At 41.2% G+C, this 56,395-nt stretch overlaps 2 protein-coding genes across 2 annotated transcripts; both read left to right on the top strand.

Moving 5' to 3' along the window:
• Nucleotides 1–8,734: 8,734 nt before the first annotated feature.
• On the top strand, nucleotides 8,735–25,214 carry LOC139467030 (uncharacterized). The gene is made up of 12 exons (XM_071248742.1): nucleotides 8,735–8,952; nucleotides 12,238–12,570; nucleotides 13,575–13,782; nucleotides 14,168–14,286; nucleotides 14,510–14,709; nucleotides 15,890–16,061; nucleotides 16,235–16,400; nucleotides 17,655–17,752; nucleotides 21,929–22,070; nucleotides 23,127–23,209; nucleotides 24,181–24,346; nucleotides 24,541–25,214. Exons 2-12 carry the CDS (start codon nucleotides 12,289–12,291, stop codon nucleotides 24,645–24,647), a joined length of 1,743 nt encoding a protein of 580 aa, XP_071104843.1. The 5' UTR covers nucleotides 8,735–8,952; nucleotides 12,238–12,288; the 3' UTR covers nucleotides 24,648–25,214.
• Nucleotides 25,215–32,147: 6,933 nt separating this feature from the next.
• LOC139466695 (microtubule-associated protein 1B-like) lies at nucleotides 32,148–56,020 on the top strand. Its single transcript, XM_071248322.1, has 12 exons — nucleotides 32,148–32,359; nucleotides 33,210–33,854; nucleotides 34,436–34,543; nucleotides 36,220–36,448; nucleotides 36,872–36,978; nucleotides 37,574–37,750; nucleotides 37,938–38,062; nucleotides 38,996–39,090; nucleotides 39,219–39,273; nucleotides 40,088–40,273; nucleotides 40,851–40,902; nucleotides 50,401–56,020. The coding sequence occupies exons 2-12, from the start codon at nucleotides 33,235–33,237 to the stop codon at nucleotides 51,560–51,562; spliced, it is 2,916 nt and encodes a 971-aa protein (XP_071104423.1). The 5' UTR covers nucleotides 32,148–32,359; nucleotides 33,210–33,234; the 3' UTR covers nucleotides 51,563–56,020.
• Nucleotides 56,021–56,395: the final 375 nt, after the last annotated feature.

Raw genomic sequence — 56,395 nt, 5'->3', positions numbered from 1 at the left:
TAAAGAAAGGTACATGTCGATGATACTTGTTTTGGAGTAACATATGGATATTTAACACCATTTTCTTATTTTATTGTAATATAGGTTACGAATGTTTTCATATAAATATCATACGGTTTTGTTTCTATATCAAACATATTGTTTGGATATTTGTAATTCCATTGAATTCACCTAGATACATTGGCTATGGAATATTGGAAGTAAAAAATTGAGATCACAGAAGCCGCGGACATTACGTGCAAACAAACATCACTCAGCAACCTTTGTCGTAAAAGTATAAGTATAACCTTATGTAATTATATACCCAGTCCACGTGTCCAAGGTTGATCCTACATATAATACATGTACACATGTGCTTTTGTCACAATTTTCATGATTATTTCCTGAGAAATACACTTAATTAGGCATCGCCTACATCTGTTGCACTCAGAATTTATCGTGTACTCAGGTGAAAAATACATTTTATTTTCAATTAAAACAAAGTTTATTCAGGAACATATAACGCACAATTACCTTTATTAATTATTTATATAAACACCTCTTCCCTTTAAATAACATAGTTTAACATACTCTGTGTGTGTGTGTGTGTGTGTGTGTGTGTGTGTGTGTGTGTGTGTGTTGGCCTGTGTGTGCGTGCGTGGTCTAGTGGATAGAGCATCTGCCTTGAGATGGGAAGGTCGGTAGCTTGATTGTGGTTGATAGTAGAGTCAATATACTTTGTCTGAGTGGGGTATCCATGTTAAGCTGCGGCATGGTATGTCTGTGGGCTAGCACTATAAAACCAGCACAAGTCCGGACTAGTACAAGAAGCCACACACACGCACATGCATGGGAGTCGCTAAATAAGTGCAATAATCTTGAAAGTGACGCTAAACCTCATTTCACATAATCTCATATAAAAAACAAACAAACAGAATAAACTGTCCTGGAGTCCTCCACAATGGAGTCTCCCATATATAACGCCCCTTCATACAGAGAGATGAAATGGGGTTTAATGTCGCGTCCAAGGTTGTTGCACTCAGCTGGTACGTGTGTGTGCGTACGTGCGTGCGTGCGTGCCTGCGTGCATGCGTGTGAATAACATGAATACGCCACTCAGATACAGTATGCTGACTCCGAGCCGACCAGTCCTTGTTTTAACACCTTAATGCCGAGCGCCAGGCAAGTAAGTAAGTGGTCCCCTACCAAATGGATGGGTCTCTGCAATGATGTGTGCCATTCAGCCATGACTGTATTCGCCTGCCTCCTGGCACGTCAGTAAGTGTGTGTGTGAGTGAACAAGCGTACAGTCGACGAAGTCATCTATATCCCCCGCCATTTTTACACGTTATGGTCCCAAACCAGGTAACTGACCCAACATTTCTCTTAGGCCTTGTCAAAATAGCTGCAATGGAAATTCTTAAATAAACATTTATAAAACTCCTTAATATCACATGGCACCAGTTCAGTATGTGTCTGGTAAACATGCAAAGTTTTGTAAGAAATTATTTAACGGTTTTTGAGTTACGCTCCGGAAACGAACAGCACCCTTATAGAACCTAAGTCCAACTTGTTGCCATGGACACGTAAAAAATAAAAATTTATAAAACTCCTAAATAGCAAAAGGCACCAGTTCAGTATGTGTCTGGTAAACATGCAAAGTTTTGTAAGAAATTATTTAACGGTTTTTGAGTTACGCTCCGGAAACGAACAGCACCCTAATAGAACCTAAGTCCAACTTGTTGCAATGGAAACGTAAACAATATAAATTTATAAAACTCCTAAATAGCAAAAGGCACCAGTTCAGTATGTGCCTAGTAGACACGCAAAGTTTTGTAAGAAAGTGTTTAAGGGTTTTTGAGTTACGCTCCGGAAACGAACAGCACCCCTATAGAACCTAAATCCAACTTGTTGCAATGGAAACGTAAAAAAAAAAATATATAAGGTTCCTAAATAGCAAAAGGCACCAGTTCAGCATGAGTCTGATAGACAGGCAACGTTGCGAAGAGAAATATTTAACGGTTCCTGAGTTATGCTCCGGAAACGATTTCGGGACGCACACACGCACACACGCACACACGCACACACGGACGGAACCCATTTCTATATCCCCCGCCAACTTCAGTGTTTGCCAGATACGACTGACACTGTGGATATGTCAAGTACATATCATAACACTATCAGTGTTTGCCAGATACGACTGACACCGTGGATATGTTAAGTACATATCATAACACTATCAGTGTTTGCCAGATACGACTGACACCATGGAACATAACACTATCAGTGTTTGCCAGATACGACTGACACTGTGGATATGTCAAGTACATATCATAACACTATCAGTGTTTGCCAGATACGACTGACACTGCGGATATGTCAAGTACATATCATAACACTATCAGTGTTTGCCAGATACGACTGACACCATGGAACATAACACTATCAGTGTTTGCCAGATACGACTGACACCGTGGATATGTCAAGTACATATCATAACACTATCAGTGTTTGCCAGATACGACTGACACCGTGGAACATAACACTATCAGTGTTTGTCAGATACGACTGACACTGTGGATATGTCAAGTACATATCATAACACTATCAGTGTTTGCCAGATACGACTGACACTGCGGATATGTCAAGTACATATCATAACACTATCAGTGTTTGCCAGATACGACTGACACCATGGAACATAACACTATCAGTGTTTGTCAGATACGACTGACACCGTGGAACATAACACTATCAGTGTTTGTCAGATACGACTGACACCGTGGAACATAACACTATCAGTGTTTGCCAGATACGACTGACACCGTGGATATGTCAAGTACATATCATAACACTATCAGTGTTTGCCAGATACGACTGACACCGTGGAACATAACACTATCAGTGTTTGTCAGATACGACTGACGCTGTTGATATGTCAAGTACATATCATAACACTATCAGTGTTTGCCAGATACGACTGACACCGTGGATATGTCAAGTACATATCATAACACTATCAGTGTTTGCCAGATACGACTGACACCGTGGATATGTCAAGTACATATCATAACACTATCAGTGTTTGCCAGATACGACTGACACCATGGAACATAACACTATCAGTGTTTGCCAGATACGACTGACACCGTGGATATGTCAAGTACATATCATAACACTATCAGTGTTTGCCAGATACGACTGACACTGTGGATATGTCAAGTACATATCATAACACTATCAGCGTTTGCCAGATACGACTGACACCATGGAACATAACACTATCAGCGTTTGCCAGATACGACTGACACCATGGAACATAACACTATCAGTGTTTGTCAGATACGACTGACACTGTGGAACATAACACTATCAGTGTTTGCCAGATACGACTGACACCATGGAACATAACACTATCAGTGTTTGCCAGATACGACTGACACCATGGAACATAACACTATCAGTGTTTGTCAGATACGACTGACACCGTGGATATGTCAAGTACATATCATAACACTATCAGTGTTTGTCAGATACGACTGACACCGTGGAACATAACACTATCAGTGTTTGCCAGATACGACTGACACCGTGGATATGTCAAGTACATATCATAACACTATCAGTGTTTGCCAGATACGACTGACACCGTGGAACATAACACTATCAGTGTTTGCCAGATACGACTGACACCGTGGAACATAACACTATCAGTGTTTGCCAGATACGACTGACACCGTGGAACATAACACTATCAGTGTTTGCCAGATACGACTGACACCGTGGAACATAACACTATCAGTGTTTGTCAGATACGACTGACACCGTGGATAGGTCAAGTACATATCAAGTAGACCAGTGAGTGGTGGTTTCATGTCACCTTAAGGGGAACAATTTTAAGTGCCTTGTCATGGACACCACTTGATGGTCAATTTAATCTCAAGTTGACCACACCAAATTTTAGTACCTGTGCAAAACAAAATGCTTCGCATTCCATCATTACTATGTATACCGGGCGACTTCCAAATACCGGCAGACTTGGTCTCAGCCCCAAAGGTACAGGCGAGTATCTAGAGGGAGGAAGGAAGGACGGCACACTTCCTTTGACTTGTACATATGCCATTGTGATTAAAACTACGTAATCCTCAAACCGCCTTCTTGTGTTGTGTTACAATGTTCACGACCAATATAGCTTTTCAGACATGTCATGGGTATTGTGCTCCACGTGCAGTGTGTGCAACATGAAGTGCCTTGACAGTGGTATTGGCACTGGTATGGTGTGGAGAAAGGGCCATAATATACAACTTCTCATTTTCAAAACTTATCATGTTATGTCATTTTGATTTTGGTAGTGCTTAATTAATTTCCAGGTGTACAGTTAAAGTAATGCAATTTGAAATAATACCACACTGTCAGACGTTAATTAAGCATTGAGAATATTTTGTAGTTTTAAATAAGGTGACTTGACATATACAATACATAATGAAGGGTATTTCACCAGATTTTGTTTCCAAGATGAACATTCTACATCAAAGTTATTGTCATGAAAGGGCGCAAAGAAATTTTAGCAAAGTATACGAACAGTAATCAATGTCAGTCACCCGACTGTGATTTCGGTGTTTATGTAGGTTCTCATAGTGAATACCCTTGAAGATCCGGGGTAGAATGGGTCTTCAGCAACCCATGCAACCCGTAAGGCCAGGTTCACACAGTGCCGATTATGGCTCCCGTTTGAGTTCAGACAGTGCTACGACACGAAAAGTGAAAAAGTCGGATTACTATCCTCAATGACCTGGAATGTCCTATCATTATCTGAATGCAGTCCAATACGTTCGTTCGTAACAGAGTCGTACAGATCGGGAAAGGTCCAGGGAGGTGCGTCCCGTAACATTCGGGAAACTCAGCTGATTTTGTCTTATCGGATTACAATCATGACGATGTCGTGACAGATTATGCTGTATCGGATCATAATCGTAACAATTTTCTGTGTTGTCTGGACGGTATCCTGTTGATCACGACGCTGTCGTGATGAACGGGCATGAATTGTTCATTGCCGTTTCTTGTCGATAGAGTCCAGATTGCGTCCAGATCTTGCCGAATGCGAACCGTCTTTGTCGGTTCACTGTCCGGTCACTGTCTGATCTCTGTCGGATCGCATTCGGGAGAATCGGGACGCTGTCCGGACAGATTCGGTTGTTTTTTTACCATGCGGAAGATACAAATTGGATCAGATTCGGATTAAGAACGGGAAAATCGGGACAAATTGGGCTTGGAACGGCTGAATCGGCACACTTCCTGAACAATATTGTTTGTCAATTTTCCGCCACGAAGCACAGGATCTTGATCAGACTTTTGACAAATATTAATCAGGAATGGTCCTATCAAGGACGGCAGTAAAAATCCTGAATTGTGACCGAGTCGTAAAAGGTGACTATGCTTGTCGCACGAGGCGACTAACGGAATTGGGTGGTGAGGCTCGCTGACTTGGTTGATGCATGTCATTGTATCCCAGTTGCGTAGATCGATGCTCATGATGTCAATCACTGGATTGTGTGATCCAGAGTCGATTATTTACAGACCGCCGTCATAAAGGTGGAATACTGCTGAGTGCGGCTTTAAACAACAAATATTTTTTGTCTCATCAGAGTCAGGTGGTGTAATGGGTTGTGTTGAAATGCTGTGTTGTGGTAAGATTGTCGGGTTGGCAGGATGTCGACTGACTGGGTTGGTTGGTTTGTTGTTTAACGCCGCACTCAACTATATTCCAGCTATATGACGGCGGTCTGTAAATAATCGAGTATGGAACAGACAATCCAGTGATTGATATCATGAGCATCGATCCACGCAATTGGGATCGATGACATGTATCAACCAAGTCAGCGAGCCTGACCACCCGATCCTAAGCATAGTCACCTATTATGGCAAGCATGGGTTGCTGAAGACCTATTCCACCCCGGAATCTTCACGGGTCAGACTGAGTGGGAGTTAAAAGATACTGAACTGTTTGTGAGGCTTGTCTATGAGGACTGCCAGGCAGGGAGGATGTCGATTGATAGGGTGTTGATTGATTCTGAGCAGGATGTGCGGCTTGTCAATGAGATTTAAGTCTGTTGGCATGAATGAAGAATTTGTATCCTTTAATTGTGCTAGTTTTCAGTAGTTTGTATGTATGGTTTGGTGCAAAGGCAGGGTCAATCATTGGAACCTGATCTCCAACAGTAAAGGAAGGCACATTGACCCTGACATCTTGCAGATTCTTGCTTTTATCCTGACATGTTGTCCTTTGCGAGAGATTGTGCAACATTCAGAGTTTTCAAGTGAACTTGAAGATGACCCTGTGCATCTTTGCCGATGGTAGATTTTGGCAGCAAAGTACAATCAATTGGGAGATTCATTTCCTTTCCAAACAGAAGGTTGTCGGGTGAGACTGACAAGGTGCGGTGTGCATGGACAGCATAACACAAAGAATGAGTTTCGCCAAATTGATTTGGTCAGGGGCAGCATATGTTCGAAGAGCCTGTCCTATCATACTGTTCCCCTTTCACACATCCCGTTAGTTTGGTGAGGTAGGACGAAGTGCAGTAGTGCCTGATATTGAGTTTACAGTGAGCATTTACCCGCATGGAAGTGAACTGCCTACCTCTGTCAGTAAAAAGTGTACGGGGAGCTCGTTCGAAGACCCTGGTTCGATTACCGACATGGGTACAATGTGCGAAGGCCATTTCTGGTGTCCCCCACCGTGATATTGCTGGAATATTGCTAAAAGCGGCGTAAAACCATACTCGTTCCGTCAGTCAGAAGGAATCAACTGCCAGAACATATTTATAACCTTGACATAACATAACCTTGACCTTGACATAATTCTCAATATCCTGACATAAGTTTGGCTAGTAATACTTCGGGAATAATTTTGACGTGTGGCATCTCGTCCAAACTTAGTGGCTGCCGACTTTGGAATCACAGAGAAACTTTTTGCGACCTTTATGCTTTGCATGCTAGAAATGGTAAAGAATGCCCTCACCCTTTACTTGAACATCTGTAATAGTGGAAGGAGCTTCACCTTTTTCAATGTAGTCAATGACTGAGCTAAGGTCTGGGGATTTACGTTGCTTTTCTGCCAAGTTTTGATCATCAAGATCAATTCCTATAGTAAAAACTAGAGGGAGGTGGACATGATTTGTAGACAAAGTACTAGTATACAGATATAGAGGATGATATCTCATATCTAGAAGTGTCTTCATATCAGACATTATGTGAATCAAGTGCAGAATTGTTAGTGGTTGAGTGTGAAGTCTTGAGGGAGCAATGGTTTCTTTGGAAAAGTGTCTCGAGGAGATGGGCATGATTTGGCCGGAGAGGAAGACATTGGTTGGAGGGATGAGGCATAAATCATTGCCCCTTTTGCTTTGTGTGGTCATTGTTGTTGGGGTGGTGTTGTAGCAGTGGTGGCAGGCACGTTTGTCTTCTGGCGTGAGACTTGGGCATGGTATGCTGGTTTGTGCGATATGGCTCATTTTATCTGCTTTTGAATGGGTATATTGGCGAGTGGAGACAGTCAAGGTTGAACGCCTCTTGTTGCCTAAGTTGTAATAGTCATTATGGCGGGAATAGCAATTGAGGGTGTAGATCTCACATTGGCATAATGGAGAATAGTCATGGGCGTATGTGCCATGGTGATGGAGTGACAGTTTGGGCCTGCTTGAATGTGAAGTCGGAGTGGGTAAGAGTGGAGATGAAGCAGTAGCAGCTACATGTGCATATGTGCGTGTTGATGGGATAGGTTTCATTGAAATAGGTGGGGAGGGTATTTCAGCAATGTTGGCTTAGTGTATCTGCTCAGCATGGGTACAATGTGTGAAGCCCATTTCTGGTGGTTCCCGACGTGATATGGCTGGAATGTTACTGTTCAAAGGCGGCGTAAAACTATATTCACTCACTCACTCATTCCTCCGTAGCATAATTATCCATGAAACCCTTCACTAAACCCGCTTGTGTTCACCTTGTCATTACAGTTTAACCACAATGCGAGTCTTCTATCAATAATATATGTAAATGTTCATTAAAGGTGTGTGATTTACGTCAAGAATTGCCCCATCTATTGGGACGCCCTTGTTTGTGGATAGGAATTATAACGCCATTTTCCCTTCCATGTAAATATATAACCTCTTCTCTCTAACGTGATGTAAATATAAGTTTAAACCTCTCGATAGCCAATTAGTATTTTGTAAGATTATTTGAAAATACTCAGGTATGAGAGAGGTATGATGTAATTAGTTACCTCTCTTCTTTTGAGTACATGAGGTAGTGTACATATTTCTAGGGGTACTGTCGTCTTCAAGGGACATTACACTTTATTAATTCCTTTTTCGTTCAAGAGTTTTATATCAATCTCTTTGAGAGCCAAACCACGTTCTGTTTGTTTAAACCCTGCCAAGTGTGTTTCCTACCGACTGCGTCTCGCCGTCAGGGACCGGCGTAAGCGACCGCCAGGAGGGCGTGGTATTTCGGTCTCTATTTTAAGAAATATTATATTTTAGCTCTGATATGTATACCGTTTCCTGTGACATGAGATATAATAGGACATGTAATCTTGTTAAGTTTATCGCTGACAGCTGTAGCGCCATGGCAAGAAATAGAAGACAAGTTAGTGAACAAATAGTTTTTACTGTGTGAACACCTGATAACGGATACATGTCCGTCGCCTTGGCATACTTAAGCGCTTGCCTGTGAGGTCAGCGCGTCGAACTAGGGCAGACAAGACTAATCATACTAAAACAAACCAACGATGAATACGCTTTGTTGGACATCAAGTGGCTAAGCAGCAATCCAACCTTCGTCACAACAGTTCACGTCAAGAGCCGACCAGCCGTCACATGTACGATCAGCGCGTTCCAACAGAACTGCACACAGTCTGCACTGTGCCTGTGTTCAGAAAGTAATATAGCGGAAAGCAGGCCCGGGAGTTGAATACAGGTCAGTCCTCTGTCCCATATGTTTTATCAAGCTCAGGAATACTGCTACTTCCATTCACCAAGTGCCGTCATCATATCACATTGCAAGTCTGGTAAGCTGCCCGGGAGTTGAATACAGGTCAGTCCTCTGTCCCATATGTTTTATCAAGCTGAGGAATACTGCTACTTCCATTCACCAAGTGCCGTCATCATATCACATTGCAAGTCTGGTAAGCTGTGAGTTGTTTCATATAAAGCCAATCCTTTGATCATTAACTCAACTATGTAACTATCTCCTGGGACTACAGTGTTGATCTGACTGAGGTTTAGACAACCCTGAAGACAAGTATATTGAGGCAGGAAAGGAGGAGGTTTGGAATTCTTAAAGGTGAAGGGAGTTATTATATATTTTCAATTCCTCACAGCAGTGGGGTGGGGGTCATTTCCTCTCATATGCTCTGAGCTATGGAAACTGTCCCATGATCTGTGCAGCCAACTGGTGTAGTGTATTTCAAGTTGTGTGGTGTACAGCTTCGTATAGGGAGATCGGGTTACCATGCTGATTACTCCACTGACACATATTACTTGCTGTGATCAAGATTGCCTTGATTGCGACGTTGTTGCGAATATCAGTTGTCCTAGATACATTTATTCTTCCCCGCCCTTAAGGCGGGGAAGTATACGGAAACGTTAATTTTGTAGCATGTATGTCGACATGTTGGTTTATTTGAAATTTCAAGCCACGCATTTACGGAAACAAAACATACAAACCATGTGCGTGGAATGTTGATGCTATTCTTTTCCAGCAATAAGAGATACTTCAAAATCGTCTGCATCTGACCGTTTCTGGTCATTAGCTGACATTATTAAACCATTCATGTGTAATCCGATGTCCTTTTTTCCTCAAGGACTAATTTTCTGATTTTCACGGTGTATACAAAAGAAGAACTGTGCTCCGGAGATCGTAAATAACAGCATAATAAAAATTATGGCTAAAATCTATTTGCGTCTGTACCGTGTTCCACTGAACTCGATAATCTGTTGGATGAAGGCACAGCTCTCTACAGTCACATAGCTAACACCGGAGGCTATGATGGGTATTTAGGTCATAATCAGTTCCCAGTAGCCACTCCCCCAAACGATATTGTCTACATAACAGATCAGTTTTATGGCTCCGGCACAGGTGCTCCAAATATTGAAGCAAGGAAAACAAATTTCATAGAATCATTTCAAAAAGCAATATTGATATCCCCGTCACTTTTGGTAACTTTTAATGATGTCTCCATTGCAATTTTTACGGATTTTGATACGTATGCATTATTTGACTCTCATCAGCGGAATGGTTTGGGTCAGATTTATCCGAATGGACAAGCGGTTTTACTTCTGTTTAGTAGTATGGATGAATTGTTATATTACATCTTAACAGTATATCAGTGGCATCGATCCCAATTGCGTGGATCGATGCTCATGATATTAGGCACTGGATTGTCTGGTCCAGACTCGATTATGTACAGAACGATGCCATATAGCTGGAATATTGCTGAGTGCGGCGTTAAACGACAAACCAATCAATCATCATCATATGAACTCAAACCAGTCATTGTTACAAGTAAACCACAGTCCACAACAGTTACTGACACTGGATAAAAAACAGTACATAGAAATAAACCAAGTAACTCAACTCATCATGATCACAATAACCATTCTTTGAAAGAAAGAAATACAAAAAAAGAAACTGACCAAAAAACGTAAAACAAGAGACGAGTAATCTCCGTTATTGATTAGTCCCGGTATTGAAATGTTCTCCAACTACGTGATGATATTTTGAGTTGTGACCAATAGACCTTATCTAGTATGACTTTTTTGCCATACGGAGCCCTTAGTATTTTCATTTACATTATTATAACCAAATGCCAAGTGTAAAAAGAATGTGATCTATTATTTGAGTATGTGCATCTGCCAATGTTGTTGGCAATTTTGATACTATTTCCACATATTTACATTTGTGCCAGAAATTGCTTCCATTTCCTTCGATCTACTTTTTAAATAAAGACCCAGGTTAGAATAGGTCTTCAGCAACCTATGCTTGCCGTAAAAGGCGACGAACAGGATTGGGTAGTCAGGCTCGCCGATTTGGTCGATGCATAACATCATATTCACTGGATGATCTGGTCCAGACTGGATTATTTACAGACCGCCGTCATGTGTCTGGAATACTGCTGAGTACGGCGTTAAACAAGAAACTATTTTTAAATAGACCTACCCTATGCAAATGTATCAACTGTATTGCCCAATACTCAAAATAATTTTTTACAAATTCCACAACAGCGTTGTGTTATTTGTGGTTAATATAATTATGCTCCATCATGCCTTTCAGTAACATCATAATTATGCGTTTGTGAGGCATCACATATGGCGGGTAACTTTGATGCTCTGCATCAATGTTTTCTTGGTCAATTTCACAGAGGGAAAAATGGTCCATGCACACGAAGTCGGACACGGGTAAGTTGATCCCTCTGGTCGACTTCGTGAGATTTGGGCAAATAAAGGCTTAGCGGTACAATAGACCATGTCCCATGTTGTTGTAAGGCGTTACCTTGTGGCATTTCTGTTTTGTATTTACCATTTTATATATCATTATCAATTCACAGTCATGCTCACAAATACATAGATATATATGCAGTTGACTTTATGAGATACATATAAACTATCACTAAATACACCACACTTAATTTTCTAAATCTAGATCACGTGAAGCTGATCTTGCGAAAAATGCAATTTCCAATTTTCCAGCAGCAAGGTCCGTAATCTTCAAACGTGGATCCAGATTCACCTGCAGATACTGTATCTGACATTGTAACGCATCTAACGGTCTCCGGAGGCCAAAAACATGCGTTATATCATCTGAAACAGCAGTGTATATTATCTAAACAGTTTCGAACAAATCCGTCTTCCGCAACATAGATCCCCTTTTGATCCTAATTGTGGATATATTGTCATAATGTTTCTTGGTGCCATAAATGTGAATGAATGTTTGAAGAGTGAAAACATTCTGATATGAGCTTTTGTGTTTCCTCTTCCAAGCTTAAGTTGGAAACTTGTAATTCAGGATTGATTTTTAAATGTTTTGGTTTCTCATCTTCCAGGACAAGATTAGGAAAAATGGAAAACGGAAAAGATATAAACTTTGGAAGAATTCCATCTTTTATAATTGTTCAACGCATTGTTTAATCATGGCAGTGCTACCACATCTTAAACAAACTACGATTATACATAAAATTCCGCCTAATATTTGTCACTTTTTCAGGAACATATATCTTATATCACGGAAGTTTCGTGACGTCTGCTGCAATTCAAGATGGCTACCAAAACGGTGCTGGCCCAAATAAAACGAACTCTTTGTGAAGGACATGCGCGATATTTGTGCAGATCCCTCTCAGCTCGTGCTCAACACATGCGTTGCATCAGCAGTAACGTTGTCAAACGACATCATCGCTGCATTTCCACGACGTTGACCACTACCATTGGCAAGGAGCCACACATCGTAACAAGCCCTCATCCTCCAGTGGACATTCCGGATCTACCCTTCGCTGAGTTTGTGATGTCAAAGTACTCCGAGTTTGGGGATCTCAAAGCTGTGGTAAGTCATGAGGTAATCCGTTTATAGTTCACACTGCTGGGCATAGAGCAAGGTCAAACACTAAAAAACAAAAACAAATATAATTTAGTCCGGTGTTCATCTTGACTGAATGATTCATGATCTCCTGATTTCCACCGCCTTTATTGTTTGAAAAAATTCACGATTGTTCTTGTATATTAAGAAACCCGACAAAATTATTTCCGCTAAAAGCAGAGTTGATTTCGATTCCGACTATTACATGAGCGCTAGTGATGATACCAGGTGCTGGTAAAAAGGTCAGCGTCTCCTGCCCCACTGGTGACACCCATTGCAAACACACGCTAAATCAAGTCAATTGTTCGCCTGAAAAAACACGGGACCGTATGGTACAAGTCAAAACAGGGAATTGCATCGGACATCATTTTTTCTCACTGATGCGTCAAATCTGGAAATGTCTTCCACAAGGATATGATTTATGATCTCAAGACACCCCCCCCCCCACCCCCCCACCCCCCCCCCCCCCGCCCCCCTCCCAGTTTTAGCTAAAATGCTAATCTAATACTAATACTAATCTCCATCGTATTATTATCTATAACATTCACTATCTTCCAATGTCCACCGCCCTAGTTGTCTATAAGATTCACGATCTCCCACTTTCTAACGGATCCCCGTGAAAATTTTTGAACCGAAAAGTGCCCCAGGCACGTTTTTCTTAAAAGAAGATGTTAAGCAGGTGGTCCCCATGGTTATCGATTAAGATGTAAACCCCCACTCATCCATAAGCCTAATGGTCAAAACGTTCGCTCGTCACACCGAAGACACGGGTTCAAATCCCTCACATGGGTACAATGTGTGAAGCCCATTTCTGGAGCCACCCGCTGTGATATTACTGGAATATTACTAAAAGCGGCGTAGAACCTCACTCACTCACTCACTCACTCACTCACCCACTCACCCACCCACTCACCCACTCACCCACTCACCAACCAACCAACCAACCAACCAGTGTATGATTGTATTTCCAGCTGGACGCCACCAGCGGTCGGACGCTGACGTTCCGTGAGCTGAAGGAGTCCGTGTTCCGGCTGGGGAGCGGACTAACCAGGCTGGGAGTCAGAAAAGGGGACAGGGTCTTGCTATTCTCTACCAATTGTCCCGAGTATTTGATCACAATGGTGGCTTGCAGTGCAATAGGAGCAGTCATCAGCACGTCCAACCCCGGATATACTACCAGTGAGTGAGTTGAGTTTTACGCCGCAGTATTCACGGTTTACCACCTTCATGACCCACGGGTATTGTGCTGACCGACACCAAGAATCATGATCAGGGCGAATCTAGAGATTAGAACCTCAATCACAGGATCCCAGGGCTCCTAAGGGACGCAACTCTGTAGAGCGAATTAGGGCGCTTTGGGTGACTGCGTCAGTTCGCATTTACCTCCCACATCATAATGAAATAATCTTAAAAACGACTCTCAACCAAACTCTCTTATACCATCAAATTAGTTAAACATTTGCAACATATGATATCTGGCCTCGTGGGGTCACCCTGTTCAACGTGACAACAAAATATAACTGCAAGTGTCTATTGTCTGCTTGTATTATGTCCTGTCTCTCAGGTGAGCTGCAACGGCAACTGGAACACTCAAAATCCAACACAGTGATCGTTCTGTCCGACTTCATAACAACTGTAGAACAAGCTGTGAAGTCCTCCGAAATACTCCAGCATTCTGTCAAGGTAAACTGATTCTGTGACTTGGGATGCGTGACAGCCAAGTTAATGTAATGTGTGTATGTGTGTCTGTGTGCGTGCGTGCGTGCGTGCGTGTGTGTGTGTCTGTGTGCGTGCGTGCGTGCGTGCGTGCGTGTGAGTATGTAGCTGTAATAGCTGTGGATGTGTCCTGGCGGTACCCTACGTGTATCTACCTACCATGTGTGAAGGTACGATGCTTCTATATCAGAACATCATAGTGATCGGCCAGGCATACGGATACAGGTCGCTCGCCACACTGCTTGAAGACGATGGCAAGGCTTTTCCCGAGAACGTGGACATCTCCAGCAATGACGTCATGCTCATCCCCTACTCCAGCGGCACTACCGGCCTGCCGAAGGGGGTCATGCTGTCCCACAGGAACATCATCGCCAACACGCTTCAGTTAAAGTACGTCCTCGTTAACGATGTCTTCCGACACCTTCAGTGATTGTTCTTACGTCTCAATGAAGAGATTTATGAAAATGGATCCCGTTTTTTTAAAAGGAATTTTAGCACTACGATAACTGAAAGTCCACCCATGATTGTTACTTGTTTACCTCAAAGTACATAGCATAAGGATATAAGGATAAGATATATGGATGAACAACTTCTTTATTACAATTGGTAGCGATGTTTCGGTGTAGGTTCTAACACCGTTATCAAGCAAGTGATGTGCAGAGTAAGGTTGACAAGCAAATATACAGGTGTGAGGTAGTGTCTATTAATGGTAATAAAGAAGTTGTTCATCCATATATCTTAGCCTTACCTAGTACTCCAACATCTAAATGCCCCTTAAATAAAGTGCATACCACTATTTGTTATCCTAATAATCTAAACATATGTAAATAAAGTGTATACCACTGTATGTTATCCTAATAATCTAAACATGTGTAAATAAAGTGTATACCACTGTATGTTATCCTAATAATCTAAACATGTGTAAATAAAGTGCATACCACTGGGCAAAACGTATAATATGTGCAATCAGATTCACAGGCACTTGCATTGCCACATATATAACTAGGACTTACGAAGAACTTGGAACAATAATAACAGAATATAAACAGAAGCTTAGATAATGGTGACGAAAAAAATACCTGTTTGACGTCAACAATCTCCACAACTCAGGTGGTAGTGTGAAGAACTACAACTTAGGAGGTTGCATTGTCGTGTCCTGCCTAGTTTTCACAAGTGTTCATAAATATGTTGTTTTATGACTTCTAGTATTTCCCTCACACCGGACAGTGTTAACCGACAATGAAAGAATGTTTGATTTCTCCACCTTTTTTAAGATACGTCGTACAAGACCATTTAATGAACAGGTGGATTAAGTTTGGTATTAACCGCATAGTAAAATTTTCTCCTAATACCGATTATCATATCTCTCCCAATTTTGGATGCGATCGTTTGGCCATTGCGTTAAATTTATATTTAGCTACATCTATGGGAAAAAACTCAATAGACACTCCCCTCTAAAAAATAACGTCTTCCAATATATGAAGACGTCTATGTACCCCTTCAGTGCCACGGTGAGGGTGACTGTGTGTATTGAGCAATGAGCATTGTAAGACGTCCATGTCCCCTTCAGTGCCACGATGAGGATGGAGCCAGGGAGGGACAGTTTGCTAGGGGTCCTGCCACTCTTCCACATCTACGGCTTGGTCGTATCCCAGATCTGCTCCACCACCCAGGGCGCTGCCTACATCACCATGCCCAGGTTCATAGCGCACGACTTCCTCACTGCCATCAAGCACAACCAGGTAATGACAGAGCTCTTGTATCCGTACCACTGATACTCCGTGTGTATTCATCACCTCACAGGCGCAGCAACGAGTGGGACGGGAGGTCACATTCTCAACATTGTAATCATACAATTCTTGAATGTTCATGTCAACAAGATCCATATGTAATGCATTTTCACTGATGTCTGTAGATCACATACCTACATCTGGTGCCGCCGCTGGTCCTATACCTGGCTAAAGACCCAATAGTGACAGACTACATCTCCAGCGTGCACACCATCATCAGCGGGGCGGCGCCGCTCGGCAAGGACTTGTGTGAACAGCTGAGAGACCAAACGTCTGCAAGTCTACGTCAAGGTACGTCTTGGTATAGCGTTACATCCATGTCTGTGTCAGTCTACGTCAAGGTAAAGCGTTACATCCAAGTCTCTGTCAGTCTACGTCAAGGTATAGCGTTACATCCATGTCTCTGTCAGTCTACGTCAAGGTATAGCGTTACATCCATATCTGTGTCAGTCTACGTCAAGGTATAGCGTTACATCCATGTCTGTGTCAGTCTATGTCAAGGTATAGCGTTACATCCATGAGTCTCTGTCGGTCTACGTCAAGGTACGTCAAGGTATAGCGTTACATCCATATATGTGTCAGTCTACGTCAAGGTATAGCGTTACATCCATGTCTGTGTCAGTCTACGTCAAGGTATAGCGTTACATCCATGTCTGTATCAGTCTACGTCAAGGTATAGCGTTACATCCATGTCTGTGTCAGTCTACGTCAAGGTATAACGTTACATCCATGTCTGTGTCAGTCTACGTCAAGGTATAGCATTACATTCATGAGTCTCTGTCAGTCTACGTCAAGGTATAGCGTTACATCCATGTCTGTGTCAGTCTACGTCAAGGTATAGCGTTACATCCATGTCTGTGTCAGTCTACGTCAAGGTATAGCGTTACATCCATGTCTGTGTCAGTCTACGTCAAGGTATAGCGTTACATCCATGTCTCTGTCAGTCTATGCCAAGGTATAGCGTTACATCCATGTCTGTGTCAGTCTACGTCAAGGTATAGCGTTACATCCATGTCTGTGTCAGTCTACGTCAAGGTGTAGCGTTACATCCATGTCTGTGTCAGTCTACGTCAAGGTATAGCGCTACATCCATGTCTGTGTCAGTCTACGTCAAGGTATAGCGCTACATCCATGTCTGTGTCGATGTCTCTCTGTCTGTTTGCGTCAGTTTTACAAAGTATTGCAACCGCAATTCGATGTCTCTCTGTCAGTATTCGTCATATTGTATCAATTATTGTCATATTATCATCTTCAGCTGCAAAGCCAGATATTTGTTGTATTTAAAACTAGAATATCCAATTGTTGGTGGTGAACGTTTGTGTTCACCGCTCGACCTCGATCTGGTCATCTTGTGGTAATGCTTCCCTGAAAACATCTAGTGTAACTTGGGTCATCAGCAGGGTGAATTATAAGAGTGTACCAAATTTAACGAGATGAACTATATGACCCCCTTGACCCTCGGAATAAAGCTCGTAAACTCCGTTATATCTCACTGGTGGCACATGTCGATCATAGACCAGTAGGTGATAACTGACCTCTTTGCAGCGTATGGGCTAACTGAAACATCCCCTGTGATCTGCATCGATCATGCGCCGGCCAAACTTGGTACAGTCGGACCGCTTGTACCAAACACAGAGGCAAAGGTATGGCAAGTAAACCATGAGGTAGCTTGGTATCCAAGACGACGTGTCATGATGCTTCACTGAACAACATTTCCCAGCTCCGCCATCTTTACTCCTATACGATACTTCTCAGCGTAAAGATCTGACAACCCTGCATATGATCGTTTCATTCAGTCAATCAGCGCCGAGGTCCCTAAATTCTCGAATGATCGAAACATTCCGAGCAGCATATTTGATTTCTGTATCTTGAAAACTAAATTAAACGCCAATTCTGAATGAGTCAGTAAAGGTTGCACCATTGTATTGTGGATATTTCATACACCTGTCGTTTCTGAGCGCCATGCCTTGGAATATGTGTGTTCTGAGTGGGTTTTATTTTTGTTAAAGTCAAACATTATGAATCGAGGTGGTAAAGAAATGAAGCCGAATTGTTTTGAAAGCCAACATCTGATTGGCCCAAGAAGCCACGCAACTATCATTTAGATATAGAGAATCTCACCCGAGTGTCTTTTGATATAAATATATCAACACGAGTTTTATCAACGAGTGTTGATATATTTGATATAAAAAACACAAGGGTGAGATTTTATTTATCATCCAAGACAGTTGTAGACAGGAATTAGCAGTGTCAAAGTGTAAAAAGTACTACAATGTAGATATCGCTTGATCTCACCCAAGCGATGTCTCCTGTGGGAGCCAGTTTGGGATGATAAAAGGCGGTTCCAACTTTCAGGGTTCACTAATCCAGACATCATATTTTAGGAATTGTCAGATCTTCACTCAGGTTCATGTCGCATCGGACCTAAATATCTGATTTTAGATTGTTTAGTAATTAGAGTTCGTGAATGAGTTGGTTTAACTCCACTTTGAAAATTATTTCACTGACAGAAACAATTAGTGAATTTCACTGTCCATTCAGACACTAATATGTCAATAGACTTCAAGCAGATAGTGGGTTTTTTTAGTAATTAAACCAGTGGGTAGCCTGTAGTAGATTAGTAAAATGTGCTGCTCAGTTTGTAGAGATCACTATCCACCTTTCAAAGGACTCCTGGTTTTAGTAGTGAATCCTAGTTTATAAATAAGTGACATTTACTAATCGTCTCATAATTTACTAACTGTAATAGTATATTTACTAAGCTTGCAGTAAGTTTTACTACACTTTAATAGAAGTTTGTTTGTTGGTCATTCAGCGCTCTGTCAATAGGACAGCTGCTGAATACAATTTGCCAAAAAAAACCCTTTAAAAATGACATAATCCATTTAGGTGAAAAATAACGTACAATGATTTCGAGTCATGTTTATGTGCACAGTGCTACAGTTGTCATTGACCGGTAAATAAAATAACCAGATCTTGTTTTACACTGGCAAACATAACTACCCTCCCTTCTTCATTGAGTACATACTATAAAGTTCATAATGTCGTCATTCATGAAAACATAACATTAACAACGTTACAAAGCCAATATATACCTAACACTCGGACTCATAATCATCAAAGGATATCTATATCTCAAAGCGACGAAAGACCCGTGAAGATCCAGGGTAGAATAGGTCTTCAGGAACTTCCTTGAACACGAGTTCTGTCACAGATCAACAATAATGTTAAGCTGAAAAAATGCTTACAACAGTATTACTTACCGTTAGATGTGACCCCGCAATCCCATTTACTTGTAGCTATACGGTTTGTAAATATGGTGGGACATTAATTAGAGTTACCCGCCATTAAATTGGTTCAAAAAAAGGGACGTAAATCACTCAGGGTAACTATCCCATCCTACCGTAAATTGTGATGAGTGAATGAATGAATGACTTTATTTCGTAAGGGGGCCACCGGCCCATTATACATTGTTCATTAATCGGTATCCATTGTAACGATGGAGCGCCAGATGATAACAGAGTATATAAAACTACCAATGGTTAAAAAAATAGAGCAGATCATACTAAAAAGATCATTTCTTGTCCACAGGGGTTTGTCCCACCGATTACTTTATATGAAATTGTTTACAGTGCTTAAATATACAATGAAGCTTTGGAAAGTATCAGTACTTATTTACAAAAGAGTTTGTCACAGTAGATAAGTACATAAATTCTGTTTACAGTGTATATATGAGCAATAAAGTTCGAAAAGTAGAGCAGAAAAGTAAATCCTACAAGAAGCATCGGTTCTTGATTACAAAGCGTCTATTTCACCCGACCACTGGGGACTGAATTATTGAAAGCCATTATTAAATATGTAGTGAGTATCAACCCAAATACATGTGGTTTCCTCTTAATACATGTTCATATTAATAATTGGTTAAGAACTTTTCCCTTTTCTTAAATGCAAGAAAAATAAATTTTCCTATGCTGTTTAACATTGTGGTGTTAGAAGATACAAGTAAACTATGAAGCTTTTGCTCTGTAGGACAGCGGTGATAATAACTAGGAATAAGTGACTGTCTTAAATCCGAATAGAAGTTACATTCAAGACAAAAATGAAACTCTGTTTCTACGATGGGAATAACACAAAAAGGACAGAGACGTTTATGTCTCGCCAAACCCAGCTTTCTGCCTGCCTCAATCATCAACTGATGGCTGGAGCACCTAAGTGAACAAAGTGCAATACGATAAGCTTTTATATTAACATCGTACAAATAATTTTCAAATACAATATGAGATTTCAATGATCTGTACAGATCTAGCTTGGAGAATTTTTGCCAACCACTTTTGTTGATCACTATCGATACGTCTTTGTTTTAAATGAAGCCAAAAACTGATTTACATTTCCAATATTCTGAGCCTCCCCAACGGTTTCAAAGCCATAGTTGTAAAGCAGCATTTTCACATCTAGGGCCCATGATTTGATATTTTTATTTGCCAAAGATAATTGGTAATTATACACATGTTTTAGAATATCGTTCTCTTCTTGGTACAACAACCGTATCCAAAACTTAATGATTTTAACAAAACGGTTTACTTGAAGAGAGTATCGACCAAGCTATCCACGAGCAGCAATGTAAGGTGTGAATCTGCAAAGATTAAATTTTTTTTTACAAAATACGTCATGAAATCTTTCAACATCGGGTGAAGAATGGAATCCCCACACTTCACTTCCGTAGTTTAGAACTGGGGAAGTTTTAACATCGAAGATGTGTAGTAGTACTTTCAAGGGCAATTTAGTGAAGGACATGAACACATGGCAAGGAAGAAAAAAAGTTAAATGTACAAACCTAACGAAACATAAAAGAACTGATAATATCAAGGTTGATAGGATGTTTAAGATGGTATAGCAAAAATGCATACATTGCATCGGCATTTAATATATATAAAGAACTTAAATGTATTACCTAGAGATCGATAGACGATAAATTGACAATTTGTAACCAGCTTATTTGTCTCCTTGTTTTCTCAAAATGGCGAGCGTGACACTGACCAAAGCGGGAGAGAGCTAATTTATCAGATCTTGGCGACGACACTGAAACGTGATACCCTCCAGGATAGTAACGTCGCTGTTTACTAATCTTCAGACCGCTGTTACTAATTATATTAGTAGTTTTCACTGGGGTGTTTAGTTATATCGCGGCATGTTATCTTAAGCTGGGAGGAAAGCCTGAAGTAATACCGGTCTTATACGTTACGACATCGGTGAAACACACGAGCGCTTAAGATGCTGACAATCCATAGATCTTCTCAACCAGGTCTAACCTGAGATTCCAAACCATGATAATAAAATCCGTGTACGCCCAAGGGACGTAACTCTCCCCTCTAAAATGCAGCGCCATGGGCAGCTGAGACATCTGGGGTCCACTCAAATTTTAATAAACCTTTCTGGAATATAATATCTGTGACGACACTACTCATCTTCATGAGGGGCGGTCGGGTAGCCTAGTGGTTAAAGCGTTCGCTCGTCACACCGAAGACCCAGGTTCGAATCCCAAAATGGGTACCATGTGTGAAGCCCATTTCTGGTATTCCCCGCTGTGATATTGCTGGAATATTGCTAAAAGCGGCGTAAAACCATACTCACTCAATCATCTTCATGATCATAAAAAAGTTCCTACATTTTTGATTGACAGCGGCATGAGGAACCAAGCTGCCATGACTCTGTGAAGAAAGAACAGTGTAGAGAAGTTCGTTAACTCGAGGTCCCTTGTCTCCATACATCGTTTAAAACCATGCTTGCCACGTGTAATTCATGCTATGTGATTGATGTAGGTTGTTGACGTCGCTAGCGGGGACGACTTGTGCCGGGGAGAGACTGGAGAAATACTTACCCGAGGGCCCCAAGTCATGCTTGGTTACCTTGACAACCAGCAAGCCACGGATGACATGATAAAGAACACCTGGCTACACACAGGTAGGAACCCCGCAGGGATTCCGATTTCTAACCCCAGGAACCTATGCTGGTCGTGCGAGGGGACCAAATGGATCGGGTGCATGGTCAGGGTGCATGGTCAGGCTCGATGACTTGCGTGTCCTCCTATCCTAAAGCGTGGATCCCTTGCAATATCGCTCACTGGATTGCCTGGTCCACACTCGATTATTTACAGGCCGCTGTTATATAGCTTGAATATTGCTGAGTGCGGCGTTAAAAGGCAAAACACAGGTAGGAGACCCCCTTCTGTATCATGTCATTCTGATGTAACAGTTGGGAAATCTAAATTATATTTTAAGATAAATCCCGATGATCCCTTATGCGTTGTATGACAAAATGTGTGCATAGTGTGTGATATCGATTCCAATTTGTTGAGCAAAATTAATTCAGATTGCGATACTTCTTAAAGAAGACACTTCTACAGCGTACAGGAACCGACTACATTGCCATGACGTGTGACAATGGGATATTTTATGTCGGTAGCTCTTAAGTCGTGTATGTGTGTGTATGTTTCTCAATTTTCCTTCAGACTGTTTGAAAATATTAAAGAATCATCTCTTTAGAATCCAAAAGTACCACGCAGGTGAACGTTTCTAAGAATATGTGGGACCAGTTCTATGACAGTGATTCGCTGAGTTAAAAGAAAACATGTCTTTATTAAAACTACAACATATATCAATTTATTCAATTTGAGAACATATTTCAGAATCGTCTTTTCAGAAATCACAAGGCGCAGAGAGCTGAAACTTTGGCAGGTTGCGTGGCTATGTAGTGGAACACAGATTTAAACATGGCATTCAAATTAAGAATTTAATTGGATTTCAGTTGTTGTTTTTAAATGGGTAATATTATTCTTCAATATCGCAATAGCTCAAGTCAAATCACTGAAGACGTCATGTGAAAACAATGTGTTTTGTATAATATATCGTAATCTGGTGTACTTCATTCTTCACTGCCATGAGAGCTGTCAGTTTATCTGTCAATGTGTCAGTGGGTCAGTACATAGTCAGATATATCAGCCTTTGTTATCCACCCCAGGCGATATTGGTCACTTTGACGAGGATGGGAGACTGACAGTCACTGATCGTCTGAAGGAGCTCATCAAGTACAAAGGATTTCAGGTGACTCACAGAAACAATGAATCAAGTAAATATGTCATGGTAGTTCGAATTCTGCAACAGTGACTTGTACCATTCCCAGTGGTGAGACAGGCTGGTTCCCTGGGTAACGCAAGCGCAGCCTACTCAGAAATCCAGACTTGTGGTGAGGACGCTTGATGGTCCAAGGGGCAGCAAATCGAGGTACATAATTGAGTGCCTTGGCCGAGCCAGGATCCGCTGCTGCTCGTAGACTCTAACCCAAAATTCCACCTATGATTATGATTATTATTGGTTTCATCAAAGTAGCAAACGTCACGTGGTGCCTTCCTCCCACATCACAGTCACAGTGCCTGAAATACTGTTCAAAACGGCGTCATACACACCTCACTCAATCATGACAAATCTTTGTTAGATCTTGTTCTATGTTTTAGTGAATTTGGAGCATACCTTGTTGGTAGATACAACAACATTCTGAAGATAACCATCTAACTGACCTTGGGGTTCCGGGTGATAATAACACTACGACAAACGGGTAGAGGATAGGTCTTCAGCAACCCATGCATGCCGTAAGAGGTGACTATGCTTGTCGTAAGAGGCGACCAACGGGATCGGGTAGTCAGGATCGCTGACTTAGTTGATTCATGTCATCGAATCCCAATTGCGTGGATCGATCCTCATGATGTCAATCACTGGATTGTCTGGCCTAGACTCGAATATTTACAGACACCGCCATAGAGCTGGAATGTTACTGATTGCTGTGTTAAACAACAAACAGACACACAAACAAAAGGTCCACGACACCCCAAGGGAGAGCTAAAGAGGATCGGGTGGCAAGGCTAAGTCAGGGTAATTGCATGTCAGCGGCCCCCAATACCCTGGATCGTTGCTCATAATCACTGCCAAGAATCGATTATTTAGAGGGTGCGATGATATTACTTAAAATACTGCGTTGTTACACAACATTCAATCACTCACTCACTTCTTGCATACAGGTGCCGCCTGCAGAGCTGGAGTCACTTCTACTCGCCCATCCTGGGGTCAAGGACGCCGCAGTAATGGGAATTCCGGACGAAGAGGCCGGCGAGCTACCCAAGGCCTTCGTCGTTCTTCAACCCGGGCAGACCCTCTCCCCACAAGACATAATGGATTTTGTTAAAGGTGCGCAGGCGTGAAATGTGTTCACTGGCGACTTTTCGTCAGAGAAAGCATTCATAAATATATCCTTTTCAGATTTTGTAGTGATAATGTTTATCGCAAACGACGCCTATATATGACGTCGATATACTTGTGATCATGATGACAGCCATGTATATTCTGACATACATTAAGAGATTCTTCTGTTTAATTTTTAGAAAATGCGACATCCCACAAACAGGTGAGGGGCGGTGTGACAATGGTTGACAGTATACCAAAGACCCCGAGTGGTAAAATATTGAGGCGTCAGTTGAAGGATATGTGACACGTGACATTAATAAATCGTGTCACGTTGTGCAGCTCGACACCGCCGTGGGTGACCACGGTGACATCCGTATCAGGGGATACAGACTAATAAATCTCGCCAACAGTGATACCCTTTCGAGCATAAACCTGTTCTTATAAGTCAGCTTAACCAGGCGATGTTTACCCTACAGCGACCTGGCGACTCCGGGACAGTAAAACAGACTCACAACGGTTGTGGCGCTAAAACCGCTTTTCATCTAGAGTTATATGTACTAACGTTTTGCAGATTGTTATATCTATACTTAACGCACACGCGAGTTCCCTCCCGTTTAATGTGGATTATGAAAGAATATTTTGCACGGATGTGATCTGATATAATACTTTGTGAAGTAGTACAATGCGTTTATACATTGGACATTAACTATTTGATATCTACAGTGCAATAAGGATTGGATTTGTACATATGCTCACTCAAGATAAATACATTATGTTTTCTGTGTGTCTATTTACTCAAGATATGTTCTGACAGGATGGGTTATCGGGATTTTAATTAACAAAGTCCTGTTGAAGTATTGTGGTTAAAATATTCAGCTGCTGTTGTCGTCTTTGTCAAAGGTCCATGAGGGCTTATTGGAAATACATGATACGTTGTCAATTTATTCAAAATGGTTATTATCTTTTCTTTTGTGAAATGTCTTGTATACTTGGACCCTATTCATAAAAATATGTATTTATTTTCAATCGGCAACACTCACCGGCTTATATAGTCACGTGACACAACACATGATATTGATGCACTTGATTGCAGCAGGTTTTAGCTCGGCGTTTGTAAACAATAGTTCTTCATACGGAACACAAAGATTGTGTTTCAACATACAACACATTGATTCTTGCGCCAAATCGATGCTTCCGTCCAGGTGGTATTGTTTAATAGATATTATTGTGTTTACCATCTCCATGTTCAGATTCAGAGAAGGAAGAAAAATTGATAAAAGTAAATCAAAATATGTTAATACAGAATTAAGAAAAGGTGTGTATTAATGTACACAAATGGCTCATATCGAGCATCTTGATCCAAAAGGTTCTAAACTAGTCATGAATTTTGAACATTTACCAAAAGTGCATACACGTGTGCTCGTGAACCCAAACATCATTACTGTGCTCCACTCGAAGTGCAGCGGTGACTGTATTGGCCTTAAGAACTTACAACACGGACAGAGCGAGTAAGCTAACAAGAACAAATTGAAACGGGATTTTTTTATGAAACATGGAATTCGCTCAGTTCTTTTTCAAGAGAGCGGTATATGTATTCAGGCGAGCAAAAGAGATGATATTAAAAACAAACCACAAAACACTAAGAAATAGAGACAACCTTAGCGGTATACATCAAGACGTGTCAGAGATGCGCAGACACGTCTGTGTACGAGATGGAGAGCGAGTAACTGTATCGGGACGGCTGACGTTAATGTAGCTAGAGTTTCCTCCCTTGCCAGACAGAATTGTGATGTGGGTTGCGTGACACATCTTGTGCAACCCAGACAGAATAACTAAAGTACTGTCGGAAATGCTAGAAAACTGCTTTTTGCCTGTTAAAAAAAGGATATAATTTTTTTACAGACTGCTGTTATTGAAATATGGATTAACTACCGATCGACCTACCTGTGCTTTGAAGTATTTCAGTCACAAGGAGTCCTATGGACAAGTTTACAGGAGACAAATTCGAACGAAAACAGGACGTTTGCAAGTCCAATGACGACAGTCTGAAACGTACCATAGAAATATGCACACGTGACTCCGTGATAATGACAATAATGTAGTCTTCATAAAACATCTAATCGACACACAAAAATCATTTTGAGAAAATTCTAGATGTGCATCTTCTAAAATGAAAAAATGACGCTGCGTTTGTTTTGTTAACATTGCTCCCATGAGGCATGTTTCATTACACTTGCATAGCCATAGCCATGGTACACGACATGGAGTCTGTGTCGGGAAATGTATGCAAGTTCTTCACACTTTAGAGAGATAGAGGGAAAACGTTTATTAATTTAGATAGGGTGAATTACTGAACTGACCAAGCTACTGGGTTTTCAATTCATACCATCAAGTCTACGGTATGGTAAAGAAAACAAAACAGGTATAGGGGTGGTCTCAAAAACAAAACTGGGACGCAAAAGGATATTCGACAGCTTTGATACAGGGTGATTAAGCGTATCTATAGGGTACATGCTTTATGAGCAGAAGGTAATGCTGCCTTGTAGTAGACTTTGGGATGAATTAAAGTTACAATTAATGTTAACTGCACTAACTATTGCTGTCCAAGAGATGGGATTTCGATAAACTGCGCGTGGCGATGACCGAGCACTTTTCAGGGGAAAATATTCCATCCAGTCTATGAGGTCACATTATCTCCGGGTAATTCATAACTATCCCTGTCAGGGCGTCCAGATAATTTACCTTGATGAATCATTCCACTGACTACATGTGGCTATCGGCAGATGGACAAAAAACACCCACAGACCATCAGGTAAAGGTAATCGTGTCATTGTTTGGCAAGCTGCAACCCATGATATGGGGCTTATTGATGGATGTGGGCTAGTCTTCGAGAAGAAAAAGAAAAGGAAATTATAGGAGGTGATGTGTTCATAGACTGGTTGGAGCTTCAGCTACAGCCCATTAAGACAACGTCAGTGTCATTGTCATGGACAACGCCAGTTAATATAACGTCCGGGAATCAGATACTGTCGCCCAAACCATGAGTAGTCTGAAGGCGACCATACCGTAATATATGACATTGTCGACTTCAGACCATCTGAAACGAAAGTTCTACTCATGGAGAATATTCGGCTGAATAAGAACCCTATAACGTACAGGACATATGTGCTGGCGGCACAACACGGTCACGTTGTCTTACGTACGCCAGTCAGACATTGTGAGTTCAACCCTGTTGTGTCTATCTTGGCGAAGTGTAAAGGGTTCGTGGCAAGACAAAACACAACATTCAAAAGTACAGATTCATACACGTCATCAGCGGAGATAAATGCTACCTCAAGAAATCATCTGTAGAACAACAAAATACTTCTGGATTCCAAAACCGCAACCTTCCAATACTCATCCCGTTTCATAGCTCTTAACTATTCCATCATGTTTCCAAGCAAATATTATGCAGTACATATCCTACATTGTTACCCCATCAGCGCACATGTCAATTAAGTACAATAACAGCAATATTTGGAGACCACCCCCCAACTCGGTGACATTTGCACCTGGGAGAATGCACGGGACGGTGTGAGGTCATCACCTCGGGACAGGTGTTAGGTAATTACCTCAGGTTAGAGGCCATTTCATACATGCATGACAACACACGAATATTTTCTAAGTTTATCATCATTTTACCTGTAAAAGTACATTCTAAGGGTAATCACAGTGCCAGTTATAGGACAGGCTAGATTAGGGCAATTTGCACACTAAAACCATATATTCTGGGATTTTCAGGTGTCCAAGTTTTGGGGGAACACAGTTTTTTGAACGAAGGGAGAGGTCGGTTCTCACGACTGTTTCTTTTTATCTCGATGGGGTGGAGTGGGATTGTTGCTCCAGAAAAGGCTTGACAAAACATAATTATGCATCTGATTGTTGAAAAAAAAGTTATCAGCCTCCAAAAATGCATTGCTGGAAGATGTTCTTTTGTGGGGTTTTTATTTGTTTACAAAAATATGTACAGCGCAAAGTTATAATTTAACAAAATATCTGGTTTGCAGCTGTCGCTGAAAAATATCTAGTCTCCATACAAAACCCCAGACACAGATTTATCTTGGCCGTCCAGGGTTTTTAAATCGAGGGCAAGCACTTACGTATAAAATGTATTGTCTGGAGCACATTTAGGTGTGTAATTGCACTTCCATATACGTGACTCAAATAACAAACGACAACTGAACCTGGACCTTCACCTTTAAACTGAGAAAACGCTTGCACCACGCATGCTCAGGACAATCTCGATATTTGTTATTGGTAGTCTGCATGCCTCTGCACGGAAAGCACGTGTGCAATATACACAATTTTGCAACCACCTGCATGACGCGCGATTTTCAGTGATAGTGACTGTCGGAAGGTCTGCTTAATTAATATGCACATTGTCACATTGTCTCTGGGCACTGTGAGGGAGCAACCGTTTGATTATCAGGGGAAGAGCGGGTTGGATTTTGATATCAGCATTTATGTTTAATGTTTAGGAGCGCGATTAGTTTTACCAACATAAACGGGAGCAGAATTAAGTAAGGATAATAATGTATGGATGAACAACTTCTTTATTACAATTAAGAGCGACGTTTCTGTGTGGGTTCTAACACCGTTATCAAGCCAGTGATATACAGAGTGTGGTTGACAAGTATATATACAAATAGGAGGCAATGTTTATACAGTAGAGTAGATATTGTATACTGGAGTAGAGAAGCCTGTTATGTACACAAGGGTAGTGATGACAATCATTGGTGAAGTCTGTGACATAAACAAAGGATGAAGCCAGTAATATAAACAATAGGATTATGGCTGATTGGGGTCTTTGATGAGTTGATGGTACGCTTGGGGTATGTAATAGCCTTGGTCACGGTTGATTGACGGCTGGAGTCTTTTGGCGTTGATGGCTTCTTGTAGTTTTCTGATTTTGAAGTCTTGGAGGTTCGTGGTGCTTGAAGTTGTTTTTCGTTGTTGTTTTGGGTTTGTTTTTTGTAGTTTTCTGATTTTGAGTATATACTTGTCAACCACACTCACGTACTCATTCACTGCACACACTACCAAACACACCGAACAACACTACAGACCACCCTAAATCTTAAAACCGGACTTACACTAGAATCAATCCTAAATCCACAAAATAAATTAGAAAAATTCAAAGCCTTAGGCATATACCTAATAAAAACAGGACTAATTAGTCGCATTTAAACCCCAAATAAAATATTAAAACCAAAACTACTTCATTAGATAACCACCCAACACACACAGCTCCCTTAGTTCGTCCCCCACCCACTCTTGGCATTCTTTCCAAATCTCAAAATTTCAAAATTACTATATAAGTAACCCCTAAAGCCCCCTCCTGGGTTGCACAAACTCACTTTTCCCCTTTTTGGAAACACATTAAATGGCCTGGCCGGGCCCGTGTGCGACATACGCTTGCAGTCGGAAAGCGCACGTTAAATCTCCAATATAAGTAAGTAAGTAAGTCTGTACATCACTTGCTTGATAACGGTGTTAGAACCTATACCGAAACGTCGCTCTTAATTGTAATAAAGAAGTTGTTCATCCATAAATTCTTATCCCTATTTAGTACTCCAACTTCTAAATGCCTATCAGAGAAGGAGCAGAACTATTTATTTCGTAAAGTAAATAAACATAACGAACTGTATTCTTAATAAAGCATAAGTGTAATTTGTTTTTCAGTAGCAAATGTGTTATTTTTGGGAACCAACACCACCCTGAAAAACAAATTTCAAACGGTTGCTCCATTACTGCTCACTCACTGGTGGCCTGTATTGATCGGCAGGACATGGACATGGTTAAGTAGTGTGAGCAATATTTAGGGTTGTGCCAATCATTCATACTCACTGAAGTCAGTGGCGGAACGGGTTCGATTCCCCGCATGGATACACTGCGTGAATGTCATGTGTGGCGTACCCGCCGCCGTGATACTGCTGGAATATTTCTGAAAGGGTGTAAACCAGACTCATTCACTCACTCACTCATCCATCGGTCTTGTTAGTTTTGCGTGCATGTGTGAGTGTGCCAGTTGCACCCAAGACACATGTTCACCTCTATGTTTGCTATCAGACTCTCTCTCTCTCTCTCTCTCTCTCTCTCTCTCTCTCTCTCTCTCTCTCTCTCTCTCTCTTTTAGGATTCGTCAGGCTGAAAGTCTGACTTGGTTTAAACATATTTTTATTTCAAAAGAATGCATAAAGTCCACTTTGGTGTCCATGGACGAGCTCTTGTTGAAATGTTGCTGAAAGTGGCTTATATGATTGTAGCTCTTGTGTATTTAGAGATGAAATACTATATATTTCATTCGGGTGAAAGAAGACTTTATACTAGAACTAGTTTTGTCTGCCTGATTGACACTATTGCTTCCAGAGTTAGACATGTAAAATAAGAGAGAAAATACATCATTAGAACATTTTGCTTTTGTTGTCAAATAACATGTTTATCTCATCTCGTAACCTGAAACAGGTGGTATATTGACTCGTGTAGTTACTCATTACACCCATTCACTGTTTTCACCTCTCAATCTGTTGTCTGTTTACGAAAAGATGGAGGAATAAATCAAATCAAATCCACTCTACATTTCAGAGGTGGAAAATACTGAATATTTTGCCTTTGCTGAGAAAGGACCCACGAAGATTAGATCTTGTACTATGACCCAATACCTTCTGCGTGGTGAACTAAAGAGGTATCGTGTGAAAGATCTGATTTAAATGAGAGTGTCCTGAATGTCTGTTACATTCATTCATTGGTTTTACGTGATTGTTTAACATTATTTCGTGTTGGAATCTAAATTCTTAAAAAACTATTCAAGTATAGGTTCTTATGCTCGTTCGCTGTAGTGTAGTTCGCTGTCTCCAGTTGTCACTGACACGTTATGAGAAACGCTACCATATTTGCCGGCAACACGAATTAGCCTCCATCGTAGATGTGTAACTATATGCCTTGTAAGTGAATGGGTATTTATTTTTCACAGCTGTTTAGCAGATAAACAGTACGTGCTTACAGATTTGTGGGTTTTATTGGGTATTCGATGGCGGAAAGTTCATTTGAAACTCGCGGTTTATCTCCCTTTTGAAAAAAACAACTGAAGGTATTCTGACTTGCTGGTGAGGTGAAATCAGTGAAAACTACGGTGGCCCATAAGGGACATGGAGTCTGTTTTTCAATAGTTTGATATTTCACTTACTGTTATCGTAACCTTTTGCAAATTAACACGATTTGTCATCCAAATATTTGATAAATCATGTTTAAAGTAGATGTTCCCACAGCGGTGATAATATTTTTGTTTTTGACATTTTCCTTTTAGTTTTTTACCTTTTCGTTTTTGTTTTGGTCATTCACATTTTAGCGATTCAATAGCTACTTGAAAGTACATTTTCTATGTTTTCGGTTGTTTTTATACATGATTTATCACATATCCCCATATTTGTATGACAAATTCTGTTGATTTGCAAAAGGTTACGATAAAAGTAAGTGAAATATCAAAATGTTGAAAAACAGACTCCATGTACCTTAGAAAACCGTAGAAAACGAAGAGATTTTACGGCGCTTATGTGGAAGACAGAACCCTGAAAGCTGAACTCTGAAAGCTTTGGGTATGTGTTATTTTTGGATAGTATAGATTAAAATCCGGTATATCATATGATTTCACGATATTTAAAAAAAAATAAGTTGAAGAGTGACGTTACTCCTTTGGTTGTTAGAGAATAATGGATGTTGTTAGAGAGTAAATCAATATGCGACCTTGACCTTCCAACAGGGTATAAAGTCGGAAAATGTAGTCCAATATTAGTCTTAACGAAAACGCCAAGAAACATGGTGTATTTCCCATTTCTGTTCCTATTAAGCACAATAATTTTTAATCCAGGGTAACGGTAAATGTTATCTTTGTTAAGAAGTAACAATTGTCCTGACTGACGCGTTCCTCGTGGTTGGAATTCTACCTGCAGGTGCCTGCATTTCACGTGGATATTGCAGGGTAAGAATCGTTGCTTCGCCCAGTTAGTGCGTTGTTATGTCTTCGACTGGTGCATTTTTCTTTTGATGTATACATAAATGACAATACGTACATACACGGCACAGCAGAGTTATACAGCGGTAATGCTGAAATATGGTGCAATATTTGTACCTTGCCTCGCTTTAGATCAATCGGTTGCCCATATGTTTCGTCATCAACACAGGTGATAACTTGGACTATATAAAAGCCTGTCCGTGGCAATGTGTATTGTATTTCCATAGCGATGTGCATGATGGATTGATCGTTTGGTTGTTCGGTCACATAAGTCTGGTGTTATTTGTTTGGTCAATCTGATGGAAACAACCCTGGTTTTATTCAACACTTTTAAGTTCCTGTGTGTACATTTACCATGGATAACAAGTTTGAGCCCCATATCACTATTTATACAGCTTGACATTCTGATGATGCTCATATTGGAGTTTTTGTGTCGCCTGTTTTCCACAGCAAGGAGAATGGATGTTTTGAATGTTCGGGGCATGACAACAATGAACATGTTGAATTTGAGGCACTTTCACCACATAATGTACGTAATTGACTTCACCATAATCACAACCATTTACAAGTTATCTGTCCATTACATGCACTTCATCATGTCAAAACTCATGCTTATTTGTAATAATTGTGTGTTAGTTGATTAAGTAACTTAGTAAGTGAATATCTTCTCAACATGCGCAAGATATCTCAGTCCTTGCACCATGCATTCATGAGAAGTATCAAAATGATTTATGATGTAGTATTACACTGGTATGTGGTATATTTGTGCATGTGTATTAGCTTGATTAGTTTCAACATGTTCAATATGTTTTTGCAGACGGTAATAGACTACACAGAAACAGATGGCCACCAGACGATCTCGGCTTCAGATTAAGCCTAACATTGGCCCTAAGCCCAGTAGGGGGGGAATTGCAGGGAGGAAATCTTCCAGTGGAGATGCAAAACCAACCAAAGATACCAAGAAACCAGAACCAACTGCATGCAGTGATCAAAAGGAACCTGAACCTACTGCATGTAGTGATCTAAAGAAACCTGAACCTACTGCATGCAGTGATCTAAAGAAACCTGAACCTACTGCATGCACCAGTGATCCCAAGAAATATGAACCCACTGAAGATGCAGAGAAATGTGACGCCATTAAATCTGAACTGACTACAGTAAAACAATCGACTCAAGAAAAGGTGGATTGTCTATTTCCTAAATTGATAGATGTTCCTGTTGAAAGAGTTAAAGAAGACATCAATGACACATCGAACATTCAGGAACCATCAACTAGCAAGTCAGCTATATTGATAGAAAAGTCTCTCACAGGAATTAAAAACAAAGGACCTGACAACGTTGTTGAAATTAAAGATAAAACTTCAGAAAAGCATGACAAGAAGCCAGAGACAAGACCTAAATTCAGAAGCAGATTTCCCAAAGCTAAACCAAACCTTGCCAACATTGGGAGGCCTGAAAACAGGTACATGATAATGATGCGCACACCTGTACACATCCATGTATTCTTATTATGCTTAAGATTGATATTATCACTTGGAAGGTATCTAAAGTCAATAGGTTTCCAGTACCTTATACAGCTGATAATGTTTGTCATAAGAGACAACTAATGTTGAACAAATGTTCAGGATATGACCAGGCTGATCGTCTGCTGATGATGTGTCAGCGTCGTACCACAGTCACTTATTTATTTGATCTTGCAATCAACCAAAGTTTTGCATGTCTAAGTTACGATTATTTAACTTTTGAACTTTAGTGGACAAATGGAATATTGCTGACTGGCATTAAAAAACAACATTTAAACAATAAAATCAAAACTAAAAGAAGAATCTGCCAATTATTTGATACAAAACTAAAAATAGTAATAATGTTTTTACTTGGGTGAAATTGAGTCTCAGCATCATGATGATGGCCACACAAATGTTTGAACTTCAAGTATTGATACATGTAGTGATGAAGTTTGGTCCGTTATTTATGTAATTTGAGAACTGCATCAACAAATCATAGAATTGGTTGTAAGAACCAATGATTGATTACTTGTTTCAGGAAAACCTCTCATGTCCCCCCAGCTGCCAGTGCCAAACCACAACCAGAAGTTGATGCATCTGCCGAGCCAGAGGAAGAGCCAGTTTCAGAACAAGCCGCTATAGAAAAGTGAGATTGTCATTCTCAAAACTTGGATTGTTTTAGATTTTGGAACCCATTTTAGTCAAGTTGCAAGCTAAATGGCCGATGAATATCACTAATTTCTTCAGTTAGTTTTTTTCAGTTTTTTTGTGTCCATGCTATATCTAAGTCACATGGTTATATTTGTTATTGTTCCGATGTTCCCATATAAAAATTATATTATTAGTATCATTAGTTCCTTATGATTTAATTGCCCTTGAAGATCTGAGTTATCATTGGTCTTCAGCAACCCATGCTTGTCATAAGAGACGACTTGAGGGATCGGGTAGTCAGCATGGTGAGACTCTCCGAGTTGGTTAATGCATGTCATCGTATCTGAATTGCATAGATAGATGCTCATGATGTCAATCACTGGATTGTCTGGTCCATGCTAGATTATTTAAAGACCACCGTCATATAGCTGGAATATTGCTGACTGCAGCGTGGAACAACAAACAGATCCTAGGAATTGAACAAGGTCATGAGGGCATATATTGTAAAACTGCCTTGCCTTGTGTGTCACAGCCTGTGTGTAAATATTTATTAAGTTGTTTATTTATTCATGCAGAAGCAATGTACACCTTATAAGAAATAATGGCTTATTCAGCATGAACATGAAGTACACTGCAGTATGTGGCAGATAGGTGCTGGAGTTTGTCAGAGCTGTGGGGCAACCTGCATATTTGCAGTTAATAAGCAGACTAAATCACCAGATCACAATTAACGTTGAGTTGCTTGTGCACAAATATACATCAAGAAATTTGATAACCCAATAGGCACTAGTATAAGCACCCTGTGTGTAATTAACCAATGGGGCTCTTTCCGCTTGTGTACACGTTTTTACCGATGTTTTCTGGCTGACTGATTGCAGGCATCATGTAGACATGAACAAAACTGCAGTCAATGTGCAGATGTGCAACACCTTTCTTACTGTAACTTAGACATGTATCACTGTTAGGAATTCTATGAGCTATGTGTCTCACTTGGTCAGATAACTTAGACTATATAAAAGCATGTCCGTGTCATCATGGTCATTGCATACTGTAGTTTCCAAGCCATGTGCATGATGGATTGATTGAGGAACTTATTTGGTCAACCAGATGGAAGCAAACCTGTTTTTATTCAACACTGTCTGAATTCTATGCAATATATGTCTCACTTGGGACAATGAGCTAATTAGAAGTTACTTGAACACCATAGAAGTTTGTTTGTTTGTTTGTTGTTTAACACCGCACTCAGCTATATTCCAGCTATATGACGGTGGTCTGTAAATAATCGAGTCTGGACCAGACAACCCAGTCATTGACATTATGAGCATCGATCCACACTATTGGGATACAATGACATGCACCAACCAAGTCAGCCAGCCAGACCACCCGATCCTGTAAATTGTCTCTAATGAAATGCAGAGTCACCTTTTACGGCAAGCATGGGTAGCTGAAGACCTAATTTATCCGGGATCTTCATGGATCACCATAGAAGTAGAATTTCTATCAGTTTACAAACCTCAATAGACTGGATTCAAATAGTGTTAAGATATATTGAATATGCAAAGACATCTATCGAACCCAAATGTGAATGGTAACATGGCAGTAAATGCTGAATGTCTCAGTGGCACAAAACGTTATCTGGAGGCCTGTATGAATTGCACAACTGTGTTCCAGGACCATTGAGGAGGCCCCACTGAATGTGACAACAGATGGAGGGTGCAGTGGCCAAGACAAACTCAGGGGTGGGGACCATGCTGACCACCCCCAGGCGTCAGAGAGCGAGGCTGACCTGGAGAAGAGTCCTCGCAAATTTGACCCCAAGCCTCCTGAAAGAGGGGAGAAGTCTATCTTTGAAAAACCTGTTGTGCCAATATTGAAACAAGAGAAGAAACCAGTAGTCAAGGTAAGTTACGAGAGATTGGTAATGAGGATGGGAAACTTCTTATGGATAACAACTTCTTCTTTTTTGTAATCACGTTTCAGGGCTATACATTATTTTCAGCCTTTGTTCATGTTGTTTGCCATACATATTCCTGTCAAACAGGGAAGCTGTTATTGATGTTGTCCTTTGATGATATTTCCCTCCCCCATAAGCACAATCTGTTGATGATGCGGTGATGAACTACATCAGACATGTTGTTGACAGGTCCACAGTGTTTTGTTCTTGAAACATTGTATAATACAATCAAGTGATGAACTTGTGCTATTTGCTGTGGAAATCATCAAAAACAAACACAAGTTGTACAGATGTTTTATATACGAACTTGGTATGCCGATATAAAAACTGTACAATATTATTTACTGAGCTTTTACTTCATGTTTACAGCATTTGTGTCCAAAGAAGCGGAAACAACTACCTCCAATTAATGCGCCCCCAGACAGAGCCACCATGAAGATGATTGATCTGATCTACTGGAACCCCTCAAGCAATCCGTGAGTGTAGAAATTGTAATGGCGGGTCTCTGGATAATAAATCTGTGGTCAGTGGTGCAGTAATTTGCTGTTCTCAGTTACTTCTCTAAGCTCATACATTCTCATCTTAGCTCATTCATGACCATTGAAATCCCCAAGCTGAACGTGAGTTAGAACCGTGGATTTGCTCCTTGATTGTTTCAGGACAGTACTAAACACTGATGCTGGTTCAGGAGTAATGCAACTAAAATAATGATAAAGGATTGTTTTTCTTTTGGTAAATGAAATATAACATTAAAAATATCTTTTCAGATACCAGTAATAATTTTGTTTTTCAAGTATGTTGCCATGTTTGCATGTCAGTTAAGCTTATATTGTTCTTTCCCCTATTGTTAATGTCTTACGAAAAACATGAAAAATCTAACAAACCGTCTGCTAAAAATTACAGTTTCCTTAAACCCCTGTCTCCCCCCCCCCCCCCCCCCCAAACACTCTTCTTTTGGAGTAAATGAAACCACTGCCTGTCACTCACAGCTCTCGCTGGCAATGAAAAATCAATTCATTTTATTGCTTGATGCAACAGGATAACCTGAATAGCACTGTGCATGTGTTTCAGGATGACAAAGAAGTTAGTGCCAGGCAAGCCTAAGGAAGTGTGTGTGACTGACTTGACAGCTGCCACTGAGGAGGAGAACCGAGTTGACACACCGGGAGATGACGGAGGTGAGGACTCACTTCCCGTGCCCCAAGTCAAGATCGGACCAGATGGCCAGATCATTCTCAATGAGGCCAGGTATGTTTGTCAGTACTATTTTACCTTTGTTGTTTCCGTGTTTGCTAATAATGACAATTTGGTGTTAACAATGTCAAAAAGGCCTTTAGAACTACAAAATTCACGAGTTTGAACACCTGTTCAGTTTACATGAATTCAGTTTGTGTTTAGTGATTATTGCTTTGAACATGTTGGTTTTGTTTAAAAGTTTGGTTGTGGACAACAAGACCAGCGATGAACCAATGGAAACTGATGTCATTGAGGAGGATGAGAGCACAGTCAACTATGAGAGCTTCCGTGAGAAGAGGCCCAAAACGTCATGGAGTGAACTCGGTAGGTCAAACTCATCACAGCAGGGGAATGACAGTGAACATAGCCTTCTTTCAGATAAATCCCCTGCTTCTATGTTTGTCTTAAAGGGAGATTAGGCTCAGGTCAAATGGCAGGCCTGGCACATTTGATTCAGTTAATTCAAATCCACTTTGAATGCTTTTTTTGTATGTTTATCATTCTAGCAGTTGATGATTGCCATAATTACACAATGGTTGACACAAGTCATTCATCACAACTTGTAGACCTAGCCTGTAAATGGGCTTCAGATCATTGAGCAGAGTCCCCCTTAAGAGACTGTGAAAGAAGATCAGGTTATCAGGCTGGGTGATGGCATGTCAGTTTGTCATCTGGGGTGCTGCAGTTCGCTGTGTAGAGTTGCATCCCTTGGGCATGTTGGAAATCTATGACTCTGGGTTGGAAGCCCGGTTTGCACTGATTATGTTGCAAGGTTTGTTAGCACCTTACCCGTGCATGTGGGTTTCACCAAAGTAGTAAATGTCTGAGACCTGCATCACTTCAGGCTTTCCTCCCTCATTGAGCTGACTTGTTGGATATAACTGGAATACTGTTGAAAGCAGTGTCGTTTTGCCCCTCTGACACTGACCACGACTCATGCTTTCAGTGACTGGTTTATCTCAGAGTATTTACAGTCAGCAATGATGTAGCTGGAGTATGGCCTACTGCTGCATTACACAACGTATAGTCACTTGCTGAACCTAGTGGTTAAAGCGTTCGCTCGTCACGACGAAGACCCAGGTTAGATTCCCGACATGGATACAATGTGTGAAGCCCATTTCTGGTGTCCCCCGCTGTGATATTACTGGAATGTTTAAAACCATACTCAGTCACTTGCTGAACTAGAAGTTACACATGTTTTGGACACAAAGTAAATGTTCTGACACGTTTCATCAACTTCCCCTGCTGTGTTTGCAGAGACAGTGAAGTTCTACAAGGCCCTCAGCACAGTGGGGACAGACTTCTCTCTTATGATGCACCTCTTTCCAAGTCGAACACGCCGAGAAATCAAGGTAACCATATTCTGCCGTGTACACGCTTGTCTCTCAGCTACAATGATGAGTAGCCCATTTTGAGCAGCCCTGCCTCCCCAGGAAAGCCACAAGCATGTTAGTCATGAAAGAAACCATTCTATTTTCAGAACAAATTCAAGAAGGAGGAGAAGTTACACAGACGAGAAATAGACAAGGCCATTCGTGAGTGTAATGTGTGTTCTCATGTCTTGATTGGTCACAGGTGTCGTCAACATATTAGTCTGTCATGGCCTGTGTTGGTTATAAGGCTAACAAAAAAGGGAATTGGTTCTCAGGAAATGGCTTTTGAAAATATAGTGCTTGTTCAAACTAGTATGTAACCAAATAAACAGTTGTGTACCATCAACCTGAGACAGGGCCTCCCCACATAAACAAGCATACAAACTCCTTTTGCCACTATGACCATAACACGACATGCATGTAAAGGGAAGTAACTGCATGCTATTTTGGATCACATTGTTTTTTAAGTATCAGGATTTTAAATTATTTATTTTGAAAATGCAAATAAAATGAAACATGCTGCAGACGTTATGGTGATCATGATGATGTGGGCGGTGCCTGAGAACCAAGACTATTATGTTTTAGCCAATGCCTATACAGTGTATTTTATATTTTTAAAGATTAGCGAGTGAAGGTAGCCAGTGTTTTCTTCAGATAAATCTAGACTCTGGTTGGAGGTTTTAGTCATTTTCTTATCCAGAAATGATATTCTTTCATGGAGAAAGTTTGCTTAGGTGCCATTGCTGAGAACATTTTAGTATAATTAACTAAGAATTGTAAAATTTGAAATTTAGATATTCCACATTACGTTTGAGACTAGTGATTCGTGTAAGTTACATGATAACGAGATTAGTTGATAGAAAGATTAGTCCTAGATGACTAGTGGACTCCAGGTCGACTGGTTGTGTCCTTCAAGAAACCTTGCACTACTCTTTACACCGGCATATCCATGACCCCCTTGCTATGTACGATTCAGAGAACCGAACGGCCTTCAACATGACCGACTTTGAGCGTCTCCAGGAGGAGGCGGAGGAGGAACACCGGCTGAAGCAGCAGAAGGATCTCATCAAGAAGGAGAAAGGTCAGCGGGGAAAGAAGCGGAAGACAGATGCTGATGACATCAAGGAGAACAAGGCTGTCAAGACACGCAGGCGAAAGAAAAGTAAACAATATAATGATGTGTCATTAGTAACTGGTTGTCTTGTGGACAGTTTCAGTGTTTGTCAGTTGTTTAAATCTAATTAGCAATGTTAGTGTTTTGCCCCCAAATATGGTAGTCCAGATAATCAATGATGAGTTTTGTTCACCTTTATGAGCGTATCGCAGAAATTAACATTCGCTGATTTACTTCATTTCTCTTCCCAAATTGGCCTCCTATGATAAGGCCAAAAAATAATTTGTTTACATTTTCCCGACTAACCCCGACTAACCCCAATGTTGATCCTCTCTTCTGAACCCCTTGCTCTTGTTTTTGTATGTTGTTGGCACAGAGTTTATCACCATCCCAGCATTGTCCATATTATGACATGAGCATAACTGTTTTGCAATTCTACAAATGATCTTCTTTGGAAGAAAAGGTGGACTGAAACAGGAAAAACTCATACATTGTTAAAGTAATCACTGCATAATTTACTTTCACAGTAAATCCTTACATTGCTCTGAGGAGACCAATTGTCCGTCAATGTAGGGTCTTGTTTTCACATTTGAGATTGCTCTCATTGTGTCAAATTATTTTTCAGAAAAGACTGTGTTTCACGAAGATGAAGATGATGACCTTGATGATGCTGAGAGGTAGCAATGAATTACTTACTTCCCCTATACTCTAGTCAGTAGGCTAGTCTGGTGCTAGGTCTTGGTACTCGCTGAGGGAGGCAGCAACTTGTGTGGTATAACCTACAGTGGGACTATGTTACACTGACACTCTGTTGCTCTGGAAATGATTACAATGGTATTTACCATATTTGTTCTGCAAGGAAAAAAAGTGTTAACTTGGTTTTCATGCTGTTAAATTAATTTTCAGGGAGACATTTTCAGAGGAATGTTGCTGTTTAAGGTTGTGAATTAGAACAAGAATCTTTTGAGTTTTTGTCCTTGTACTCTGCCATCTTTAGTCCATAATCTTGTCATTCCAGACAACAGGTGTGTCAGTGGAAACTGATCAGTCCATGTTAACAATGTTCTGCTAGGGTTTATCACACAGAGGCAGTGTTCAGTCTGCCCAGCCTGAGGTGGAGTACCAAGACTCCACTGATCACTGTGATGTATGTCTCGAGGCAGACCCAGAGCTTTTGTTGGGCTGTCTGCATTATTTATTTTGGCAGATGTTACTGGGAAACTTACATCTTTGTCTGTTTGTATATTTTGTTATGAAAAGTTCCAGCTATGCATTGATGACTGTGTGTATGTGACTGTCTGTTCTGATGAACCACTGGATGTTGACAGCATAATGTATGTGTTTGTACATGCGTGAGTGAGTGAGTGAGTGAGTGAGTGCGTGCACATGTGTGAAAAAATAGTTAGTTGTGACACTGGATGCTGAGGGAGACATATTTCTTGTCTCCTATAACATGTTTATTGTGCATTTCCACTATTTTTATTTTGTCGTTACATGTACTTGATAATTTGCCTTGTTAGTTCCTAAGATTGTTTAATACTTCTGTTCAGTAATACACATATACACATGGTTTGAGTCCTGTGAAGATTCCGGGTTAGTAACCCATGCTTGCTGTAAGAGACGACTATGCTTGTCATAAGAGGCGACTAACGGGATCGGGTGGTCAGGCTCACTGACTTGGTTGATGTATGTCATCGTATCCTTATTGTGTTGACCGATCCTTATGATGTCAATCACTGAATTGTCTGGTCCAGACTCAATTATGTACAGCTAGCTGGAATATTGCGGAGTGCAGTATTAAACAACAATCAAACAAAACACGTGGTTTTCATGTGCCAGAGGAAAACAATCTTTGCAATAAAAGACAAGGATATCAAGTGTACCCTGTTACAGTGAAAACAACAAATGGATATCCGTGTAGACAGGCTCTCTGCTTGCTCAAGTGGAATTTGGAGTAGAATATCTTCCTATTAAGCTATACTTGTCATATGAGTTGACTTGTAGGGTGGTCTGTGACTGGGCTGATAGCATGTCATCTTGCCCTGATGGTGTGGATTGTTGCTCATGCTGTCAGTCACTGGTTTGCCTGGTCCATACTGATTATTTACAGGCCATGTTGAGGCCATGTGGCCATCTCATTTTTGAACAAAATTACTGCAGATAAAACCTATTTGCTGGTGCTGACAATAAGCAGGATCTTGTGAAGAAGTGGATGATTTGTCTGTGGAAGCAGGTTTATAGACAACACTGAAACTGCTTCATCTGAGAATCTCTGTACAGACATTAAAGTGCACTTGTGCCTGACGTACAGCGACTTGGTTGACCAGTTTCAGTGACATCGGCGTGAGGATTGTGTACAGATCAGCATACCTCATCAGGATGTTTGTGGGCCATTGCTAAAGTATACTTAACAGTTTGTTTAACAATAGTGTAATGTTTGACTGAGAAGGGATTATGCCTGGTTATTGTAAAACACAGTAAATATAACATTTTGAAATTTGATACAACTTAAAACATGAAACATTACATGAGGTGTCTTGAGCACTTGTGATACATTGGTGAGTTGTGACGGCCCTGATTTCTGGTGTTCCCCACACAAGCTGTTGCTGGAATAAAGCAGCACACCACAGACTCTCTCCAATATTATGTGAACAGCAGTATTTCCTTCAGACTAAGCAGGGTACCAAATTCCTTGTGGGAGGATGCCAGTGGCATGGATAAAATAAGAAAGGAGCAGTTAACAGAGGTTCCTGTTGCCTGAAGAATCTTTATTTTTTAATACAATATTACACAAGACTAGTGACATATGTTCTCCAGCAAACAGTTACATTTAATATACACAAATTCTTAATGCACAGTATGATTGATGTGGTAAGCCTGAGACTCAGAACTTGAATAGGATGGTGTCAATCTCAAGATAAAGGAAAACTTTCTAGATTACAACTGTAGATTATCTAGGTAGTGTTGAAACTTTGTTCACTGTATCAAGATGGGTCGTCTTGTTGGCACACAAGGGCATTCTGAAGGGCACACCTAATCATCTGTTAGGGCCGTGGGGCACACTTCCACAAAACAACATCTGTCCCTTCTCTAGTGGAGTAATGCAGGATACACACGGTTGTTAACAGGTTCCCATGCTAGTGGAGTAATGCAGGATACACACGGTTGTTAACAGGTTCCCTTGCTAGTGGAGTAATGCAGGATACACACGGTTGTTAACAGGTTCCCTTGCTGGTGGAGTAATGCAGGATACACACGGTTGTTAACAGGTTCCCTTGCTAGTGGAGTAATGCAGGATACACACGGTTGTTAACGGGTTCCCTTGCTGGTGGAGTAATGCAGGATACACACGGTTGTTAACGGGTTCCCATGCTAGTGGAGTAATGCAGGATACACACGGTTGTTAACGGGTTCCCATGCTAGTGGAGTAGTGCAGGATACACACGGTTGTTAACGGGTTCCCATGCTAGTGGAGTAGTGCAGGATACACACGGTTGTTAACAGGTTCCCTTGCTGGTGGAGTAATGCAGGATACACACGGTTGTTAACGGGTTCCCATGCTAGTGGAGTAATGCAGGATACACACGGTTGTTAACGGGTTCCCATGCTAGTGGAGTAATGCAAGATACACACGGTTGTTAACGGGTTCCCATGCTAGTGGAGTAATGCAAGATACACACGGTTGTTAACGGGTTCCCTTGCTAGTGGAGTAATGCAGGATACACACGGTTGTTAACGGGTTCCCATGCTAGTGGAGTAATGCAAGATACACACGGTTGTTAACGGGTTCCCATGCTAGTGGAGTAGTGCAGGATACACACGGTTGTTAACGGGTTCCCTTGCTGGTGGAGTAATGCAGGATACACACGGTTGTTAACAGGTTCCCATGCTAGTGGAGTAATGCAGGATACACATGGTTGTTAACGGGTTCCCATGCTAGTGGAGTAGTGCAGGATACACACGGTTGTTAACGGGTTCCCTTGCTGGTGGAGTAATGCAGGATACACACGGTTGTTAACAGGTTCCCATGCTAGTGGAGTAATGCAGGATACACATGGTTGTTAACGGGTTCCCATGCTAGTGGAGTAGTGCAGGATACACACGGTTGTTAACGGGTTCCCTTGCTGGTGGAGTAATGCAGGATACACACGGTTGTTAACGGGTTCCCTTGCTAGTGGAGTAATGCAGGATACACACGGTTGTTAACGGGTTCCCATGCTAGTGGAGTAATGCAGGATACTCATGGTTGTTAACAGGTTCCCATGCTAGTGGAGTAATGCAGGATACACGCGGTAAACGGGTTCCCATGCTAGTGGAGTAATGCAGGATACACACGGTTGTTAACAGGTTCCCTTGCTGGTGGAGTAATGCAGGATACACACAGTTGTTAACGGGTTCCTTTGCTAGTGGAGTAATGCAGGATACACACGGTTGTTAACGGGTTCCCTTGCTGGTGGAGTAATGCAGGATACTCACAGTTGTTAACGGGTTCCCATGCTAGTGGAGAAATGCAGGATACACACGGTTGTTAACAGGTTCCCATGCTAGTGGAGTAATGCAGGATACACACAGTTGTTAACTGGTTCCCATGCTAGTGGAGTAATGCAGGATACACATGGTTGTTAACAGGTTCCCATGCTAGTGGAGTAATGCAGGATACACATGGTTGTTAACGGGTTCCCATGCTAGTGGAGTAATGCAGGATACACACGGTTGTTAACGGGTTCCCTTGCTAGTGGAGTAATGCAGGATACACATGGTTGTTAACGGGTTCCCATGCTAGTGGAGTAATGCAGGATACACATGGTTGTTAACGGGTTCCCATGCTAGTGGAGTAATGCAGGATACACATGGTTGTTAACAGGTTCCCATGCTAGTAGAGTAATGCAGGATACACATGGTTGTTAACAGGTTCCCATGCTAGTGGAGTAATGCAGGATACACATGGTTGTTAACGGGTTCCCATGCTAGTGGAGTAATGCAGGATACACACGGTTGTTAACGGGTTCCCTTGCTAGTGGAGTAATGCAGGATACACATGGTTGTTAACGGGTTCCCATGCTAGTGGAGTAATGCAGGATACACAAGGTTGTTAACGGGTTCCCATGCTAGTGGAGTAATGCAGGATACACACGGTTGTTAACGGGTTCCCTTGCTAGTTGAGTAATGCAGGATACACATGGTTGTTAACGGGTTCCCTTGCTGGTGGAGTAATGCAGGATACACATGGTTGTTAACGGGTTCCCATGCTAGTGGAGTAATGCAGGATACACATAGTTGTGAACGGGTTCCCTTGCTGGTGGAGTAATGCAGGATACACACAGTTGTTAACTGGTTCCCATGCTAGTGGAGTAATGCAGGATACACAGTTTTTAACAGGTTCCCATGCTAGTGGAGTAATGCAGGATACTCACAGTTGTTAACGGGGTCCCTTGCTAGTGGAGTAATGCAGGATACACACAGTTGTTAACGGGTTCCCATGCTAGTGGAGTAATGCAGGATACACCATGACACAAGATGACCCATAAGCTCTTCCAATAAACACACCCTTCAGCTTGATCATGACACAGTATGACCCGTAAGCCCTTGTTCCAGTAAACAACCCCTTCAGCTAGATCACGACACAAGATGACATGTGAGCTCTTCTTCCAATAAACACCCCCTGCAGCTAGATCATGACACAAGATGACGTGTGCTCTTCTTCCAATAAACACCCCCTTCAGCTAGATCATGACACAAGATGACATGTAAGCTCTTCTTCCAATAAACACCCCCTTCAGCTAGATCATGACACAAGATCACATGTGAGCTCTTCTTCCAAGAAACACCCCCTTCAGCTAGATCATGACACAATATGACCTGTAAGCTCTTCTTCCAATAAACACCCCCTTCAGCTAGATCATGACACAAGATGACATGTGAGCTCTTCTTCCAATAAACACCCCCTTCAGCTAGATCATGACACAAGATGACATGTAAGCTCTTCTTCCAATAAACACCCCCTTCAGGTAGATCATGCAAAAGATGACATGTGAGCTCTTCTTCCAATAAACACCCCCTTCAGCTAGATCATGCGAAAGATGACATGTGAGCTCTTCTTCCAATAAACACCCCCTACAGCTAGATCATGCGAAAGATGACGTGAGCTCTTGTTCCAATAAACACCCCCTTCAGCTAGATCATGACACAAGATGACATGTAAGCTCTTGTTCCAATAAACACCCCCTTCAGCTAGATCATGCGAAAGATGACATGTGAGCTCCACTTCCAATAAACACCCCCTACAGCTAGATCATGCGAAAGATGACGTGAGCTCTTGTTCCAATAAACACCCCCTTCAGCTAGATCATGACACAAGATGACATGTGAGCTCTTCTTCCAATAAACACCCCCTTCAGCTAGATCATGACACAAGATGACATGTAAGCTCTTCTTCCAATAAACACCCCCTTCAGGTAGATCATGCAAAAGATGACATGTGAGCTCTTCTTCCAATAAACACCCCCTTCAGCTAGATCATGCGAAAGATGACATGTGAGCTCTTCTTCCAATAAACACCCCCTACAGCTAGATCATGCGAAAGATGACGTGAGCTCTTGTTCCAATAAACACCCCCTTCAGCTAGATCATGACACAAGATGACATGTAAGCTCTTCTTCCAATAAACACCCCCTTCAGCTAGATCATGCGAAAGATGACATGTGAGCTCCACTTCCAATAAACACCCCCTACAGCTAGATCATGCGAAAGATGACGTGAGCTCTTGTTCCAATAAACACCCCCTTCAGCTAGATCATGACACAAGATGACATGTGAGCTCTTCTTCCAATAAACACCCCTACAGCTAGATCATGCGAAAGATGACATGTGAGCTCTTCTTCCAATAAACACCTTCTTCAGCTAGATCATGCGAAAGATGACATGTGAGCTCTTCTTCCAATAAACACCCCCTTCAGCTAGATCATGCGAAAGGTGAAATGTGAGCTCTTGTTCCAATAAACACCCCCTTCAGCTAGATCATGACACAAGATGACATGTGAGCTCTTCCAATAAACACCCCCTTCAGCCAGATCATGCTAAAGGTGACATGTGAGCTCTTGTTCCAATAAACACCCCCTGCAGCTAGATCATGACACAAGATGACATGTGAGCGCTTCTTCCAATAAACACCCCCTTCAGCTAGATCATGACACAAGATGACATGTAAGCTCTTCTTCCAATAAATACCCCCTTCAGCTAGATCATGCGAAAGATGACGTGAGCTCCTCTTCCAATAAACACCCCCTACAGCTAGATCATGCGAAAGATGACGTGAGCTCTTGTTCCAATAAACACCCCCTTCAGCTAGATCATGACACAAGATGACATGTGAGCTCTTCTTCCAATAAACACCCCTATAGCTAGATCATGAGAAAGATGACATGTGAGCTCTTCTTCCAATAAACACCTTCTTCAGCTAGATCATGCGAAAGATGACATGTGAGCTCTTCTTCCAATAAACACCCCCTTCAGCTAGATCATGCGAAAGGTGAAATGTGAGCTCTTGTTCCAATAAACACCCCCTTCAGCTAGATCATGACACAAGATGACATGTGAGCTCTTCTTCCAATAAACACCCCCTTCAGCCAGATCATGCTAAAGGTGACATGTGAGCTCTTGTTCCAATAAACACCCCCTGCAGCTAGATCATGACACAAGATGACATGTGAGCGCTTCTTCCAATAAACACCCCCTTCAGCTAGATCATGACACAAGATGACATGTAAGCTATTCTTCCAATAAATACCCCCTGCAGCTAGATCACGACACAAGATACCTGTAAGCTCCGCCATTTAGTTTGAAAGTGATATAAGAGGTGGAATCTGATTGGTCAATAGGAGGACCATAGAGTGGAAAAACTTGTGATAGCCACTGGAGCCCAGAAATTCCAGCCTAGTTCGGCAAGGGTGGAAACTGGACTTTTACAGTCAGTTAACTCCCTTGCCTCGGGAAGATGAGGTATATAAGGTATTACATGTGGTTGTTATTCCCAGGTTATTTTACGAGAAAATTGCACACATTATGCTTGATCTCTGCATCTACAAAATGCCTAGCATAACAGGAAATACCATGAATTTTGTTGAAAAACATGTATATTGGTCTTTTATCTATGAATATACATAAGTCTATAGTCTCCTGTTTGCCACAGCCCAGACTTCACCTGAAGCAAAATGACCTAGCTTTTTGGACTGCGCATTACATATTTCCCCAAACCTGTATCCCAGACTGTTAGGTGTGTATCGTACTCAAGTGTATATTCTATACATGGCCAAGTACATATGGCAGGGGACTTGGGGACTTGCTGTACATCTCCTGGGGTACATGTTACTCTTATGTTATTATACTCTTTATTAATGTGTACGATCACAGAGTGACACATGACTCGTCACTCAGACTCTCTCCCCAAAGGATCTTAGTTTCATGTAACAATGCTGGGTGGTTGTGTTGATAGTGGATGTAATCATCATATTTGTGGAAGGTGCATTGATGATGGGCCTTGTAGAAACGGCTCGGTAATTCTAAGTTCCCACACAGAAAACAACAAGTCAACAGTTGGACCACCAGAAGCAAATATTCAGTTCAATCAAGTGAGTTTATTCCCCAAACAACCAGCTGTGGTACATACATGAGTATATACATATACTATTTATACAAACTGTACTATCTGGCGGAATGGCAGATATAGAGATTATTATACGAGCATGTGTGTCATTCTGATTTACAAAACAATTTTACAAATTCTTGTATTCTTGTTTCATAAAATCAGTATGACACACATGTGAGTGTAATAATTTCTTTAATAATTATTATTTCTCAGTACTTTTGAGCTCCCCTTTAGAAAAATGCCGCGATCACAACTGCTGTCCTAGAAAACCACAATTTGTCGAATGACATCAACAATCTTCAGCTTTGGCATCATTTCTATTATGACGCCATTCCGACCTTATATCAAAATAAGATTCAGATGACATAATCAATGCTGTCCAGATGACGGAACCAATACACTGATGTTCGAAAAGTGATATTTGCACCAGTGCATATACAATTTTCATGAACTTGGTTATGTCTAACCCTATGGGTAATAAATATGAATATGCCGTCTAGTCTAGTGAGTTAAATGGTATTCTCCTCCACTGACTCACCTTTTTTCAGTTGCAACTGATGAATTTTGGAAATTGTATTGTTGAATCACAGCCATTACGCATGTAATGAAACATGGCAGCGAACAAATCCGTTAGCACGGTTAGTCATGATGTGGTCACATTGTGTGTTACTCACCCAAGTGTGACGGATGTTCTTACGTGTGCCAGCAGTCTGCTGGCATCCATGTCTAGCAAGTAACACCAGCATGGTAAAGCTGAGCCTGAAAGTTCTTGAAATGATCTTGCAACTGCTGCCATTATGGACAGCATGTTGTGATGTTACAGACCTGCACCAGATGTTGCTGGAATGTTAAACCGGTAGTGTTTAAAGATGTCTCTCTGTGGTTAGGGTAATTATAATAGTTGGATGAACACAGAGTTCCAGGTACGCTGCATATTTGCCTGAATACAGAAATAAAATCCCATAGTCCGATTAATTTTTGGATGCTTGTGCACAAATATGTAGGAGAAATATGAAGAACCTGTTAGTGTAACAGTATGTGTAATTACCCAGCGTTGTCTTTTCAGCCAGATCTGGGTAGAAATAGGTCTTCAGCAACCATGCTTGCTGTCAGAGGCGACTGTTGGGATCAGATGGTTAGGCTTGCTGACTTGGTTGATACATGCCAACCACTGCCAGCGTTAGGGGGTGTTTGGGGAGAGGTAGAAGGGGCAGTAAATATTCCTGTCACACACTCCCTCACTAGCATGTCAGTGACAGGTGATAGCAATCTGTACATGTTTTGTGAAATTCCAGGCAATTATAGCTCTGCAGATTTGTTTAGTCTCTGAAAATGAGTCCCTGGGCTCCTTTTTACTATATTTCACAACTGTGATTCAACAACTGAAATGTTCATTTCAGAGACTAGATGTTAGTCTAGGCAAGCAGTAGAACTTGGGCCTGGATTTCGAGGAAGATGGTTGCGTAATGTACATCCACTGGAGATCAGTGTCACCTGTCTTATTGTGAATATTTACACTGTCTTCCTTCAGTTTCAGGGCGGAGGGAGACAGTGGCAAGAAGCCAGCTAGCAGTCGGGTGAAGGAAGTGGTGGAGATCCTCATGGACATGAGCAGAGGGAAGCTGTCAGCAGGCACCAAGGGTCAAGGTGAAGGTCAGAATGACCTCAGTGATGCTGAGAGTGAGGCTCCGAGTGAGGCGCCTAGTGAAGCAGTGAGTGTTACCTCTGATGTGTTTGTGCCCCGAAGTGTACGGTCGACTTTGAGGAAAAAGATAACTACATGCAATATTGAAGAAGATAGGACAGTTGATAATCAAATCCTAGCAACAGACATTGCAACCTCAGGAGATATCAGTCATCTAGTCAACAATGTTATGTCCAACTCTGTGGTACCTGAAGCTGTGAAGTCTGAGGCAGCAAATAGTGACATTCCCTCAGCGATTCCTTCAGTGTCTTCTGCCAACTCCGGGAGTGTCGCTCACTGTCCCCCCACACCGAAAGTTCCGGCAGTGTCCGTCAACTCGGATAATGTGGGTGGGGTGCAACACATGGAGATCCCCGAGGGCCTACTGCCCATCATCAACACTGCGGGGGGTGCAGACAAGGTGCAGATAGTGCTGGTGCATGACGTGGATGCTGACTCGGGGCAGACTGTTGTCCATGTGTATATATTGCCCAAGACGGCAGAAGAGTTCTCTATAGGGGGAAATACAGTGCAGCTAACACCTACCAAAACCAACCCAAACGCTTCTGATCGTACAGCTCAGTGTTCGCAATCAAACAGGACTTCTCAGGGAAATGTTTTTAAACATGAACCATTGTGTTCAGAACCATCAGCCTCAACATCCTCTACTGCGATAACTGTTACTTCATCCACCCCTTCCCAACCCATCGCTTCAACCTCCAGTGCTGTTCCCTCGTCTCCTCTCACCCCCTTTAGAAGACTGTCCTCAAACACTGTCACTCTTGCGCAGACTGCAGCAGTGTCGGCAGTGAAACCCTCATCTCCAACATCACCGCTGCCGTCCTCAACACTTCACACAGCATCAATGTCGCCTGGGGGGTCAGACAAACTGGACATTGAAGGCATGAACCCATTGACTTCACCTTCACCTTCACCTAGGGTTTGCTTGTTCAAGGATGAAGTTGCTGAAACGTCAACAGATGTCGGTCTCGCTGTGAAGAAGGAATAAAGGTGTATAGGGAAGCGAATTCACGTGCACCAGAAATCGATTTAAGAATTGTTCATTCGTCAGGTCTTGACAGTTGTATAGCATACTGTTTTTATTTAAGTTTTTAATCAGGGTAACCATGAAACTTAATGAACATGCACATATAGTATTTGTATGCCAGATTATAGTCCTGTATGTCCTCTTTTAATTATTTTATCACAGTTATGTTTTGATTTTTAAGGGAAAACATATTTTTAGAATTTTTCAGATATTATTTGGGATATTTTATTAATAAGCAAAATAAATTATATGGAAAAACATGTTTATTTCCTGATCTTGCACTGACTCTTAAGCAGATGAAGAATCATCGATATCACAATCACAACCTAGAAATGGCAGTAAAGCCATGAAGATGAAAATGGCCAGAAGACATTTTTAGCTTGTGTTATAATCTCCACATGATTTGTGAGTGCATTTTCATGTGTGCTGCCATTTGTTTTATATTAAAGAAATCAATTTCAAAGACTATTGTAAATATTTGTCATCATGTCACACTTTTCCTTAGTAGGAGAGTTGATGAAATTTTTTGGGACTTGAAAACTGTTGGCATAGAAGTAAATTATTACTGATTTTGTTTTTGCAAACTATTGCCAGTTACATGATTTGAAATGTAGAGGGTTCTTTCCACACACTGGTACGTGGTATATGTTCTATTATTCAATACAGCATTAGGCCATAATATCTTAGATTGTTATCAGATTGTCATTCCGCCAGCCTCACTTCCAAGTACCTGCCTTTTGAAAAAATATGGATGGAAATGAAATAATTGATTCAATTTATTGTGGCCTTAGTATATGGGCTTTATGACACATTTGATTCAGTGGCCTGGAGAAAGAGAATTACGGTCAATTATCAAAAGCGGATTTAAGAAATACTGAGTGAGCATCCATTTGATTTGGATGGGTTTGAGAACAATCTAGTTTTTCCCCCCAGTTATGTCCACAAACTATTTATTTACTGAGCACCATCAAACAATCTATTCCTTTTCACTATTAACACAAAAAATTAAAATTGAAAATTCCAACAAACTATTCATGTTTTTCAACACTGCCAACAAACTCTATATTTGGGGCTGTTCGTATAACAAATCTTCCCACCCACCCCAAAGAAATCAAAGGGATGCTCCCTAATGGACTAAGTAAATTCATATTTAGCATAACTGTGTTTTTGTTTATTTAGCCTGCCCCGATTGTGTCTCTAGGTATTTCTGCACCATACCCAAATCATACCCACGCTTACTGGTTTCACCGGTAAATGTCTCAGACCTGCAGCACTTCTGACTTTCTTTGAGGGGCGGTCGGTAAGCCCACAGGTTAAAGCATTCGCTCGTCACGCCGAAGACCCGGGTTCGATTCTGGACATGGGTACAATGTGTGAAGCCCATTTCTTGTGTCCCCGCCAGGATATTGCTGGAATATTGCTAAAAGCGGCGTAAAACCATACTCACTCACTCTGGCTTTCCTTGCACGGTAAGAACAGATAGAACAGACATTTATTCAAAGCAGGGTTACCCCAAGCTCCCTCTCATCGTGTTCTCTGCAGCTCCTGTCATGTTTCTCTCCCCAAACCAGCACTACCTGTCTCTCAGTGGGGACATGTGAAAGAAATAAGTCCACAATTATGGCCATATAATGGTCTGTTATAATACACGCCTGTTGAAGCTCCCTGTTGAAGGACAGCCTCCCTGAATCAGCTGTCTGGTTTTAGTAAAAGTCCTTTGAAAGTTCTCTTGATAACCCTTGTTTAGACTGGTGATAGATGCAGCTAGTATGTGTAATTATGGTTAAGTTAAACACTGCACATATGCAGGGATTTCTTATATTGAGAGTTTAACTGTTATTCTACCATGAATTTGGAAATTCCTCGATTTTGATTGGTCAGTCAGAGGTTTCAAATGACAACAAACCCCTCTGATTGAAACAGCTGATTTGACAGCCGCATAACAGCATAAGTTAATATTTTTAGAATAGTATTTTTTTACTGTCATTGTCCATAGGCATATTTAAATAATTATATGTGCATTATAGGCTACATAATGAAAAGTTGCGATTACTATAATATTCAAAGGATGTGTGGCAATATTTTCCGTGCATGTAACACAATAGAAATCTACAGAGATAATGTATTTCAGGACAACAGAGAGCTTTGCTATTTGGCACTCTTCTATATACGACTGTGTCGTCATATCATTTGCGTCACAGAGCAATATGATATCTTAATTGTGACATGAGGTGTAGAATGAAACCACTGTAAGGCTTGCATGTTTTTCTTTAAGGACTGCCTACCTTATGTTTGCTTACGAAGTTGCCGTGCTATATACGACTTGAGTGCCTGTCATAAGTATTACGCTGTAAACAAACTGCTTGTGTATATACAGCTCCATATTTTGTTTCAAGGCTGTTGTCGGTGATTCCGTAAATTCTGATCGACAACTCGCTCAAAACACTGGACTCACCCCATGCCACTTCACTCAATGTATTTTCTAACACCAAAGAGTTCAAGTCTTATTTAGTCATGGTAGAATGGAGATAAACATACTGTATTTTCAATGAAGAAGGTTACCTGTAGGTTTTAAGGATCTAAATATGAACATTTGAAACTTCACGCTTTTCGTTCAGTTCCAAATTCAATTTAGCGCGGTTAAATCTGCAGGTACCCCAGCTCTGCATTGAAAACACAGTATGTTTATCTTCTAAATATATACTTGCTGGTGGTGAAGTTATAAATTAACAGCAAAAACTCGGTCCACAGCAAACTACCCTTGTCTATAGTCTATTGGTCACTGGTCATTTATTGTCAATTGGTGTAGAACTTCACACATAAAACTTTCTTTCCCTTCACAGCTGCCATATATAATTAATGGATGTTAATGATGACCCAAGACATTGCTAGTTTAGGACCTAAAGTTGGTGCAAATATGACGGAGATAATCTGCAGTAAATATTTCATATGCTCGTGGCATTTAGCCTGGAGATCTTCTTGTGTCGTTTCCCGGGTTGACACCCAATGCTATTCTCTTGTGACATGCTTTCTTGGGACCTTTGGGACCCATGAAATGTGCTCACAAACTGAGACTCACAGTGTGGAGTTATTCTTGAGAATTCAAACAATGAAGTGTTTCAGCTGACCTGCCCCACGTGCCAGGGTGAGCCAATGTCAGTGGGGCCCTCCAGCATCTGCAAAGGGCCCATGAAGTATTTGCATTTTTTATTTCTGCTTCATGAAAAGTAAGATTTTACATAATGACTCCATCTCTGCAAATTTAGTCACCTATTTTGATAGTAGCATTTCCTAACTAGTAATACATTATGGAAACAAAATACAGGAGAACCAGGTGTCAAACTTGGATATGTCAAATTCCTGGTTGTCTCGAACTCACCTTCTGGTCTGATTTCCTTCAATATTTATCATCCTTTATACTCGGATCTGTTGAACTGGATGTGTCAAATTCCTGGTTGTCTCGAACTCACTTTCTGGTCCGATTTCCTTCAATATTTATCATCCTTTATACTCGGATATGTTGAACTGGATATGTCAACTTCATGGTTGACTCGAACTCACCTTCTGGTCGGATTTCCTTCAATATTTATCATCCTTTATACTCGGATCTGTTGGACTGGATATGTCAACTTCATGGCTCAAACCCCACATAAAGCGGACTTTTTCCCAAGTCTCTTCAAGTTCGACACAGAGAGGTTCGACTGTACATTTGTAGTGAGTGCATTTGATTATAAGGAAATAATATGGTATTGTCAACATGATTGCTTTACATTTTGTTATCCCTGAATTAAAAAAAGAAATGTCATTTTAAAAAATACTCAAATGGCAAAAGTATAATATATATATTTATGAATATTTACAATAAAAGTGGTTCTTTGTCTGTTGCCAAACATGTCTACAGTGCACAGTAGGGAGTGCTCATACTGTAGGGAGTATTGTGTCTTTTCTCAGCAGCCAGCCTCTTCTTTAGTAAGACACATGTCTGTGGTACAGCCATACACACTCTCCTGTAACACATTCTGAACAACCAGTATAGTGTTCTGGTAACCTTGGTAACACACATGTCTGTGGTACAGCCATACACACTCTCCTGTAACACATTCTGAACAACCTGTATGGTGTTCTGGTAACCTTGGTAACACACATGTCTGTGGTACAGCCATACACACTCTCCTGTAACACATTCTGAACAACCAGTATAGTGTTCAGGTAACCTTGGTAACACACTTGCCTCTGGTACTGTCCTACACACTCTCCTGTAACACATTCTGAACAACCAGTATAGTGTTCAGGTAACCTTGGTAACACACATGTCTGTGGTACTGTCCTACACACTCTCCTGTAACACATTCTGAACAACCAGTATAGTGTTCAGGTAACCTTGGTAACACAAATGTCTGTGGTACAGCCATACACACTCTCCTGTAACACATGCTGGACAACCAGTATAGTGTTCAGGTAACCTTGGTAACACACATGTCTGTGGTACATTCATACACACTCTCCTGTAACACATTCTGGACAACCAGTATAGTGTTCAGGTAACCTTGGTAACACACGTCTGTGGTACAGTCCTACACACTCTCCTGTAACACATTCTGAACAACCAGTATAGTGTTCTGGTAACCTTGGTAACACACATGTCTGTGGTACAGTCCTACACACTCTCCTGTAACACATTCTGAACAACCAGTATAGTGTTCAGGTAACCTTGGTAACACACTTGTCTGTGGTACAGCCATACACACTCTCCTGTAACACATTCTGAACAACCAGTATAGTGTTCTGGTAACC

This window comes from Haliotis cracherodii, unplaced genomic scaffold, assembly GCF_022045235.1.
Source record: "Haliotis cracherodii isolate W230 unplaced genomic scaffold, xgHalCrac1.p SCAF_19, whole genome shotgun sequence".
NCBI classification, from domain to species: Eukaryota; Metazoa; Mollusca; class Gastropoda; order Lepetellida; family Haliotidae; genus Haliotis; species Haliotis cracherodii.
Note: the sequence above shows the minus strand (reverse complement) of the source record. Positions and strands in the feature narration are given on the sequence as shown.

Bases quoted from the DNA above. Each gene is read 5' to 3' on its own strand.
- LOC139467030 (XM_071248742.1), top strand. From the start codon at position 12,289: ATGGCTACCAAAACGGTGCTGGCCCAAATAAAACGAACTCTTTGTGAA. The intron at 16,062-16,234 runs GTAATGACAGAG...TGATGTCTGTAG, and splicing joins CTGCCATCAAGCACAACCAG to ATCACATACCTACATCTGGT. The intron at 16,401-17,654 runs GTACGTCTTGGT...ACCTCTTTGCAG, and splicing joins GTCTGCAAGTCTACGTCAAG to CGTATGGGCTAACTGAAACA.
- LOC139466695 (XM_071248322.1), top strand. From the start codon at position 33,235: ATGGCCACCAGACGATCTCGGCTTCAGATTAAGCCTAACATTGGCCCT. The intron at 34,544-36,219 runs GTGAGATTGTCA...ACTGTGTTCCAG, and splicing joins GAACAAGCCGCTATAGAAAA to GACCATTGAGGAGGCCCCAC. The intron at 39,091-39,218 runs GTAACCATATTC...TTCTATTTTCAG, and splicing joins GAACACGCCGAGAAATCAAG to AACAAATTCAAGAAGGAGGA.